Here is a 70696-nt window from a genome sequence, read left to right on the forward strand (position 1 = left end):
TGCTTGGACAGTGTGGAGAGCATGGCCTCAAACTGCATGGCAATTATGGAGAATCTCCTGGGTGTGAGCAGGAGGGTCCCCACATATGGAAGGCAGAGAAGAAATTAAGTCCAGCCCCACCACTGGATACCAGTTTCTGGACTCATCAGAGAGCTGAGAGAAGGGAAGATCCACAGAGATCCTGAAGAAAGTTTGTTTCCTTGTTTTTAAAGAGCTTCTGGCCTTGAATCATCTGTCAGTCCCCATCTAAGTGTCTCTGGTCCTTGGAACTTGGATAGAGCAGGAAAGAGGAAGAGACAATGGGATCACTTCTAGAGGGAGTGTTGTGAGTTTTCTTGCCTTCCTAGGAGGAGACCCTCCTAAGCTGAAGGACAGGTTGCCCTGCTTTGGGGAGCCCAGAGGAGTAGACAGGCACAGCCCTCGTGCCCAGGAAGTCCCTTGTATGGTGTGGTATCCATATTCCCTGAACTTAGGAAGCCTTTCACCTGAGGCCTAAAATATTGCCTCTGACCTTGAGTGCCCTTGCTTCTAATATGGAGATGCCTACTATTACAGGGGTTACAATTTATAGTGATTCCAAGTCAGTAGGGAAGGAGGAAACACATTTTGGGCAGTCCCAGAAGGAAAGAACACAAGAAGGCATGTTACAAGGATGGAGGTTAACCCGATCATCTTATGACTGAAGAACTGTAGTGTTACATGGTATGAAAGTAGAGGAAGTATTGAGGAGTTTCCATGGCCTACATTCACTCAGAATCAAAGCCTCTGGTCAGATAAGCAGCAGGACTGCCAGAAACACAGAGGCAGGTGCGTCTTTCACAGAGCTGGACATTGTTTCCAAACTCTTAATACCCTAATGAAGATTGTCTCTGTGTGTGTGTGTGTGCGTGTGTCTATAATTTGTGATTCTATTTATACTCTATTTGTGACAATAGAAACCATTTGAGGTCCATTGCCAGAAGTGAACTTGAGGTTTTATTTGTAGTATACAGTCTACATTGTTGAAATATCAGTTACATGGGGTTATTTTGTAATTTGGGCTGAAGGAGGAATTCTTTGGGAGAAGAGGGAGAGAGCAAGGGTACCAGGAAGGAGGAGAGGGATGGCTAGGTAGGACAGTATGTCCCCGCCTGCTTCAGGGTGCTGATTACTGTCACTCAGCTTCAAGCCCACCCTTCAATATCCGATGTTGGGGTGGGGCTCTCCCAACCACCTTCCTCCTTTGCCATCTGGCTTCCTGTCAGTCTCGCCAATAGAGGGAGCTAAAAGAGATTGCAAGATGGGGAGGGACAAGGGTCTATCGCTCCGGTCTGCTTCCTGTTTGCTTCCTATATCTCTCCGGGTCATCCCAGCCCTACTTCCTCACCCCAGCAGTGACAATTTGTTCCAGTAGCAACAGTGGGTTCCAGTGTGTAATGTTTCCAGCTCTCCCAGAAGCAGCCTTGTTGTGAGGACCCCCATCCCCTGGCAGGACCCCCATCCCCTGGCAGCCCCTCCTCAGAAGCTGGGTGCCCAGCCACTTGGACCCTTCTTCTGGGTTCAGGGCCCCTGCATCCGTGAGAAGGGCTTCTCCTCAGAGGCTGAGTGCCAGCTTCATGGGACCCCCTCCTCCAATGTTCTAAGTTTTAATAATCCCAGCACCTCCCCCTTTCTCTCCCATTTACAGGGGAGGTAGGAGTTGAAGTTACAATTTCATAAACGCTTATCAGCTCCTATTTGGCCTTTCAATTCTCCAATACCAAGTCGGCAATTCTTTCAATCAAGTTCTGTCTGTTAGTGTAAATGTCATCATTTCCATTTCCTGACCTTGGCTGACAGAGGGACAGGTTTCAGCTCTGATGATAACCAGCAGGGGAAGGAATTGTGTTCATGAGGATGCTGGTTCAGAGCCCAGGTGACAAGTAGAGACAGAGCCGAGGCCAGAACTGCTCACCGTTCCCAGCACAGTGACGCGTAAGAGAAAGCGGTCTAGAACAAGATGCGAGCAGACTGTTTTATTGTTTGACTTCAGGTAGGGGACTGCCAAGGAAATAATCTGGGGAATGGCATAAGAATTACTATTTGGGGGTCCAAGGGCAGGCTGCAGAGATGGACTCAGAGGTCAGAAGATGAGTTTTTAAGAGAGGACAGTTTCTGGATTCCAGGTCAGAAGAATCTTCTAGAACAGAATTTGAAGTCTTCATTAAAACGTCTCAGCAACACAGACAGGCCCAAGGAAGATGATCTTGCCACAGCAGTGCCTCGACGTCTGCTCTTCCTGGCTCAGGGTCCACTTCAGCAGCACGAGCCTCCAGAGGCCTGACCACTGCCCCCTCCACAGCAGCTGGAGCTCCCCCCACCACAGCAGCTGGAGCTCCCCCCGCCACAGCAGCTGGAGCCCCCTGAGGGCTGGCAGCAGTCAGAGCTCCGGTGTCTGTTGTGGTGGGACCTGTGGCGCCTGTGGTGGCTCAGGCAACAGCCCCCATGCCCAGAGCTGCAGCAGCTCCCATGCCCAGAGCTACAGCAGCCCCCAGAGCTGACACTGCAGCAGGACGAGACTGGAGGGCACTTTGGGGGACACTTTGGGGGGCATTTTGGGGCGGGGCACGGAGTACACTTGGGAGGGCATTTGGGAGGGGGCTGGCACTGCTGCTGGTTCTGCTGGCAGGACATGTCGGCGGGGAGGGCGGGCGTTCAGGAGCTGAGGGAGAGTCAGACAGCAAGTCAGCGCCCGTCACACACAGCGGCCCCCCCGCCCCTTCCTGTCCTTTCAGCATCCTTCTAACCCCTTCATTTTGAAGGCCTTGAGATCAGAGGTGGGAAAATCATCTCTGATGTTTTTGTTACTCTTACTATTTCATTATATGCCTCTTGTCACAGAGTCTCATTTCAAACCTCACTTGCAAGGTCATCAAATAATAGTAAATATGTAAAGAAAGGTGATGCTCTTTAACATTTCTAAGTGTCAGAGCAAAGACCAGGAAATAAATTGGCTCCAGGTCAGCATTCATTCTGCCGTGTCACCGAGAATCTTGAAAATGTCCAATGCAGGACAATTTTAGAGCTGAAAGCCTCTTTCAGGAAAAAGCTCACTCATTCTCTCTGGGAAGGATTTCTGATATGCTGTGGTTTTGCAGAATATCGACAGCTGTAGCTGTAAAGTGCCTTCGAGGCCATTGGTCCCAACCAACTCAATTCATACAAGAGGAAACAGAAACCAAAAGAATTGACTTCACTGGCCCACTGCTACCCATCGGCATATCACAGAGCCAGGCTCAGGTTCCCTGACTCCCAGCTCCACACTCTGTCCTTCATTATCCTCCTCCTGAGGGGCGTCACAGCCCTCAATCCAGTGTGCCCCACTCCCACTGTGGCGTTTTGACAGATCCACAGGTGTCTCTGGTTCTCTCGTCTGCCCAGTACCCATGTGCTCAACACAGTGAGTCTAAAACTGGGTGTGGCTTCTTTCCAGAACTCTATGCCCAGAGACAACCCACTCTAGTGTCATCGAGTGGTCAGTGTTCTTATTCCCTGAAACCAGAGAAATGCACCAGCAACCAAAAACAATTCAGTTTCTCTAAAACTCTAGCACCAGCCACACAGCTCTTCCCAGGTACTTGCGGTCTCTCTTATCCATTGTGTCCTCGCTCTCTTCCTTCAGATTTCCTGGGCCCTCGTCCTTGCTAACCACAAATCCTGCCCTCCTGCCCTGGCCTGAGCTCCCTCCAGGGAAGGCCCTGCCCCGTCCCCAGTGGACACTTACCGGGTACAAAGCAGCACAGGGTCTATCACCACCTCAGGAGGGAGTGGATGGAGGTGCTGTGGCCCGAGGCCCTTTTATCTGGTCTTGGGCTCTGCCCTAGGCTGTGAGACAGGGCCTGGGCATGAGGGCACCGCCTCCTGCCACCCACATGGTCCTGTGACAGGTGATGACTGGCAGCTGCTCCCTGCCTCCCTCCACGGGCTCAGGGCAGCAGCTCCTGGCTAGGAAATACCTGCTTGAAATGGCGGACTGTGGTGGGTTAAAATGGACACCACCATTTCCAGAGTCCTCTGCTCCCTTGTTTTCTATGAAAGGTGGCTCTCTTCACAGCCCTCTATTCATACTAACAGACCCCGGTCATACAACTATTCCTTTCCTTCCCCCCTAGATATTAATTTTCCATCTGGACTTTTGAATCTAGATGGCTTGGTGTGAAAATCTACATGTCTGAGTTGTGTGTGTGTGTGTTTGTGTATAACACATTGCTTGACAAAAGAGGCCTTGGAGACCTCAGCATTCTGATCTTTTAAGTGGAGATAATGGTAGAAATGCCTTCTTTGCAGGATCCACAAATTAAAATGGCAAAGGGGAAGTAGGCAAGATAGTATGCAGCACTTGGTGAGAGAGAGACAGAGGGGTGGAGGGAGAGAGGAAGAGAGAGAGAGAGAGAGAGAGAGAGAGAGAGAGAGAGAGAGAGAGAGAGAGAGAGAGAATAGATAGACAGATAGGGAAATAGGTGCAGACATGGGACAATGGGAATTTTTTAAGCCACAGTCACTTTTTAAAGTAGATGGGTCAGGTTCAAACTTTATGCCATCATTTTCCTCCTACATACCTACCTCCTATGTACCTGTTTTGGCTTCATGACGGTAGGTCTAGAATGAATATAGGAAAATAGAACAGCACATAGGCACATTGCCCTAAGTTACAGCCTGAAAAGAATTTGCAGTCTCCTGGGCAAATCTGAAGGAAGGGATGAAGTAAAATAACAATGGGAAGAGTGGAGAGAAGAGAGCAGCCAAAGAGGTGACCTTAAAGAGTGGCTTCAAATGGTGTTGCCGGTATACTTCAGAACAAACATATTCAGTATTCAGTGTTTAACTGTTTGCCTGGTTGCAGTATCAATTTCCTGTGTTTCCCAGGCTCAAGAATAACCATTGGAAATTCTAAAGGTTAGAGGACAGGAATTCTCCCTGCCCAACACTCCTTATATCTATAGATGCTGTTAACCAATATCTGAGAAAGTAAGCATGCTCAAAATTAAACATAATGTCAAAAAAATTCACTGGATGGTCTTAGCAGATTGTGAACTACAGAAGACCAGATTGGTGAATTTGAACTTGAAGAAATTATCCAAACCGAATTGAAGAGAGGGGAAACATAATGAAGAAAATGAACAAATGATCGATAGTCTGTTGAATAATAGCACACAGTCTAACATACATGGATTTGGAGTCCCAGAAGGACAGAATAGAATGGAAGAGGAAATGTATTTTAAAATATTGGTCAAAAATTCTCCCAATTTCATGAAAACCATCAACCCATAAGACCAAAAAAGTAATAAATCCAAAACAGGATAAATAAATAAAAACAAAGCCAATATGTCTAGAGGGAGGGTACAAGTTAGTCTTGGAAAATAGGCGAAAGAAAGAGGAATTCTGAAGAAGGGTTTCCAGGAAGGATTTGTCAAAGAGGTCTGCTAGGATATAGGCTTTAAAAGGTGGTGAGCCTTTGATCTGTAGAGACAATGGGGTGGAAGGAGGAGGACATCAGTGGAGAAGAAACCTTGTGAGAATATGTACGAAGCAGTGAGTGGTCCAGCCTGACTGGAGTAAAGGGCATGGGTGATGGAGTGGGGAGAGAAGCTCAGGATAAGGCTGGAAAGAAGACTGGGGCCATATTGTGGGGAGACCATTGCCCGTGTCAGCCACTTGGGTTTCATTGAACGTTCACCAGAAATCCACCGAAGGCCTTAATTTAATTTGATTATTGTTACTTGTATGTTTGGCATCTTAGCGGGGTCAGGATAATGACATTGATGTTGGATCCTAATATGGAAGGGGATTGTGTGGGAAACCCTGGGGCAGAGGGCAGTAGCTGTGGGAATGAGATGAGAAAATACCGTTGCTGATAATGCCCTGAATGTCACTACACATGCGCCATCCATTATTCACCACCTGCAAATCCCAAGACCTCTGAAAACTATGTTTCTTGTCCGGTTGTTGACAACACCTATTTGGTGGCAAAAAAAAACCCAATCCCAAAATAAAAACAAACAAACAAAAACACTGATCTGAATTGACAGTGAGGTCTCTTTATCTTATTGTAGATATTCATATGTTCTGTTGCAGAAATATTAGCAGCCTCCCCAAGGGGTAGGAGTCCTAAATCTCTGGGGTATAGGGAATCTGGACTGTACCCCATGCCTACCCAGATGTGATAGACTCCTTGGTGTGAATTCCATTGTGTTGGGGTTGGACCTGGCTTATTCAGAAGAATACCTATAATATTGCTAATAAATTCTATTCGCTATACTGCCTTCCCTAAAAAAAAAAAAAAAAAAAAAAAAGTTGTGAATTTCATCTGGCACCCAGGGTTTCCGGTAAGGGACTCTGGTCTCCAGTATTTAATATCCTTGTGTCACTAGAAGAACACAAGGATCTAACATTTTTCTGGAGTCTGGACTTCTCTCTTGTGAGTACTACTTTGGCTAAGAGAGCCTTGCTGGACCAGTGTCTATCCCAAATCTCAGAACTGAGGAAGTCTGAAGTCCTCTCCAATTTTAACTGACACCTTAAGATTTTCCCAGTTCAATCACACGACCCACCTTAATTCATGATGAATTGTTCTGTGGTATGTTTTCTTTACTTATTCTCAATTATTCCATTATATTCAGTGGGGGACCTAGAAGAACAGAAGTGTGGGTTTACGGAAGGCCCCGTAGGACCCTTGGGCATTTTTCTCTCTCCTGTCAGGGCCCAAGATAAGCTGTCCCCAAATATCCCTCAATGGCATCTTGGTTAGTTTGAATTCAAGTTACTAGACCAGCAGCAGGGGCAGAGGGACATTCTGGTCCCCCCCGCCTTGTCTCCTTGAAAGCAGGAAATATCCCCTGTGAAAGGTGTCCTCCCCCCACGTGGAAGACACCCTTATCGCTAGAGTTTACTCAGAGCTTAAAAGTCTGTGTAATCAAATGTTACTGCCTCTTTTCTAACTTACTATTTTGTTTCAATCCCTCACCAATACGCAAACCTTGCTTAGATTCCTTTCGAATGAGCACTAACCTTCTTTGTCCTGCCAATTTCTCCCAAATGTGTTGTTTCTGTGTCTAAAAAGTATGAAAAGGTGCCTGGTTCGATCATTTCTCTGAGCCTCATTTTGGGACCTGAGCATCATAATGTGATTGTCCCACGCACACGTATTAAATTGGTGTTTCTCCTGTGGAGCTAGTCTTGCGTCAATTTTGTTGTTTTATTACTAGTCCAGCTGTGAGAGCTAAAGGGTAGAGGAAAGGAATTCTCCCCACCCCAACACTCCTTATACCTATAACCGCTGTTAACCAACCCTCAATACAAAATTTCTCTGTGTTAAAATGTCCCGTGGTGTGATTTTTTTCAAAACAGTGGAAATTCTTGTTTTTAAATTTTCCAGGTTGGCACTGGCATTCCTACGCTGGGAGTTAGGTTGTATTCTAATCTATTGACTAAGTTTGCCAAATCTTTATAATAATGAGAGTCACAGATAATCCACTTGAGATAGTCATGATAGGCAAGATAACCTACCCTTCTGTCATCACCACTCAGGCCCCGTAGGGGAAGAATAAGGAGCTTCCTTAGATCCCTGAGGCTGGAATTCCTTGCCTCGTTTATGTGCTCCGTCTTACATCCTGTAGTCAGGCTCATGGGTGAGTCTCTGTTGTGCTGAGAGGGACCTGAGGGCAAGGCTTGAGATTCATTCCTCTAACTCAGTGGCTCTCAGTGACGCATGGTGTGTGGACATGGCACAGCCCCACTACACACCCCACACCCAGGGGGAGCATTTCATGCTCTGGAGACGCATTTTAGTTGCCACAGCTGAGGGGCAGGGGGTCGTGTTTGACACTGTCATCCAGGGGTGCTGCTCAACACCCTCATTTCACGGCACGGTTCTCCCAGGACAAAGAATTATCCAGCCCAAAATGTCGCTAAGTGCTGAGGGTGAGAAACCCTGCTTTGTTATCGGAGGGTGAAGACTGTACTCGTTGGAAACAGCTCCTGGATTTCTGATGGAACCAAACAAGCTTCTGAAGAATGCTGATGAAATACTGTGGAAATAGCTGCTTAATTAAATGGTTGCTCAATCAGCCATTTTATTCAGGCCGGGTCAAGTCAGAGGGCCTTGCCGTGAGTGACTAAGGGCCCAATCCCGATCCAAGCGGAAAAGGCATTTCTGACCGAGAGCCTCCCCTCCCTGGTACCCGCTCTCCCCTGGTGAGCCAAGGAATCTAGACCCTCACCTCACTGTCCTTGAAACCAGCATTGACCCTGGTATCTGAACCTCCTGTCCAGATCTTTTACTCCTTCGAGACTCAGCATTTTGCCTGAGCCATGTCCCCCACCGCTCACCCCATCCGTGTCCTATCTGCCATTCCTTGCCCCGTCGTCACTCCTCCAAGCCTCCCTGACTTGCCCTAGATGACCACATGTATTCCTGTTTGTGATTCCCTTCCACTCACCCCGCCTCTGCTTGACCTGCCTCTGGGGCCACACTCCCTCATTGAATGGGTGGTTCCCCACCCTGCCTCTGGGGCCACACTCCCTCACTGAATGGGCGGTTCCCCATGGCCAATGGTCATTTCTTTCCTTTACTTCTCCCCTGAGGGTGACACCTCACAGCCAGAAGTAAATCTATTTGTAGTGTTCTATAACAGACAAAGTGTTTTTAAATAATTTGCCTAATGTAACCCTCAGTGTGACCCAGACAATTGACCCTTCGAGGCAGACTCCCCCCACCATGCAGTCAAAAATCTGTGTATAACTTTTGACTCTCCTAAAACTTAACTACTAGTTGTCTGCTGTTGACCAGAAGCCTTACTGATAACATAAACAGTGGATTAACACATATTTTGTATGTTATATGTATTATACTGGGGGTGCCAAAAAATGTATACACATGACTTCCATTCATCTTTTGTTATCGGTATATATGGAGTATTACAATTTTAATACAGTTGTTTCCTTTCTTAAAATGTGCACACGTTTTTTGGTACCCTCTGTATACTGTATTCTTACAATAAGCTAGAAAAAAGAAAAAGTCATTAAGAAAATCATGAGAAAGAGGCAATACTGTACATGTTTAGGATTGGTGCCTCTTTCATTCTCTGATGTATTCCAAGCATCCAGACTAGCGTCTGGCACATAGTAAAAACTGAACTAAGGTTTGGATAAATATTGATTGAATGAGGGAAAAATAAGCAGTGCATCCCATTTTCAAACAGTTCTGACTGTAGAGTTTCCTTTACTTCTAGCCAGAATCTTTCCTTTATGGTTTCCACGCATTGGCTCTAATCTCTTGAGTTTTACCTTTTCTGAAAGAAAGGCTTTCAAATAATGGGAGAGAGCAACATGCGACTCCTTTGAAAACACATCATTCTTCCTTCCATGAGAAGGAAGAACAAGTTTTAGAGCGAGATCAGCCTGGACTCGGATTCTAACCTATCAGGTTTTAGACGTCTGACCAGACAAATTTGTTAACCTCGCCAGATTTTTGTGTGGGTTTGTGTGTGACTGTATGTAAATCGGAACCAATAGTAGTACCTTCTGAAGTTGGGAGTGTGAGGAAGGAGGTCGGGTTCCTGCCTCAGGTGATGGCGGGCGCAAAGCAGGTACTTATCTTCCAGCCTCAGTCCCACTTGACCCAAGCTGAGCACGCTGCCCCGGGTACCATCTGAGCCAAGGAGAGCGGACTGTCGTGCCCGTTAAGACCAATGGTTCATTACTATTTGCCACAGACAATCCCAACCTTGATCCATTGTAATCAACGAAGCTTTCTCCACAGGTGTGGCTATCTGTGTACCCATCATCTTTGACAAATGCATCTGATCTTTAATCTCAATTCAGAACTTCACATTTACCTTCAGTACATTTATTCCTGTCAGATTAAGTCCACCATTCCAACTCGTGTTGAATCAGACATCTACTCTTCAATGCTCCCTCATAACTGGAAGTCACCTGAAATTTAGGTCAGTTTCTTATCCAGTCTTCCTCTGGGATGGGGACAAGAAGTTTGTTAGAGCAGGATGAGGATGGGGTCCTGGGACACACAAGTGTTAGAAACCAGGAAGGATGGTCAAGTAAGGAAGACATCTCTCTCCCTGGGCTGTCTGTAATGTTGCTGTAATTATATATTCCTGCTGTTATCTCTGCCAGGAACACTCATTTTCCTCCATTCGTTAGCTGGCTCCCACTTAGCTTTCATATCTCTGATTGTAGTTGCCTTTGACCCACTCAATTGCCCCTCCTGTGGGCTTCCATGGCACCCTCCCTCCCACGTAGGACCTCTCACAAACAACTCTCACATGTCACGTGAGCAAGACAGTGTCTACCTTGCTCACCAGTGTACTTCCGGGCCCAAGCACAGTTCCTCGCAGGTCGCCTAGTCTCAATAAATATTTGTCCAATAGATGGATGTGTTGATACAAGTCAATAAGTGGTCTTCTTCTTGACAGATACAACAGTAGAGAATAGAGGGAAGGTGTTAACCCAGATCAGGGCTCCTAGGACCAAGATGTGGTGAGGGACATGGTGCGTGGCTTCAGCACAGCTTGGGTTATTCCTAGAGTTCTAGATACTTCTAGTTTAGTCGTCCAGGTCCGGAAGCTTCATCTTTTGGAGGCATGACTCTGATGGTGACGGGGAAGCACTTGGATTATCATGCGTCACCCTGTCTTCCTAACTAGTTTCAGGTCACAGGCCTGAGGATCCACTGGAGTGTCCATTCATGTCAGAAATGAGGAGTACGCTAGTCTTGTTGGAAGTCTTGGTCACCACCTGGCTGTTTTCCGATACATCACAAAAGTATCCCCATGAATACTTCCTATCTTCTGATTACTGCTATCCACTTATCTATACCATGATAAACAGCTGAGCTCGTCCCTTATGCATGGCAGTTCTCCTTGCTTATTCATCCAGGACTATTCTAGTCTGTAGGACAAACTATGGCATGTGGAATCTCTCCCTCTGAATGTTTGGGTAGTGCCTAGGGAAAGGAGAAATATGCCACAGCTAGGCCCTACCATCTCACAGTCAAAATATCTGTAACGTGTACCAGACAACCCCTCTCCTTCAGACCCACACAAGAACCCCATTCTGGGTACTGCTGCTGGCAGTGGGGTTGGGGATTTAAGTAAGAAAAAACAAGAGACTCCTTGGTCTTGAGGGGGCTCCAGACTGAAGAGTAGAAAATTGGACTCCACACACGGGGTGATTGCATAGAACCTCCCACAAGAACGGTTCATGGTCAGCTCCAGCCTGCCACCACACCCTACTCATGCTGTGGTCACCGTGTACAAGTGTCACCACTCCTTGTGCATCTTGAACGAGCTCATGCCCCTGGATGTTCACTGTAGCCATGGTTCCCACCTCCAACTGACCAGAATCATTTTCAGTGGAGGTCCCAGAGTCTCTCTCTGGAAATTCCAATTAAGTAGGTCTGGGATGGATCCTGGAATTCCATGTCTTTTTTTTTTCCTTCAACTTATACAAATTTGTTTAGTTTATAGAAAAAAATGTAGCTATTTATTTTCCGCCTGAGCTACTATAAGCCATTCTAAGGTATATTCTAAGTGTAAATTAATTAATTAGTCAATTAACTAATGTATTAAAAATTTTTTTCATTAGTTTCAAGTGTGCAAAGCAACGTGATAGTTAGATGTTTACACCCCTCACAAAGTAATAGACCCCCCCCCTCAATCTATCACCCCTCTGGTGTCGTGTATGCTGTTACAATACCATTGACTCTATTCCTTATGTGGTAGGTAGGTTCCCAGGTAATTTCACCGTAGCCTAATGCCCTCAACAAAGAGGAATCGTTTTGATCTGAAATTTGAATCCTCAGCCCTAGTCCTGCAGATCCTTTCATTTCAATTCAGATGGGTGACAGGAGGAAAGGCCTAGAGCTAAAGGCAGGCCATCAGTGACAGGAGGGAAGGCGGGGAGTGGTGGGCTGACCGGGAAGGGTCACCCCCAGCAGTGCTGAAGGACTGCAGCATTTCCTACACGAGCTCCTGAGGTCACAGCCCTCATTGCCAGATGCGCTTTAAAACCCCCGAGCTTTGAAAGCATACAGACAGAAGAAAGAGACACACCGTCGCATGCAAAAAAACATGCGTACTCACAGAAGGGCAGGCAGACACACACTCCTGGGTACCCCTTTCCTCTGAGCTGCTACAGGCGGGCTGTGACGGCTCACTGGGGGCCTGCCTGGAGGCTCAAGGCTGGACCTCCTGTCAGAGGAAGTGGAGGACCTGAGGCCGAGCACCCCAGGAGAGAGGAATGTGGGCGCTGAGCTCCTCTGCTGCGGAGCTGACCCTGAGGCTGCCTCCTGCACAGCCGTCGGGGGTTCCCTGGCTCAGCGCCAGCCTGACTCACCCAGAGACGCCTCTATTTTCCCATCATCCAACCCCTTTCCATATCCAGGCCTAGTTATCTTGGGGACCAGGGTCTATCTGCAGAGTACAGCATAGGTCATTACAGTGATGAGACCGTGTGGTGATCTGTTACCTGCCCCTGGCGGGGTAGGTGGCTTCTTAGGTGTGAATGCCCTCCTCTCCTGCTAGGCCTGTGTTTCGTCTGTACCTTGAGGGAATGGACTGCTCCCCACTCACCCTCCAGAAAAAGGGGTTCTTGTCCAGGGGTGTGTTTGAGAGAACCAGGGGTGTGTTAAGGAAAATCACCTACCTGGGGCTTCCAAGCTTCTCGCCATCCTGCTCTCTCCACGCCCACCCAGGGGCCCAGGCCGTGGAGACCTAGGGATGCCCGGTGGGAGCCGTTCGGGCCCTGCCAGGCCCTAGAGGCATGTGCCACAGAGCAGCCTGGATTCTAGGAGAGGTGGCAAATGTGGACCTGGTGGAAATAACTGCGATAACTCCACAACTGTGTGGGAAAACGACTGGATGGTACAGGAAACCTCTCTGGAAGAGGCAGAGATCGTGACTCAGATGGAAGGTGCCATGTATGGTAGAAAAAACTGTCGGCTTGGAATGGGGTCTGGCTGTATGGCTTTGACCAGTCACGTCTACCCTGCGTGCTTAGGTTTCCAACTGTGCCAAATGGCAAGATAATAATACCCGTGTGCTGGGCTCTTCTGGACATTAGAGGATATACTGGGGATGCCAGAAAAATACATACAAAAGACTTGTATTCATCTTTTGTTATCAGTGTACATTGAGTATTACAATCATTTTTTCTTTTACAAGGTTTTTAGTTTCTAAAAAACATACAGAAGAACAAAAAAGAAACTAAAAGTTGCCTCACATCCCATCATTTAATTACCTAAATACCTTTCACAGGATCTTTTTCAACATTCTGTTGTGCTTTATCACGTTTCTATCTATGTGTGTACGTGCACACACACCGTTTTATGCAAAAGTGAAAGCATGCTATCCATATTGGTCTCGAAGTTATTTCACTTGATAATATGTCATGGAGAGTATTCCTGGTCAACCCACTCAGATTGATTGTGTTCTTGTTTTAATAGCTATACAGTATTTCATGGGATAAATGTGCCATCATTTGTTTAGCCAGCCCCCTATTGATGGAAATTCAGGTTGTAGTTCTCATAGACCTCAAGTGTGATATGATGTGAAAAACCTTCTGCTTATATGTTTTGTGAATATATGCCAATCACCTATAAGGCATTTGGGAAAGAGCTAAGATTGTGCAGATGGTTTTGCTTAAATTTACAATACACCATAAGCCATATGATCAGTAGATTTTGTGTTTTATTACTCCTATTTGGATGAACTATAATTGTTAACATAATTAGTTCAATCCCCATGCCCAGATGTGCCCTTCTCTCTTCAGTGTCTTATAACTTTCTGAGTACAGGTTTTTTACTTCTTTGATTAAATTTATTCCTAGGTACTTTATAGTCTTTGAGGCAATTGTAAATGGGACTGTGTTTTAATTTCTTTTTCTGATATTTTATTATTGGTATATACAAATGTAACTGATTTCTGAATATTAATTTTATATCCTGCTAGTTTACTAAATTCATTTGTCAGTTCTAATAGTTTTTTGGTGGAGTCTTTGGGATTCTCTCTATATAGTATCATGTCATCTGCATATAATGACAATTTTACTTTCTCCTTACCAATTTGGATGCCTTTTATTTCTTTTTTTTGTCTGATTGCTGTGGCTAGAACTTCCAGAACTATGTTGAATAGAAGTGGAGAAAGTGGGCAATCTTGTCTTTTTCCTGATCTTAAGGGGAATGGTTTTAGCTTTTCCCCATTGAGTATGATGTTAGCTGTCAGTTTATCATATATAGCCTTTATTATGTTGAGATATAGTCCCTCTATTCCCACTTTCTTAAGAGTTTTTATCATAAATGGCTGCTGGATTTTGTCAAATGCTTTTTCTGCATCTGTTGATATGATCATATGATTTTTATTTTTTATTTTGCTAATGTGGTGTATTACATTAATTGATTTGTGGGTGTTGAACCAACCTTGCATACCAGGAATGAATCCCACTTGATCATGGTGTATGATCTTTTTAATGTATTGCTGAATTCTGTTCCCTAATATTTTGTTGAGGATTTTTGCACCTATATTCATTAGGGATATCGGCCTGTAGTTTTCTTTTTTTGTAATGTCTTTGTCTGATTTTGGGACCAGGATGATAGTGGCCTTGTAAAAAGTGTTTGGGAGGCTTCCCTCCTTCTGGATTTTTGGAATAGTTTGAGGCGAATAGGTGATAATTCTTTTTTGAATGTTTTGTAAAATTCACCTGTAAAGTCATGTGGTCCAGGGCTTTTGTTTGTTGGGAGCTTGTTGATTACCAATTCAATTCCCCTGGTAGTAATCAGTCATTCAAGTTTTCCGTTTCTTCTTGAGTTAGCCTTAGATGATTGTACGCTTCTAGAAAATTGTCCATTTTCTTCCTGATTGTCTAATTTGTTGGCATATACTTGCTCATAGTAATTTCTTAAAGTTATTTGTTTTTCTATGGTGTCTATTGTCACTTCTCCTCTTTTATTTCTGATTTTATTAATTTGGGTCCTCTCTTTTTTTGATGAGTCTGGCTAAAAGTTTGTTGATTTTGTTTATTTTCTCAAAAAAAACAGCTGTTGGATTCATTGATCTTTTGTATTTTTTTTTTGGTCTCTATTCCATTTATTTCCACTCTGATCTTTATTATCACCTTCCTTGTACTCCCTTTGGGTTTATTTTGCTGTTCTCTTTCCAGATCCCTTAAGTGTAAGGATAAACTCTTGATTTGTGATTTTTCTTATTTCTTTAGGTACTATGAATTTCCCTCTTAAGACTGCTTTCGCTGCATCCCATAGATTTTAGGTCATTGTGTTTTCATTTTCATTTGTCTCAAGATACTTTTGATTTCTTCCTTGATCTCATTGTTGACCCATTCATTATTTAGTAACGTGATGTTCAGCCTCCATGTTTTTGTGTGTCTTCCAATTTTTTTCCTGTGGTTGATTTCTAATTTCATAGCACTGTGGTCAGAGAAGACAATTGGTATGATTTCAATTTTCTTAAATTTATCAAGACTTGTTTTGTGGCCTAACATGTGGTCTATCTTGGAAAATGTTCCATGTGAGCTTGAGAAGAATATGTATTCTGCAGCTTTGGGGTGAAATGCTCTGAAAATATTGATTAAATCCAACTGGTCCAATGTGTCATTTAAGGCTGCTGTTTCCATATTTATTTTCCATCTGGGAGACCTGTCCCTTGTTGTCAGAGATGTGTTGAAGTCCCCTACTATGATAGTGTTGCTGTTGATCTCTGTCTTTACGTTAGTCAATATCTGTTTTAAATATTTAGGTGCTCCTATGTTGGGTGTATAGGTGTTTACTAGGGTTATGTCCTCTTGTTGGATCAATCCATTTATTATTATGTAGTGCCCATCTTTGTCTTTTAATATATTCTTCATTTTAAAGTCTATTTTGTCAGATACAAGTATTGCACCTCCGGCTTTTTTCTCATTTCCATTTGCATGAAATATCTTACTCCAATCCTTCACTTTCAGTTTCTGTGTGTCTTTTGATCTGAGGTGAGTCTCTTGTATACAGCATATACAAGGGTCTTGTTTTCTTATCCACTCAGCCACCCTATGTCTCCTGATTGGAGCTGTAAGAATAGGTTAGCATAAGAAAGGAAGCCATTTTCTGGATAACCTTAACAGGGTGTGGACCAGATGTCCTGTTTGAAAAGAGCTTATCTTGTTAACTGCCGACTGGGTGGGGTACAAGCCAGCTTATCTTGTCAAATCCCCAGAATGTGGAACAAGCCCATGATATGTATACTCTTTGAAGCTATGGAAAATTACTGGATGCTTTAAAGATGCTATATAAACCCTTGGCTTTGAGTGCCCCGGGGTCCTTGTTGAAACCCGCTGCGTCAGGCAGATACTCGGACCCCAGCTAGCTGGAAATAAACCTCGCTGTGTGACTTGCATTATCGCGTGTGTCCTCTGTCCAATTGAGGGGTGGTCGATTCTAGACCTTAACATTGCATTTACTCCATTTACATTTAAAGTGATTATTGATAGGTACATAGTTATTGCCATTTTGTTTTTTGTAGTTAGATTGTTTTCATCTTTCTTCTGCTTACAGAAGCCCTTTTAATATTTCCTGCATTGCTGGCTTGGTGGTAATGAATTCCTTTACTTAATCTTTTCTGGGAAGCTCTTTATCTCTCCTTCCATTTTAAATGATAGCCTTGCTGGATAAAGCAACCTAGGTTGTAGGCCTTTGTTTTTCATCACTTTGAATACCTCCTGCCACTCCCTCCTGGCCTACATATAGATATACATATAGATATGGTGTGTGTTTACTTATTTATTTATTTATACAGTTGACCTTGAAAGAAAGAAAGAAAGAAAGAAAGAAAGAAAGAAAGAAAGAAAGAAAGAAAGAAGGAAGGAAGAGAGAAAAGAAAGAAAAGATGAGCAAACAGTGTATTTGGAAAGAAAGAAGAGAGTACCCTGTGCAGAGCACCGCAGAAAGCCTGCACGGGCTCCCTTCTCCCCTCCCCTGTCTCCACAGAGGCCACACGTCTATGGCAATGGCCCCAGAGCTGGCTGACCTGTCCAACCCAGGCCAGAAGACCTTTATCCCTCAATTAAGGAGCAGGAGTTGTCTTCTCTGTTCCCTCATTCCTTGTGCCTTTCCATCCATCCCTTCCCAGGAGGGGCCAGGGATGCTGAGAGGAGACAGAAAACCCACAAGGCAGCCCACCTGGTCTAGTGTAAGGAAAGTTCAACTACGGGTACATTAAACCCAAGAAGAAGAAAAATAACGAATGAGAAAACAAAGCCCATCCCAGAGAATCAGGAAGGAGTAACAAACCGGCGTTATGCAGGACTCAAGCTCTGAGTGTAGAATCATCTTTATTGTTACATGGCCCTCTCTTGTCCCTGGTCTTGGGTTGCTCACCAGGGCGGATGCTGGCTCATGCTGCCAACCCACCGGCTTTACTGAGCAGCCCGTCGCCTGACCCAGGAGAAGCGTGGGACTTCAGGGATATTCTGACTCGTTGGGCAGGTAAGACAGACACCTGAAAAGTGAAGTAATTCAAGACATGTTGCAGGCAGTTGCCATGTGGATGGTGTGGACAATGCAACGAGTTCTAGGAAGTCGGCCAGGCTTCTGTGGGTAGGAGCAAGCAGAGAAGGCTCCAAGGAAGAGGTCTTGAAAGATGGGTTGAGTTTCAGATGCTGGAAGGAGCGGAGAAGTGGTCTAGGAATGGGGGGTGGAGTGAACAGAGGCTGGGAGGCAGGGACCTCTAAGGTATGTCCTAGGGAACACCCAAGCTGTGCTCTGGTGGCCTGACTGGTCTGGCTGGAACTGAGGACGTGTGCATGGGAGGAGTCAGACGAGAGGCGGGAGAGGCGTCTGAGACCCAGATGTGGGGCCCGTGACCACAGGCAAAGGAGTTTAGACATCACCTCTGCAGCAGGAAACCTCAACCTCCTTGGAGAGATGCAAACAAGAGCCCAGAAATTGTGGCTGCTGGGAAAGGAAGGGCATTTTCAGGGCAGGATGCGGGCATGACATTTTCAGGGCAGGAGGCTTCAGACAGGCTTCTTTTAAAAATAGGCACTCTTTGCTCCCGCATAGGCTCCACCTTTCACTCCAACACTGGTTCCTCCTTTGGCTCCATAACCTCCCAGACCCTGTGGCTCTGGAAACACATCGCAAGGTGCGTAGCCAGCACCGCTCTCGCCGCACTGGTCGTAACCGGCTGGGCCACAGCTGGGGGCCTCGGTGTCCAGGTGGTACGGACGCGACTCCTGACAGCCTAGGTCTCCGGAGCTTGGAATCGGGTTTGGGCCTGAGCACGGGCTGGGACAGCGCCGAGGCTCTGGGCTTGGGCAGGGCGCGGGGAGGGGAATCGGCTGTGGACTCGGGCGCGGCTCTGGGCGCTCCCGGGGCTGCGGCTGTGGACGCGGCTCCTTCGACTCCCGCTGCGCTGGGCGAGGACGCGGGGCTGGACTCGGTTCCGGAAGCACACGCGGTTCCGAAAGCTGCCGTGGTGGTGGACACGCGCGGGGCTCTGGGCTTGGGCATCGTTCTGGGCGTGGATATGGACGTGGGGCGGGAACTGATGGCTGCAGTGATGGGTCTGGACGCTGCTCAAACCGCCGGGGTGGACACGGGTCTGCACAGGTTCTCAGGTCCGGGCAGGAGGCCCCACAGGGGGATCGTGGAGCACAGCTCTGGAAGCGGCGTCTGATGGGAGGAATCTGGACCCGACACCTCTGCGGAGGGACCTGCTTGGGGCAGCAGGGCGAGGACATCTCGATGCGGCACTTGGGGCCACTTCTCTGAGCGCAGCTGGAAGGGGGCGCCCTGGAGCAGCCGCTGGGATAGATGGGCTCGGAGCGGCGGGGCGGGGTGCAATAGTTCGAGCAGCCAGAGGAGCTTCTCAGGGGCTGGCAGCTGCCGTAGCGGGGCTCGGGGCGCCGCGGGGGGGAGCAGCTGTGGTAGGCAGGCTGCAGCTGGCGAGGAGGGGCGCATCTGCTGGTGCTCTGCGAGCGGCGCTGCTGCGTGGAGCAGCTCCCGTAGGAGCCCTGCGTCTGGCACGGGGGTGCCTGAGTCCTAAAGGGAGCCCGAGACTGACGCGGGGGGGCACCGCAGCTGAAGGAGCCCTGATATTGGCACTGAGTGGAGAATCTTTGCTGAGTCTGGCACGCTGGGGACCGTGCTACATAAGTCTGGCGGGGTTGGGGGGCTGGACAGGGTACGTAGGTCTGGACTGGGCGTTCCACATAGTACGTTTCTGTATAACACATGGGAGCACAGTCTACATAACACGTCTGAACAGGCCCGGGGGCTGCACACTGCACGTAGCAAACCTCCGACTGGCACGGAGCCTGGCACAGAACCTGGCATGGAGCCTGGCACAGAGTCTGGCCCATCACCGGCATGGTCTGGGGCTGGCACGGAGCCTGGCACTTCACCTTGGTGGTTTTAGACTTGGATGGGGCCTGGCATTTCACTGCCGTGGTCTGGGGCTGGCAGGGAGCCTGGCACGTCACCTGGGAGACTTGAACTGGGCATGGTGCAGGGCACTCCACAATTTGCACCTCGCCAGGGGCTTGGACCACCACCGGGCTTGCTGCACAGGCAGATGGCGAGGGGTAGAAGGAAGAACCCTTCACACAGCACTGGGGGGGCGGCAGGCAGTACTGAACATACTGCTGGTCACACATGGTTGCGATGCAGATGGGTGAGCACAACCTGAGGGTAGAAAATCAGGGTTAGGAGCGTGGGGATTGGGCAGGAGGGGCTGGGATCAAGCGGAAGCCACCCTGCTTCTTCCCTGCCCTTTCCTCCCCCACCCTCGACCTTCACCCAAGAATCCTTCCTGAGTCAGCTGGACCCAAGATTAGTCACCATTGCCCAGCAGACCTGCCTTGGATCTGCCAAGCAACCTGACTGAGGTCTTGATCTGAGGTCGTGTCCACGGCACAGCCAGGGCTGCAGGTGGCTAGTCTCTCCTAGAGGATGGGCATGCGCGTGTCCAGCACAAGAGGGCGCTGATGACAACACAATTCCCATCACTGGGAGTGGGGGGGATGGTAGGGGGAGGTGGTCCTAAGTGCTGGGAGGGAGCACTACAGAAGGAGAGGAAACCCTGCTCCCAAGACTGTAGCCCAAAGGGGGGCCTCCACACCCACATTTACTGGCAACACACACGTGTGCAAACATGTAAAACTGCACATATGGGAACAAGCACTCAGGCACCATCTGCACTCAAAGCATCCACTGGAAAGTAAAGGATCCAATTATTTACTAGGCAGCTCAAACCCAGCATAAGATGTTTGCTTCTCCACACGCCCTCACTTTAGGTAAATTTGTTTAAACAGGCTCTCATGGACGTAGGCAAAACACGTACATACAGAACACCAGCCTTGGAAAGTCTCAGGACCCACACAGCAACTTGCTCCTCATCACCTCGAACTTCAGAAAGGTTTTCTCTCCAGTGCCTCTGGGAGGCAGGGTGGACTAACCAAGTCCACCCAGAAAGAGGGGATAACCCAGAAAGTGCCAGCGCCCTAGTTGCATGACTGGTATTCAGCCACACGTCAAGCCTGTGCCTCAGGAGCATTACAAACGTGATGTGGGGGGTACGGGTACATTCTCCGACACCACACCCCATCAGGGAGACACAGAGGGCTCCCGCCACCACTACTTGCCCTCCCCACATCTACCTGCTCATGTCCAGGCAGCTGAGTGACCAGCACAGCGAGGGGGCTGATTTACTGCTCAGCTCATCCAACAAAACACTTCTCCTAAAAGGCAAAGCCTTCTGGTCTCCACTTAGAGAAAATATCTAAATGCATATGCCCTTGGGGATGGAACCCTCCTCCACCCAATTCTGTTCACAAGGTGTAAATTACTAAGGCGTCTTTCCAGGGAGGGAGGTGCTGATGAGGAAAAATGGTCCCTGAGGAAGAGGCAGCGGCTCTCGCAGGCAAATACACTGATTTGAGTACCTCAGTTCTTCACAGACTCCATAGATGTTTGTCTCATGTCCCCGAAAAGTCCACCAGACTTTTCTCCTCTGGCTCCCAGCTTTCCCCTCACAATGCCTCACCCCCATGATTCTGAGCCCCCGCTGAGCATCAGTTCCACCCCAAACCCAGGACCCAGCCCCCAGACTCACCTTGTTTGAGACAAGCAGTCATCTGGGCTGAGGCATCTGGACAGAGGGCTGTTTTTATATGAAGGGTTTGGGTCTGGCTTAGGCCATGAGACAACACTTTGGCATCTGCCTGTCTCATCAGCCAGGCTGGCATTCCAGCATCCTGTCCCCTCCCTGTGTACCTGTCCTTGCAGTCACCTACAGAACATGGGCGTGTCTCACCTCAGTGCCAAAGCTTTTGCAAAGCAATCTGCAAGGAGCAGATTCTGTGTCTTCCTCCTTTTGCACCCTGTCAGTTTCTTCTCCACACTTAGAAGATCTGGTGGGGGGGTTGATGAGTGGTGACAAAGTTATCTTTTCTCCTGAAAGATGATTCCAGGCCCCTGCCTTCTTCCTTGTCTGAGAGTCTCACCAGATAGACAGAAAAATGGAAAAGTTCCCCCTCTGGAAGCAGTTAAAATCACCTCCAAGACAGGGGTAACTCTACAGAATGAAGAGACTGTTGGGTCAGAGCTGAGTCTAACATTCCAGGTTGGCTACTTACAGCTGTGTGATCTTTAGAGCTGATCGAAGTATTAATTGACTCATCAGCAAAATGGAGGTAATTAAATCTCCTTTGCCGAGTTATCGTGAGGGTCAGGGCAACTATTTCATACAAAGGCATCCAGTCAAAGATGACATTCAGAATATCCAGCGTCCACTCATTGTAACTGTGGACCAAGCAGTACCCAAGTCCTGCATGGGGCAACCTGAAGGCTTCATGGCAGGTGTGGCCATCGAGTTGTACTTTAAAACAGCCCATGTGCAGGAAAGAGATAACGAACTAGCATCCTGTGAGCCAGATACCGTCAAGATGGGATAGTGTCTTATCTTTTACCTACATCATTATTACTTGCGTCATTTTGTAGGTAATCGTTAATACCGAGAAAGGGATTCTTCTTAAGATTACAGACATCTAGCTTTCTTCTACCCCGTTTCCCCAAAAATAAGACCTAGCTGGACAATTTACTCTAATGCGTCTTTTGGAGCAAAAAGTAATATAAGACCTGGTATTATATTATATTATATTATATTATATTATATTATATTATATTATACTATACTATATTATACTATATTATAAAGACCCAATCTTATAGTAAAATAAGACCAGGTCTTATATTAATGTTTGCTCCAAAAGTCGCATTAGAGCTGATGGTCTGGCTAGGTCTTATTTCCGGGGAAACATGGTGAGATCCAGAGACCTGGCATAGGTGAGCCTACCTGACCTCAACCTGATTGACACGCCTGCCCCTCTTAGACAGAGCATATATTTTTATGTCCTATGGTTCTCCATCATTCTTTACTGTACACACAATGCAATGCAAAAGATGAGTTTCCTTTTATTATTTTACCTGTGTTCTTGTTTTCCTTTGGTGAAATGAAAAGGAAAGTGAAATAATCCTTCTACCTAGGTCATTTCACTCGCTTATGAAGCTGTCCCGTCTCTGGAGGCACTTAAGATTCTGACCCAGGTTGTGAGTAGAAACTGTAGATTTAGACAGATCCGGGTTGAATCTGAGCCCTAGTACTTTCTAGTGGGGTGAAAGTGACTTAATCTCCATGAGCTCAGATTCCTTATCTATAAAACAGAAAGAAGGAAAGGGAGGAGGAGGAGGAAGAGAAGGAGGAAGAAGAAAGAAGAAGTAGAAAAGTCATAGGATCATTGCGTGAATTCAATGAGATACCAAATCTAAAGTACTTAGCGTTTAATTAACCACTTAGCACTCTGGGCTTTCGTCTCCTCATAGGAAGATGGGAATGAAAATACTCCGCCAGGTTCTCAGTGAAGCTAAAATCAGATAATGGGTCTGAGAGTGCTTTGGGGTCCATGAACCTATGAAATCCCTCCCATGGGTAGTCTGTCCAGATCAACCTCACTTTCGAGTATGAATTCTGGATTCCGTCACTCATTCCCAACGGTGCTCCAGATACCATTTCAAACTTGAGTAGCCCCAGAAACTTGCAGAATGTTGGCTCAACAAGGACCACCAGGGATTATCTGGTCCCACTCTGTCACTCAATAGACGAGGACTCTGAAGCCTAGAGAGGGACAAACCTTCTGGAGACCAAAAGCTAATGACTGCCTTGGAGGTCCCAGATCCCAGGTAGCTCTAGTTCCAGAGGAGAACTCCTTCCACTACAGCAACGAAGTTGTTTCTCTGATCACACAATTTGCCAAGGTGCTCTGAACCTGGAAAGCCTAGGGGCTTGGTGTTGGCTTAGAAGGTAGTCATGAAAGCAGCGAGCTAGGAGAGCTCCGAACACAGATCAGCTGGCCTCACCAGAATGTAAATTATTGAATCCTAATGGCTGTATCTCTCCCACTCATCTCTTGATAACATGTGAACTTCTTGAAGGAGGACTCTCTATCTTATTTATCTTGGTATCTCTAGATTCCTGACTTAATATGAGTCTGTTGATTAATGGATGGAGAGACGAGTGGAAGGATGGCAGAAATTGGGCTTGGTTCACACATGTCTTAAACCACTGGAGAATGAGTTGATATTGTTCAATCCAGAGACCAGAGAGAGCTGCAACTCTTGTTACTTCCTGCTTCTTTCTTCTTATATGGAGAAGTGGAACGGGGGTGGGAGAAGAAGAGGTTGCAGGAGACAATGAAGCTAGGTATTAGAGTTTTCAACAATATGACTTTAGAGCCTTGTCACTAAGCCAAAAGTAACTCAGCATCTTACTTTTTTTTTTGATGTGAATGGTCCTATATTGGAAAGTTGTCATTGGTTAAAGATGGAATTAGTACTGAGATTATCTAAAGGCAGGGATAAATACGGTGTATTATCTTGTTTCTCCAGTGAGGTTTAAAACTTACAAAGGACATCCCTTATTTGGACACGTCTTCAAACTAAATTGTTCCTTTCGGTAAGATTCAGTGTGGCCTTCTAATCTACATTTTTAAAGGCTTTTTGCTTTGGTGCTTAATCAATTCAATGTGGCAAAAAATAACTCATTATCTCCCTTTATAAGGCCTCCTCCCAAGGTCCCATTTCAGAGAATGGCTCATCCATACCATTTCTTAATCTAGAAACCTGGGAATCACCCTTGATTCTCCTTCTACCTTAGTCCAATATATAATCTCACACAATGTTCACTCCGCTTTATAATTGCTGTCAAACATATCCCATACTGCCCACCCCCATTACCCCTGCCATATCTCGTCTTCGTGATCTCCTGGTGCAATAGTCTCCTCACTGTTTTCTCTGCCTCTTGTCTTTCCTTCTTCCATGTAACTTCCAAGATAGCCATAAGAGGGATCTTCAAACCCCCTTCCCCCTCAAAAGCTGGCCCCAGTCTTCTATACCCCACACAACATCAAATGAAGTCATACATAGTGGTTTACATTGTCCACCCATGTCTTGATATTCAAAATGGCAGACCCTTGTAAATGTCTCCTCTTTCTGGAATGGTCTTTCATCTTTTCTCCATGGGTGGAAGTATTGCTCATCATTTGAGGCAACTCCAATGTGATTTCTTTTGTAATGTTCCCTGACTCCCCAAAACCATGACTCACTCTATGCTCTGTCTGTGCTTTAGACACACCCCATCATCGGAGTTGTAATGTGTTCTCTGATTATTTACATTCCTGTCTGCCATGTGACCTATGAGCTCCTCAAGGAAAAGAAGTTACAGTGTACAAATCGTTGTATCCCAGAAATGGGCACTGGGCCAGAGCATAGCGTGTATGTCATCTTGTTGATTACATGATTTCATTTTCATGCATGTAAACACACACACACACACACACACACACATACACATGCACAGAGAAGTCTAGCATATGTATATCTTACACTGCATTTTATGGGTCAGTTTGTTTCATTATCTATTGAAATATAATAAATGGATATATGATAATATAAAGGCCGTATTGAAGCCCCATGCAGTAGCAAAGAAACAGAAGGTTTAGATACATGAAAGATTAGATCGATAGATGGATGGATGGATGGATGGATGGATGGATGATAGATAGATTGATAGATAGATAGATAGATAGATAGATAGATATGCTAAAGGCCGTGGTTATCTCCAGAGACAGGTCATTAATTTTAGGAAAAGGTGTAGATAGATGGGGATATATATATATATATATATATATATATATATATATATATATATATATATATATATATCTCACACACATTATTCCTCTTGGGGATGACTGCTGCTCCCCTGTTAATAGTCATTCTCTCAAGCGCTCTATGCTAAATGGGTAAGATCTTAGTTCATGAAGTGGAGCTTATTAAATCCAGTTCACTCAACAAGTATTCACAGATCACCTATTCCTAGAAGTGGATTAGAACAGTCATGATACATTCACTCAGCAAAAACTCCCTGAGCACCTACGAGTACTCACAGCCTCTACCCTCAGGGAGCTTACCATCTAACAAGGAAAACAGATCAGCAAACATTTGTAATGCTTGGGCGGGGCTGGTAGAAGTACCCACTGAGTGGGGGCCCACAAAGAGGATCCCAAAGAAAGAATCAGGAGGCACTGCCTTCCACAGGCTTTGCCTTCTCACTCGGGAGAAAAAGCCACACACACGAACCAATGGCGGAATGGGACCATGAGCCTCCACACATGAAACCGGGGGGTCCAGAGCACACAAAACAGAAAGTGTGTGGGGTAGAGTTAGCAGGTTTAGCAAATAAAAATATAGGATGCCCACTTGAATTTCAATTTCAGGGAGACGACAAATATATTGTAGTATATGTATGCCTCATGGGGACGGAGCAATTAAAAAAGATATTTCTATACTAATACAGATTGAAGGAATGATGGTGATAACTGATGATGCTGACTCATTCATTCATTCATTCATTCATTCATTCATTCGCTATTGGGTATTTACTGTGTATAAAGCATTATGCTGCACCCTGGGGATACAATGACAAGATAAACAAACGAACAAATGTAGCCCCTGTTCTTAGTCTTTGGTCGAGTGAAGAAGACAGACATTAATCAGAGCCAATGACACCACTGATTAGCACTTGGCAAGAGGGCTCCACAGAGCAATGCGAGCTGCCTAGGGGTGCCTCTCATGGGGGAGCTGACCTGGCCAGGGAGACCGGAAAAGGCTTTCCTGAAGGGACAGACATGGGGCTGAGATCTGAGGATAAGTATGAGTACGGGAGTGGGAAGGGCATGCTAGGACGAGAGAACAGCATGTGCGAAGGGACAGCTCGGGGGACAGGAGATTATACGGTGCGCTCATGGAACTGAAAGCAGCCCGGGAAGCAGGAAGAAGGGCCACCTGGTCTATATCCTGAGGGGGCTGGGAGGTATTTTGAGCAAATGTGTGACAGGATCAGACTCTGGGTGCCCTGTGAAGGATGGAGTTGGGGAGCTGGAGCAGAAGCAGGGTCATGGTGTGGACCCTATTTGTCTTAACCCAGGAAATGGGTTGGTGGCCCTATACAGGTGTCATGCACCAGCAGATACCATCGATGCTGTGTCTTATTTAATCTCAAGAATTAGAGTTCACAGTTAGGAGGCTGAATGCCCAGGGCATGGCAAGGTCTTTGGGGACAGGCAGGCTTGGTCTTATTGTCACTCTCCCTCTCGCCGGCTGCTGGCAGGGCAAGCTGCTCACTCTCAGAGCCTTGATTAGTTTCACCGCATGTGAAATGTAAACAATATTAGCTTCGTAGGTTGTTATAAAGGCTAAGCCACGGACCCTCAGGCAGGGCAAGTATCATTGTCATCATTACATTATGGCTATCGCTTAGCATTTCAGCTGCTTTTGTTACATCAGGACGCTCACCTCACGGAGAGGTCATCATTTCTGAAACAGTTTGCAATGAGCCCAATTATTTGGAGAGTATAAGCCTGGTCATGTGACTTGAGACATAATGAAAAGAGTAAGAGACTGGGGCTTCACGCTCCGGCCTCAGCTCTCGGACAGATTCCCATGCGGCCTCTTCAAATCTCTGTACATTTACGTCTCTGGCGGTTGGTTGTTTTTCTTGCTTACTCACCAAAGATCTTATGAAAACGCCATCCGTATTAGGACCCTTCTTCAAATGAACATAAGTGAGCATGAGAACCACTGCCTCTGTACACGTGTGATATTTGCAGTCCCCAACCCAGCGACTGACCAGAGGGGACACAGTCCCTTTCTCAGATTGGAGGACAAGGTCACCGAACTTGCTCTGGGTGTCTGTCCTGGGGGTTGTCTGAATAGAGCAGTACACTCCCTGGTGTGTTTGGAACCTGAACTGGACGATGCTACCCAGAGAAGCACTGACCCGCAGGGAGGGGGTGCAGGGAGGGGTGCTGTGTGCAACACATCGCAGACAAGGAGGAGGGCTGCTGGAAGAAGAGACTTTATTTTTCCCATGTTGGGATTTAGGGCCTGATGGGTCCACAGAGGGGTGAGCAGGCTGAGGGGTCAGGGAGGTTGTGGGGAGCCCTGGGGGAAGTCTTCAAGGCCCTCAAACGCCAGAGCAGAAGAAAGAATGTGAAGGGGAAGTTCAGAGGCCCGGTCCATGATTTTTGGGTCCTTCCATTGCTGCTCCTAGGTGGGCAAGACCCAGCTCAGCAGCAGCCCCCAGAGCCATGGCAGCAGCCGGAGCCCCCCGAGGGCTCAGAGTCACAGCAGTCGGGGCTCTGGTGCCGGCGCCGGTGGAAGAGACGGGGCCTGTGGTGGTGGCTTAGGCAGCAGCCGCCACCCCCAGAGCTGGAGCCACAGCAGCCCCCAGAGCTACAGCAGCCCCCAGGGCTGGGGCCACAGCAGGAGGACACTGGAGGGGGACAAGGGGCTGGGCACTGGGGAGGGCACTTTGGGGGGCATTTTGGGGCGGGGCACGGAGGACACTTGGGAGGGCACTTGGGAGGAGGCTGGCACTGCTGCTGGTTCTGCTGGCAGGACATGTCGGCGGAAGTTCAGTCAACCTGAGAGAAACAAACAAAAGAAATGAGCACAATCTCTGGGATTCGTTCCTGTTGTTTCCCTTCCCCTGGCTTCCACAGGAGCCTTCATTTCCTCGAAAACAAACCATAACCAATATCCCCTTTCCTCGTCTCCTTTGCTTCCATTATGTCCACTAACCATCTCCCTACACGGGCTCCAAAGTCAGCCGCCCAGAAGCCTTCTTGTCCCCAAAGGACACAAAACAATGCACTCATTTTCTGGCCCATAATCTCAAGGACATCGGAAGGACAGGACATACCCAAGAACCTCTGGTTTCCAAAGAATAGATTAGAAGGTGGTGACACTGAGACCGAAGAGCTCTGCAAGCAGCAGGGTGCTTCCCATCCCTCACCTCCCAGGGACTCCTTCCTCAGCCCCTTCCTTCTCTGCGCCCCCCTCACAGTCCCGGCCTCCTTTGCAAGCCCTCACCTGGTCAGTGGAGCAGGCAGGAGCTGTCGCTGTCAGGGCTTGGGACTGAGCAGCCCAGGGCTGGAACCCTTTTATCCTGGGCCTGGTGCCTCCCAGCAGTGAGACACAGCCTGTGCATGCAGAGCAGGGGCTTTCCCAACCTGGGATGAGGTGAGTGTCCTCACACTCAAGCCCCAGGGCTCCAGGATGTCCCTGCTCAGGGCCACGAGGAATCCCGGAAGGAAGAACCTGCTCTGGTGTCCGCTCCCCGGGCCCTCAGCCGGCCAGCCATTCCACCTGCATGCATTCACTCTTTCATGAACTCTTGGGCCCAGCATTTTGCAAGGTCGTAGTGACATAAAGGTCATGCAGGTTGCTTTTAGGGGCTGACGGTCTTGGAGGATGACTTGGTGAGCAATAGACTGTGTGTTATGTGCCACGTGAGCTTGACCTTTCGTTCGCGTTCCTCATAGCTCTGATCTCAGTGCAGTCTTGTGGTTGTTTTATGTGTCTGGCTACCCTCGGAACGCGGTGAAAGCTGTACATGGTCCCTACATCTCCGGATGGCCTGTGTGGTCCAGTGTCTGGCACAATAAACTTAAGGTGAAGATTCAACAGCAGGAGAGAGGAAGGCAGATGAGACGCTTATGAGTCATGGAGGCAGACTTAGGCAGGTGCATGTCAGCCTGCTGGCCTCCAAAACCCCTTCCACTACGACTGGGTATTAGTTCCTAGGAGCATATTACTTGAGAGCCCAGTTCTAAGGGAATAAGATCAGGTGGGCAGAATGTGGATCTGGAATAATCTACAGGGGGCAGGGAAGGCTTTGAGGAATGTGGTACCTTGAGGAATGTGACACACCGGGGGACAGTCCCCCCATCAGAGAGAACAGGGAACTGGAGCTGTGAAGGAGCTTAGACTTCCCAGCAGATGTTTTGCTTGAGGTTGAAGGTGAGGACCGGAAGAGCCTATGAATTAGAAGAGCTGTGTTACTGAGCTGTTGTACTCTACAGGTAGCTACCTATAGAGAACAGAAATAAAATAGACTCACGCGGATTTCTTTAAGTTGACATTATTTAAACATCTACTAATCAGCAAACACAGGGTCAGACTGCTGTGAATAAGGAATTACCACTAATTTTAAGGAGCTCACATCGAAGTTGGGGCATGTTTTTAGAGAATAGAGAAATCCTAGGACGAGGTTTGCCAGGGTTTGAGTCATACATGGAAGGGAGCCACCCAACATACACTGGGTTGATTCCTAGGTAATTAAATAACCACTTGAAGATGAGCAAGTGGAGAAGGTTGCTACAGGAGAGACCATGCTGAGAAACAGAGACACACAATGGAAGACAGAACTGGGCCCAGAATCTTGGGGCGATTCCAACTTTCCATGGGTAAGCAACGGAGATGGAAAAATGTAAGAGTCTAAGAAAGAACGTTGAGATACCTAACTTGAAAAATCACGAGGAAACTGTGGAAATGGAATTTCAAAAAAGAAAAAGGTGCCCATATTGTCAAATGGTATAGATGGCTTCCATTAGATTTGTCAAGTTCAAAAGCATTGGTGACTTTGGAAATAGTTGTTTTAATGGGGAGGGCTGAAATAATTTATAATAACTTTGGAAAGGAGTAGTATAGAAAAGGCAGAGATCACTTTTTCAGGAAGTGTAAGAAATCTATGAGTAATGAAGTAGAAAACAAATAGAATGAAGATACCACTATTTTAATCCATTGCAGTCAAAATAAGGTCATGATGCCAAATTGGCTGAGATGTGTGGTGTGTTGATTCAAAGAGCTATGGCAGCTCCAAGAGGGGAGACTTTGATTCGCGTTAATCATGGTTTGTGCAGAAGCCAATGATAATTAACGAAAGCGATGATGATACTGACCCTCATCATACCTCCTGTCAGGATAGGCTAGAGCTGACATTGGAGGAACAAAGGACTGAGAGAAAAGAGGGCACTGACTAAAGATGAATAGGAGATATTTCAGAGTATTCGCTGAAAAGAAGTTTTGGAGTCAAAGAGACTTAAGTTGGCCTCTCTGCTATTCTGTGGGTAAGCTGTGCCATCTTAAGCAAGTTGTGTTTTCTGAGCCATAGCTTCATTGTCTGCAAAACAGTGATGGCAGTACTTCTTATTTGTAAGCAAAAAATGAGACTTTGCCTACCAAGCACTGGACATAGTAGCACCTGGGTAGCTGGACTTCACGAAGTGGTAGCTACTTCCCCAATGACTATTCCTACGATTATGTCACATGTTTTGGTATCTTAATAGGCGTTATTCTGCCTGGCATGATTTTCTTGTCACAGAGTGGAACTGATATTCTGGAAGTTTTGTTGTCCCATTTTCCTTGTTGGACTCCACTGAGGCCAACAGGTGGAGACTCCTGGAGATAAAGATGAAGAATGAGGGGGAGGTGTGTCTCATTCGATACCAGTTCTTAAACCTGTTCTGTGTACACAATATTGTACTAGGTAACAGGGAGGACTCAGAGAGACTTGCAAACCACCCTTATCTTCAAAGATAGTCTTATAAGAAATTACCAACTAACAACAAACAAGCTCTCCTCTCACTTTACCATGAGGCAGACAGAGACTGCCAGAGGCAAGGTTATTCTCTGTGAATCCAAGGTGTGAATCTCTGAAGGCAGAGTCTGAGCAATGCAGGTGAGCAGAGGTGGAGATGGGAAGGATGGGTGCAGAGATGTAGAGACCTCTGCTGAGAGCCACAAGGTGTTAAGAGTGAGACATAAGGATGTGCAAAGTAAGCGGTCTCTGGACTTCTTCTATGTAATTAGGTTAATAATAATATGAAAATAACGGGGAAGAGGTGGTGATGTGGGATAATTATAATTAAGAGATCTACAATTCTTTGCATGTAATGTGAAACTAAAGGACCACATATTACTCTCTAATTGAATTAATGATTCTTAATGTTGTGGACATTCAGAGAAGGAAATTATTCTTATGGGCTAAAACCATTAGACTTCTCTTTATGAGAATTATAATGAATGAAAATCGCAATAGGATTGATATTAATGGTGGTTGAATAGCCCATAGGTCAATGGACTCAACCAAGGCACACACGAGGTAAAATGAATATACATTAACCTGAATAGTTTCCATTATTTCTTAGAGCGATAAGGATTCATTTCCTCCTCAAACGTGTTTATTTGCTAAACTCACAATTAAAAGAAAAGAGTTCTTTTAATAGTTCCTAGTTCCTAGACCACGGTGCCTGGTCTAGTAGGTTAAGATGGCGTCCCAGCAGAATATCACTGAGTTGAACACGAGGGCCGGCCATGTGCATCTCTGAGAATATTAATCACTGTCGGTCTTTCTCATCCATTTGGTGCTGTACATACTCCACCCCCTCTTGCCTCCGTGGTCAGCCCACTCCAACACCCACGTGTCTCACAGCGGCCTTGTGAATCAAGTAATCAACAACTATCAGCTGGGTGGAGAGGGTGACACCAGTGACACGGAATGACATCTGATTGTGACATCTTCCCAGCCACCTTCTGTGTGAGGACCTGGCCTATATTCCCTCCTTATCAAGCCCTGAGTCCAGGAGAGAGGCTGTCATCTTACCTGGTTCCCCTACTCCCTACACCTGAAAAGCATTGTGACTGGTTATCCATCATACCACTATCTCATGTTCGGTTTCTTGGAAAGAACTTCGAGGAAGATTCAATGTATTGCAAGTCCAGACTGTCAGAGACAGAAAAGTTCCTTAGTGGTGCTCTCACCCCCGTCTTCATTTTATAGAGGAGGAAACCGAGGCTCAAAGAGGTGGTTTATTCACTGTTACAAAAAGAGTTGTGGCCGAGCTGGGATATGAGCACAGGTGGGAGAAGCTGGGGGACAACACTAATTTGTAATATCAAGTTACACATTTTCGTCATTGTATCCGTAAGGAAAACCTCCTTTCATTGCATTTTATTTTAGAACTATAAAATTCCAAGCCACGAGAATCCCGTAATACTTTTCATCTGATACGATTGTCACTCTCTTACTCTCTAAGTTGCCTTTCAGACAAAACCCCTCCAACCAGGAACAGAAAAGTGGCCTACCATATTGTGGACCTAATATGTGCTAGGTACAGGCAGTTTTATGAGACACGATCCCTCCGAGTGGAGAGATCATAACTTGTCTGAAGTCATAGGGTCAGGAAACGGACCTGTCTGACTCAGAAGCGCCCCCCGTCTTACCATAACACTGGCTGTTACCCCCCTACCCCCCAGTATCTGCCAGGTAGTTCAGATAAGTCATTCCATTGCTCAGATATGAGAAGCGTCACAGGTACAGTGACCAGCACGGTGCCCAGCACATAGTAGGCCCTCAAGAAATAAAGGGCAATTCCCTCTGTCCTTCCTGGGAGGTGTCAAGGATAGATCTGAGTCATTTTTCTTATGGATATTTAATAATATTGGCTATATATTCATATACAACATATGTGTGATATAAGATATAAAAATTTAGATAAAGATGACTATATTTTTATTTATTAATTTTGGAAAATGTTATGAAGTCTACTGTGTTCCCCAAAAATAAGACCTAGCTGGACAGTCAGCTCTAATGAGTCTTTTGGAGCAAAAATTAATATAAGACCCAGTCTTATTTTACTATAATATAGACCGGGTCTAATAATATAACATAACACAACACAATGCAATGCAACGCAACACAACACAACACAACACAACACAACACAATACAATACAATACAAACGGGTTTTATATTAATTTTTGCTCCAAAAGACACATTAGAGATGATTGTCCTGCTAGGTCTTATTTTCGGGGAAACACGGTATCTCTATGCATTAAGCTTGCTTTGTCAATAATTTTTACATAGGTATTTTCCTAAAAGAGAAAACATCATTAGAAAATATCCCACACTGGGAAGTGGGGTTCAGATTCCACTCAATAGATTTTCCTATTCTAGAACAATTGTGTAGAAACAGACTCATATTAGATCCCAGGGGAGCTGCATCTCAGCCTCCCAGGGGTTGGGTTCCACGTTCCAGACTTGCCATTCTCTTTAAATCATTCATAGTAAATTCTCTATAAATACTGTAGAGAGACCAGGAGTCAGGAAATGTGGATTGTTTGACATAAGAAATGATGCATTCGTTTTTTTAAGTTATGAAAGAGGCTATGGTAGAACTTTTGATTAACCTGAAACGGAGTATTCGGCAGGCCACTTTTCTAACCATTATTTTAGAGACCAGCGCATCAGAATTGTGCAGTGTGAGGGTGCCTCTCCTGGGGGGCTGAGGTCACCTGATGTTGGCACTCCCTAATCAGAGTACGGCCCAAGCTGTCACGTCATAGCTCTGTAAACTAGACCCAGAGACAAGGAGTTATTAGGTTGGTGCAAACGTAATTGTGGCTTAAGAGGTTAACAATTGCAATACCCACAATTACGTTTGCACCAACCGAATGCACAGGACAGAGCGAGGAGAGAACCAGGTAAACAAAGGCTACTGGGCAATTATTTCTTAGATGCCCTAAAAATAGGAATTTCTTTCTGCAACGAAAAATAGACTTTACTAGGTTTCACCTGCCTCCTGGGAACCTTGCAGTGGCTCCCTTTGTCTGCGACAACACCCCACCAAGGCCATCCATAGCAGGACCCGCCGGCCCTCCTGCTCCTTCTGCCTCATCTTTCACTCTCTCCCATCCATTCCCTACTCTGTCAGGCTCGCTCCTCCTTTGGAACTCTGTCCCCGCTCCTGCCTCTGCCTGGAGAAGTCTTCTCCACTTCTCCACAGTGAACTCGCACTCAACCTTGGAGTCAAGCTGTACTTTCTCCGAGAAGTCTTGTCTGATCTCCCTGACCAGGTGACATTTGCACATACAGGTTCTCAGGGCACCTGGCACCTCTCCTTCAGAGCTCTGGTCGCAGATGCATCTTAACATTTGTTTACTGGATTATTCAATCGTTTATTCTCCCTCCCTCCTGTAAACTCCAATGTAGTAGAGATGGAGCCTGGAACCAAACTCCATGAATGAATGAAAGTCAGACATACAAGTTGCTTCTCAACCTTCCAAACTGGACAAGTTCATGAGGGCTTCTCGAGCCCTGGTCTCAGGCTGCTCTCCTAGAGCCGGTGTGATCCCTTCCCTCTTAACACCCCCGGACAAGATCAGTACAGAGGGCTGCAGAATTATAACAGCTGAAGGAAGCAGAGAGGTTCTCGTTTGTGGGTCAATCCCTCTGGAATGGAGAATCCCAGGTTCTGGTAAAGAATAGACAGAATGAACAAAGGAGTCAGAGAAACTCAGGCTGCACAACCAGGATCTGAGTCAGGTGGGAGAGGGGGGAGGGGAGAAAGAGGTAAAAGAAGGCACGGTGTCTGGATGTTCGACAGCATTTGGGGGCATTTAGTGCGAGGCTCCCGAGCAGCTGTGGGCTCTGGGAGAATTGAAGACGAGAGAAAATGGGGTATTTAGAAGTATGTTACGAACTGGATTCCCCATGATATTTTCTGATACATCAGTGCTGGGCTGGACCTCTGGGACGCGTTCTCTGTAGAAACTTGACCTCTTCTGGGATTTTTTCCTCTGTCTGGCTTATGTATAAGCAATTCTTAGGCAAAGATCTGATGGACACCGTCCAAACTCAGTGCGGTCATCCCTGGACAAAGGTGTGGAGTTGGGAGCCGATAACTGTTGGAGCCGGATAAACTTCATGTTTATCCACGCATGTCTGTACTACTAACATTTCTAAATAGCTGTACTACTTATCTAACTTTAAAGAAATAAATATAAAAACCGTTACAGGCTCATGTTAATTGCAGAACAAGCAGCACTTGACTTCCTACATCCCAGGTACCACTTGATACTACAGGCGAAATCGTGGTTCTGGGAAAGGCTGTCCCCAGCTCTGAGTTGGGGCCCAGTGACTGGGCCGCAAGTTTATGGGGCTGGACGGAGGGACGGAGTCTGATTTGTGGAGTAGCAGGTGCTAAAGACCATCAACGGCAGCCTGGCCGTCGAGATGCGTTTCTGTGCGTGTCCCAGGGTGACTCAGCAGAGCTGGCTGAGGAGCAAACTCGAGACTCCCCGCTCCTGTTCACCCCTCCTTTACGCATTTGCCAAACGTTTTGTCTCTTGTGCACGTCCCAGGTCTTGCAGGGTGGCTTTGCCCAGCAGTTGTCTATCTATATTTTGAATGCGTGTGTTTACAGTCTGGTTATAAAAATTCACCCCCAAACCTCCAGAGTTAGCAAAACAATGGAGAAGGACGTGCTACTGGGGGAGGGTGACTGGCCTTTGTCCCACGAGGCCCCCGTTCTCTTGGAGATCTCTCACTCACTGCCAGGGCCAACGTGCGGAGTGTCTACCTGCCTCAGGGGAGGCCAGCCTCTTCCCTTGGGCCTTTGCCCCATGGCCTCAGGAGGGCAAGCCTGTCCGATGAGAAAGTGTAACCCATAAGCCACCACGGGGCCCAGCCACTTGCACAGCAGGCAGGACCATCGCCCAGAGGTCCTCCCGAGCAGATTGGACCTCACACTCCCTTCCGCCTCCAGGAAGATGAACTCTGAGTTCACACGCTGAGAACATGCTACCGTGAGGACCTTGGCATGGCCAAACCCTCTTCTCAGACTAAGCAGAGGGAAGGCAAGAGCCACCCTCCAACCCCTAGAGCTGCAGCCCCGGATCCTGCTAACTGCTGAGGGGAGTTTATTGGCTGTGTTCTAGAATGAACGCACAGGGGTCCCAGGCTGGGGCTGCACCAGCTCCATCTTCTTGGTCATGTCTACCCCGACCTTTCCTGGTGCTGAAAAGCAAGAGCAAGAGAGGAAAGCAGAAGAGTTTCTGATGGAAAAGCATAAACATGGATCACATGAACAGACACGAAGTCACTGAGTTGCATTCGAAGCTTTATTCTTGCCAAAGTTTGGGGGTTGCGCTAACTTTGGCAGGTGGCCTTGATAAAGAAGCAAAGCGCAGGGGTGAAGCCAGGAGGGGCTGCATTACAGGGGAGGGGGCCGGAGGCCTGCGAAGCTTCAGGAGGTGGAGCAGACGGTGCCTTCGGGAGGCAGCAGAGTTGTTCTGGGTTTAACAGCAGCAGTCGTCCTCATCCTCGCAGCAGTTGTCACAGCACACGGGGCCTCGGGACCTCATGGGAATAATGCCCAAACAGCAGCACTCGGAACAGCAGCCAGAGCTGCAGCACCCGCTGTCCTCACAGCAGCCCGATGACCCTGAGTTGCAGTTCTGGGGTCGCTGCACCCAGCGTCTCAGGGGACTCACCCCGAAGGTCCGGGGAGCCAAGCAGCTGTAGCTGGTGGAACAGGGAGCCGAGCACGGATCAGGGACACAGCACTGGCCAGCCGAGCCACTTGCAGCACCCTGAACATAGTAGGTCTGGTACGAAGACGGGTACTGGACATAGTACATCGGGGTCTGGCACGGAGCTACATATTTCACGTAGGACGTCTGGCACGGAGCTGGGCACTTCACATACGTCTGGCAAGGAGCTGCACATTTCACGAGGGTTTGTGTTGGGCATGGAGCTGGGCATTTCACGCAGGTTTGTGGTGGGCATGGAGCTGGGCATTTCACGCAGGTTTGCGGTGGGCATGGAGCTGGGCATTTCACGCAGGTTTGCGGTGGGCATGGAGCTGGGCATTTCACGTAGGTTTGCGTTGGGCATGGAGCTGCGCATTTCACGTAGGTCGTTTGGCATGGAGCTGGGCATGTCACATACGTCTGGCAAGGAGCTGCGTATTTCACCAAGGTTTGAGGTGGGCAAGGAGCCGCGCATTTCACAGCGGTAACGTTGGCACTTGCCCCAGACCCCAATCCCGAACCTTTCACACAGGATGGAGGGAACTGCACCAGCTTCTGCTGGTCACACATCTTTCTGTGGCTTTGCAAAATCTGAAAAGAAAGATTTCATCAGAACTCAGATTTCCAGGGATGCAGTCAGCATTCCCTTTGCATACAGGGTCTGTAAGCAGTGGCCTTCCCAGAAGGTCATAGGCAGCCAGAAGCTGTACACCTGACATTGAGATGGACTCAGAGCCACGGATCCTAGGCTCAGCTCTTGAGCCTTTACCTGGCTGTGTAACTTTGGACAAATCACTGCTCGCCTCTGGGCTTCAGTTTCCACAATGAAAAATGAAGGGCTGGAAAGAGTGATGTCTGTGTTTCTATTCAACCCTCTAAGCGTCCTCTCTGCTTACTCACTTCAGTGTCTGCCTTGTGAATTCTCCTTGGAAAATTGTTTCCCATCTTGCCACCAGGCTTCCTTCGTCCTTCCCAGCCAGGCACACCCAGGGCTGGCAAATCCACGTCAATAGACCTGAGCAAATACCAGTCTCAAGCTGAGCCTGGGAGGGCCAAATCTGAGGAAGCTTCCACCATTTGCCTTTTGGATCAGCTAGACTATCATTTTACCTCACTCACGGACCCAGGAGAGGACTGCACAACTGCACTCAGAGAGAGAGAGAGCGGCGACCTAGGCCTTTGAAACCCTACTCTCCTGCAGGCCTGATGGCTCAGCTCGCACCTCTTTTCTCCGCCGATGCTCCAGCTGTTGCCATCGGGCTCCTTCAGCGGCTGCCCTCAGTGCCTACCTCATGCCCTGGTTCTCCACGCCAATGTCCCCAAGGCTCTCTTTCATGCTACCCAGGCATAGAGACTTACCCTCTTGGTGACAGGAGCAAGACTAGAAGAAGCCAGTGATCTGAGCAGCCGGCAGGCAGGCAGACCTTTTATAGGTCAAAAAGGGCAGCAGTGAGGCAATTTAATGGCATCTGAATGAAGCAGCAGACATCACGAGGACGAGGGCTGGCATTGCATTGGCGAGATTCCTCCCCAGTGTGCCGGGATCTACCAGTCACAGGCAGGGCGTGTCTCTCTTGGCACTGAATTTTCCCAAACACGAGATAAAGGACTCCTGTGGCCTTCTTCATGAAACCAGTCAGCCTTCTTTTCCTAGAATTTGGGAGAGATGCCTATGAGATCTGTCCCTATGAAGCTGTTTCTAGATCACTTGAGTGTTCAAGGACTTGTCCAAGATGTGGTTAGCCTCTCCACGTTTCATCCGCTGTGCCAAAAGTGACACGGCATGTCCCCAGCCTAAGTGGTGTGTTCTTTCTGAGGGCTTCCATGGTGGCTCCTCCTGGTCTGGGTTGCTGGACATGAAAAGTTTGGCTCAGTGGTCTCTGCCTCAGCATGGCAGCAGAGCCCTCAAGAAATAATTTGTTCCATGGACTGGCAGGTTATTCTAAGCTTATTTAGGAAATAAGGGCAAGTGCTGGATGATCCTAGGCCCCAGGCTTTATATCTAGGCTGTCTGTTCTGGTGTCCTGTGACCTCCCCATTCTCACCTTCTGTGCCCTGTGACCTCCCCATTCTCACCTTCTGTGCCCTATGACCTCCCCCAGCCTCACTTTCCTGGGCCTCACTACCACGCCTAGCGCCCTAAGAATTCAGCACAGGAGGAAATCCAGCCAAAGGAACCTGCGTGGTAACAATAGTAGTAGAATCTAACATTTAATTGAATGCTTTTGATGTGCCAAGCAGTTGATGAGGCACCTATGGTCCTTCCAGATGGTCCTGTCACTGAGGCCCGGAAAGATTAAGGAAGTGACCCACTGTCCCAAAGCAAGCAAGTAGAGAAGCTAGAGTTCCAATGCAGGCAGTCTGCTTTCGTCACTACAATACACTGCCTTTTATTTCTGGACTAGCGTCGACCCTTGATCTCTGTGTTCTGTCATTTCCCCAGTGCAGTGTGGACAGGGAGAGAGCGGGGAATAAGCTGTGTCGAGCACTTCCTGCGTACTGAATACTGTCCTACTTCTTACCTGTGTACCTCTTTGATCTTCACAGTAACCCTGGGAGGTAGGCTACTTAGCCCTACTTTTACAGAAAAGGAAACTAAGACCCAAAGGCCTAAGCAGCTCACCAAGGCCACCCCATCGGTAGGCAGCGGATATCATTTGAACCCAAGCTTGTGTAGTTTCAGGGCCCACGATCTCCCCACCGAGCACGCTGGGTTGCCCAATGCAGACGGTTATCTTGATCCTGAGCCTAGAGTAGTTTCCAAGCAGCTTCTCCCTCGATCAGCCAGTCTAGGCCCCACCATGGCCCCTGGGGCTCTCAGGTCCACGATGGATTCCCCCAATTCTCCAGGACCCATAAGCCCTAAGGCTCCCAAACTTCCTAAATTAAAACTCCCACAACACAAATCCCCAAGCTTTCACAGATACTTCCCACTGCCAGCCAGGTCTTACAAGGTCTGCCCTGAACAATTGGGAGGAGGTGGGAAGGGAAGATTCTGCCCCAGGATTGCAGTTTTCTGCTCCTTCCTGCCAATTTTGCCTCTGGGGGCTTCTCACACTCCATAGCTTCCTCTGTGAAGCCCCTGTCACCCAGGGGATGGTGTAGTGGGGAGAAATGAGGTTTTAGGACATTCCATTACCTAAGTGTCCCACCTCAGTAGATTCCCAAGCCTGATCTTTTTATGGAGGAAAGGGAAAAGGGACGGCCTTTTATTGGGGCCAGACATTTTACAGTGTAGCCTATCAAATTCAGTCCCCATGATCATGCCTCAAAGAAATAAGTAAACAAGCAAACAAACGTGCCCAAGCTCATGAGGCTGGAAGTGGTAAATTCAGAATCTGAACTCAAGTATAAGCGACCTCAAATTTTACTGTTTTTCCACCACAGCAGGCTGCTTCTAGTGTGAAAATCCATGAAGTTTAGGGATTGCAGTACCTAACAGACACAGTTAAGAAGCCCACGGCCATACACATTGGCTAGGCCAGCCCCACTTTGATTATTAACATCGATTAATAATATTATACAATTTTCAAGCATACAAGATTATAATTCAACATTCTAATGTGTGCTCCCCACCCAAAGTCTAGTCTCCTGCTGCCACCGTATATCTGACCCCCTTTACATACTTCATTTTTCCCCTCCCCTCTATCCTTCTGGTAACCACCATTCTGCTGTCTGTATCTATGAGTTTCTTTTTGTTTGTTTTTTGTTAAGATTGTTTTTTTGTTGTTGTTTTACATCCCACATATGAGTGAAGTAATATGGTTTTTGTCCTTTTCCATCTGACTTATTTTACTTAGATTAATACTCTCAGGATTTGTCCATGGTATCGCAAACAGCAATATTTCATCTTTTTTATGGCTGAGTAGTATTCCGTTGTGCGTAGATGTACATATAAGCATATTTTTATCCAATCATCCATCGATGGCTCTTCCACTCTAAAATTAAGAGTTAGATGAGGCCCCTTCTGGGATACTCTATGATGGTAGGGGCCTGTTCTACAAAGGAAATGTATATTGTCACATTCTAGCTGTCCATGGAGTTGTTCCCACTAGACGAAAATTCCATGTGTTCAAAACTAGACACGTTCACTATGTGTCACCTGGCTCTGGCATGGGACGTGGGGACCACTGACTAGACAAATATATGAATGAATGAATGAATGAATGAATGAATGAATCAAGGTGCTTTACACTGGCAGTATAGCCTAGACCACCAGCCTCCTTCCTCCATGTGGTGAGAGCTCATCCTGCCATTAGCCAAACTGTGTTCTGTGCTGTCTGCGAGCTCTAACTGGCTTACTTCCTGCTCTGTGGAATCAGGCTCTCACTAATGGGTTTGACATCTTCAGGCCACACGAACATCCCTGGTGAGATATGCTGCTTCCATGCGCCCCAGGAACAGGTGGGTGGGTTGTGCCCCACCCATTTTATAGGGAAGGCCAGGCACGGAGAAATCAGATGACGGGCACAAGCGTCAGGATGAGTCAGAGGGTTGTCTTCAAAAGACCCCATCTTTCTCTTTGGACACAAGCTCGTAAAATCAGAGACTCGTGGACTCATACAATAGTTACTAGTCCAGTGGACTCATGGGGTGGTAGGTGCGGAGGATCCAGAATTCACAGGATCACAGATTCAGAATCCTGGCATCTCTGAGGTGGCAGGGACTGACACATGTCATCGGTCTGGCCCCTGCGTGCAGATAGGTGAATACCTGTGTCATCTGGCCTCGTGGGCTGTTCTGAGGAAGATCTTCTGGTCTTTAGAAGTTCTGTGCATTCCCTCTGGATAGCTCATTTCAGGACTTACCACCATCGGGATAGTCGGGAAGTATATACGAGATTATCTCTAAGGTCCCTTTTAGCACCAGCATCTACAAATCCTGACACTTATTACAGGTTTGAAGCTATGCCTGAGTGTCTCAACCAAACCAAGGTTTTAACTCAGTGGCATCCCCAGCCCCAACCAGGGGACCAGAGCGGGAGGTTGCTCTCTGAGGGCAGAGCCTGTCATCCTGGGAACTCTCCTTGACCAGGGACTGGAGGTGCTCTGAGGGCAAAATCTGGGTCCATCTTTTTTTGTGAAAAAAGAAGTGGGAGGAAGTGAGAAGCCACACACCCAGGAAACGGAGGACACAGGAACATTGAATCCAGCGAGAAGTCTCACTTCCATGTCTGACACTAGAAGGCGGTACAGAGGTCCCTGCCTCAGAGGCCTCATCTGTGCGTGACTCTGATCTAGCTCAGCTCTGAGATTTGCCCCAGCTCCCCTGCACCATTATTCCAGGGACAATCGGGGTTCCTCCTGGATCATCGAGGCACTGTTGTAGCACACAGAATGGACAGCTGGCAAGGACCTTTACAAGCTTCGAGCTCAGCCCCTCCATTGCAACTGAGGCCCACAGAGGGAAGAAACTTGCTCAAGGCCACACAGCCAGGTAGGAGCAGACTCTAGACAGGAATTTCTGAAGCTCATCCAGGGCATCTTCCATTACAACACACGGTCACTGGACTGGCTTGCTAGGGAGCGCCCTCACCTGGCCGCCTCCGTGCCTCCCTCCACCACCCACCCCACCATGACTACCACGAGAGTCGCCAACAGAAGTCCTCTAGGGGGCATCCATCCTCTGTGGAGTGGAGAGCATTTTCAATGGACTCCCATGTGTGCACATGGGGCTCATCGAAACATGAGAACCCCAGCCCTGCCTGGCTCAGAGTCCCATGGGCTGTGTCTGGGTGAGGGATACAGGACGAAGCATCACCAGGACGCTCTTGGATGTAGAAGCCAGGGGACATCATTACCCAATATTCCTCTCTCGCCTGGGGTGGCCTTGAAGCCTGGTTTCCTCGACCTCTGCCAGCCCTTCCCTAACCCACTTATTCTCTTATAACAAACACAAGTAACTAGTCTCTCAGGTTTACTGCCACTTTGTAGCGCTGTTTTATTGCATTTAGTCTTAAAGTATTTCCTGCCATTTTTAATAGGAACTACCTCATCTTTGAATTTCAGGATACAAAGGGACACAAGGAAATCCATGTTCCCTTAATATATTCCTCAGATAGAATCCACTGGATCATATCCCCTCATGGATCCGTTCCTCCTAATCATTTCACCCATCCTCCCAGTGCAAATAGCATGTCTGCCCTTTGTCCTATCCCCTCCAAGACCTCCCCACAAAGGGACAGTTGTGATCCTGTAAACTTATGCCTTCTCCTGTCAGAGAGGGCCGGGCCTCTTGTCACAGCTCTGTCAATTCCTAGTTGTGTAATCATAGGTAGTTTGCCGAATTTTCTGAACCTCAGTTTCCTCATCTGTAAAATGGAGCCATTAACAGTCCCACCATGTAACTCTTCTGCTGAAAACATTCTAATGACTTCTCATGAGTTCATGGTAAAAGCCACGCTTTTTTGTTTTAAATGTATTGAGGTAACATTGGTTAATAACATTATATAATTTTCAGGTGTACAAGATTATAATTAGAAATCTGTGTACTCTATTACATGCTCACCACCCAAAGTCTAGTTGCCTTCCATTACCATATTTTTTATCCCCTTTACTCACTTTACCCTTCCCTACCCAGCATTCTCTCTGATAACCACCATTCTGCTGTCCGTATCTGGGAGTCGGTTTTTGTTCGTTTTGTCAGATTGTTTGTTACTTTTTGTTTTATATCCCACATGTGAGTGAAATCATGGGGTTTTTGTCCTTTTCCATCTGACTTATTTCACTTAAAATAATACTCTCAAATCCATCCATGTTGTCGCAAATGGCGATATTTCATCTTCTTTATGGCTGAGTAACATTCCATTGTATATATGTACCGCATCCCCTTTATCCAATCACCCATCAATGGACACGTAGGTTGTTCCCTGCCTGTCTTGGTTATTGTAAGTAATGCCGCAATGAACATTTAGGGCTGGGGTACTAGGGAGGCACTAGGGAGGGGATTGGCACTGCTGCTGGTTCTGCTGAAAGGGCATCTTGGTGGGATTTCCGTCAACCTGAATGACAGAATGCTAACCTATCCTCTCAATCCCACGGCCACCAGCCTTTGTTTATTCCCTGAACTAGAACAACGCTTGGGTGTCTCCCTGCCTTTGGCGAGCCCAGCAAATTAATCCTCCGTGCTGCAAGAGGAACTGCTTAGGTTTCTTTATCTGTCAACTTTAACACTGTAAAAGCAATTTGTGATCAAAATAAGACAGCTGGAAATTATGGGAAAATAGAGAGAATAGAGCAATCGTCTCCACATTCTCTGTGACCCAAATAGTACAAATGACATCCCCAGTCATCGTCCCAGAGAACATCTTATATCCAGCTGCCTCTCAACATGTTCTCATACGGCCCCTGGGCTTTGAATAGCCTCTGCCCCCCTTTCTCTCCACCGTTGTCCCAGAATTATCAGAGTAATTCTGAGGGTAGAACCCATGGAAAAGCAGGGCACCATGCTGAGGGCATCCATATATCTTAGGGCACGGGGACAATTTCACTTACAGAAAATATGTGTATGGATAAAAGTCTCAGGCATCTCAAAAACAAAAGAAACACGATGTACGAGTTATTTTCAGCACATCTCTTTTCAGAGTTTTCCATGCACAGTAATTCAGGCTTCATTTATTTTGTTACGTAACAGACTTTGTCAGCAGATCAAAGTGTTGTAGAGTATTCCCCAGAGCAGATCCACAGACAAGAATTTCTGTGTGGGGGTAGTTTAAGGTAGGACTTCCAGAAGAAACTGGGAACAGTGCAGAAAGCCAGGCAGGGAGGAGGAAGAAGCCATACAAGCGACCATCACTGGCAAACTCCCTTGGAGGGTGGCCACAGCCTCCCCTGTGAGTTGAGTCTCAGGTTTTATCATGGCTGCAGGAATATAGTCCCACACCTGTCAACTGTTGGCTGAAGACCATCCTAGGGGGAGGCACTGCCGACTGTTTATGTGAAATTTAAACACAATTAGACATTCTGCATTTAGAATAGCAAGCTTACACCAAGACAGTGAAAGGAGGCGGTGCCAAGATCTGGAAATGGAGGGAAGTCACCCAGGGTGAGTCAGGTATCTTTGCTCCAGGCGTTTGTGGATTCTGAAAATGAAAGTGGTGGCTAAGAAGCTGTGGGAGTTCAGAGCTTGCCAGGAGGAAAGGGGCCCTGACAGGGAAACACTAGGCTTAGGTTGGCTCCCCAAGTGCTATTACATAGTACAGGAAAACCAGAAGGACACAAACCCTCACAAGACCGACCCCCCGTATCAGCAACCTTGCTAAACATGCATTTTCATTTTAACGTGTGGACTCTTTACCATTGTCTCTGCGCTCTACCCTGCTGTCTGTGAATGATGACCAAAACGGCCTTCCAGGTCCCCTCAGCTTGAACTTCAGACTGGTTTCTTTCCGACTCTAGACCCCCTGACTTCCCTTTTCTTAGGACATTTACTTTAGAAAGCTTGCCATTGTGAGTTATTTCTCCACCCCTTTCAGATGTAAATCTTCTCCTAGCCTCTTGCCAGTTTGACAACCCAAGAATATCTTTTTCAAGGCCCTGGGAGCCATTCCTTTGAAATGTAATCATCAAGGAGAATAGAGTCAACAATATTATGGTACCTTTGCACAGTGATGGTTACTAGACTTCTTGTAGTGACCACATGGTCAGGTATAGAAATGTCAAATGACTGCACTGTACACCTGAAACTAATATAGTATTGTATATAAGCTGTACCTCAATAATTAAAAAAAAATAAATAATAAAGAGTATCTCCCCGTGTCTGTGAGAGAGTAGGAAGTTCAGTAAGCACCATTGGCCAACACAGATGGCTGCTCACCTTGACCTTCATCCCTACTGGAGTCCTCCAGCACTTTCCCACTAACTCACCCCAATGCCTATCCTCCCGCTTTTGTTTCGGCAGAATTGAGTTCAATCTCACTTGCCTATTTAGTTTTGAATAAAATCTCCCTCACCTGTGTAACTCTTTCTAGTGTAATTTTCCTTTGACGATAATGGCAGTGTGTAGAATGATTGTTATTAATAGTTTTTTCCTTGTTGCACTGGCTGATGGCTATAATCTCCAATATGACATCAAAAATGAGTTCCTCATCTCAGAAAGAAAGAGTCCAACATTTATTGGTACCTTTTATTACGTTAAGGAACTTCATTTCTATTTTTAATTAGTGGAGTTTTTTGTTTTTGTTTTTGTTTTTTTATAATGAACGGATGTTGAATATTACCAAATCCATTTTTCTGCATCTATTGATATGATTGTATGATTTTTCCTCTATTTTGTAAATGTGATGAATTACATTGACTGGTTTTTCAAAGCTAAAGCCAACTGTTCATTCCAAAAATAAAACTGATTTGGTCATTAGAATACACACATTAATATTTTTTTACGGTTTTTAATAATCTTGTACCATATTGACAAAAACATTGGCCTAAAATTTTCCTTTCCTTGATGCCCTTCCCAGATTTTGCATCATAGTTATGCTGGCTTAATACAATGTGTTGAAAATTTCCCATCCCGAAAAGCATGTGTAAAAATATTTCTTCCTTAAATGTTGGTAAACTTTACCTAAAGAGTCATCTACAGCTGGAGATTTCTTCATAGAAAAAATTTTACTACTACATATACCATTTCTTGAATATATACATATATGTGACTATTTAGAGGCCGGAATGAGAATGGGGTACAGGAGCAGGGAGGTGGCAGAGCCAGTCCTGCCACTGCACCGTGAGTCCCTTGGGGCTATCCCTGGATATGTTGTTTTTAGGAGAGGCACTTTGGCTCCTGTTGTTTTCAGCTTTGGGGATCTAGTCCAAATCCTTATAAAACAGTATGTGTGCCTTCAAGACGCTGACAGAGCTTGATGCAATCAGCGAAATTTTCAGTAAAAATGGCCGTGCTTATATAAAGTAATTAGGACCCAGGGAAAAGCATCCTTACATTGGAAGCCAAGGCAGATTTCCAGGCTCCCGCATTCCTCTGCCTCTATAAATGATTCAACTGCATTTCACAGGGTACGCATGGTCTTGCTGGTGGGAACTAGGAAGAGAAAGATTGATTAAGGAGAAGGCGTTTCTCACGTGTTTGTATGTGCAGTCCTTGGTTGGTTGGTTAGTTTGTCACTGGTGTATCTTGGTCAAAATGCACTTCCTGGCATGAAATCTGCAATGCTTGCTCTTTGCCTCTAATTCAGTATTCCATTTAACAAAGACAACATAGTGACTGGAAGGAGCATTAAAAAAGAAAATCTGCAATACTGCATTGCGTTTTTCTATCATGCCAATTGGCATAAGCAGACAACGAACTTTCCCAAGGGTTCCATCAGCCAAATCAGGTTCCGTCTTTTCTGTGTTTCCACAGAACCCGGAGTGTCAGGACCACAACACTCGTGTCCTCGTGTGTTTTCTAGCCCGAGTTGTCCTCTTGCTCTAGGAGAAGTGACTGGTGGATGAGTCACTCTTCTGTCAGCACAGGACAATTGCCTGTCTGTCAATGACCAAAAGGATGGGCTATAAAGTGGGGATTATGACTCACCTTCTCCAGAATGAAAAAATGGGAGGTAAGTGGCATAAAAACATCCCCATAGCCAATCAGGACAGCATTAGGGAAGTGACCCAGAAACCATTTGCATTTTATAAGAACAACTTCACCAAATGTCTCTGAGATGTTTTAACCCTTTGGCTCTTGACTAATTTGTGTGATTTGTATCCTGCCTTAATTCTTGCCTGGCAAAGACCCAAAGTCACATCAGTTTAGACTGAAAATGGCCTGTGATTATTCCTAAAAAACCACAGGTGATGATGAAAAAGTAAAGTGTCTAGTCCTGCAGCTATCTGAGCTCCGGACTGGCTTAGCCCCCTGCCCTACAAAAGTGCTGCATTTCCCCTCTGGGAATGCCGACCTGTTGTGTGTGATACTTGTTCTGCAGGCTGGTTTCTAAGCTGGCTGAGGCCAGAGCCTGTGTCTCTCTCCTTCACTGCAGGGTTCTTGATGCTGACTATGTGTCTGGCCTACAACTGATGCCCAACAAACAGTTTTCCAATAAAGAACTACAGGAATCAACGAGTGAGAAGGAATTCCAGAACAGGAAGCAGGTGATTGCTCAGGCGAAATCTCAGGCTTGTGGAGTAGAGGACAGGGGCACAGACAAGGATTGGCCTGGCAGAATGTAAGGGTCCCCAACGGCACCCGTTCCCTATGGCCAAGCCTCCATCTGCCATTTCTCACGCCCAGCTCCACCACATCGTCGTGGCGACCTGAGCCCTCTTCTCTCCTCAGCCGTACCACCCAGTCTGCCATGTTGCTAGTGCCCATTTGTAATGGCCTCTTTCTAGTACAGTATCTCCATGGGAGGGAGGTGGGGGAGGGGTATGGGCACTGGGTAATATACAGGCAATGTCAATTCCAGACTAGCTCTGGGGCTAACCCAGAGCAAAGCGCCTTGGGGACCCCATTCTGCAGACAGGAGTGTGTTCCTGAAAGCATGCGTACGTGTTCCAGCCCTTCGCCAGTTCTCCACCCGGAATTCCCATTCCGCCCTTCACAACTCGACAGAACTCCTACAAGAACTCAGCATGTCACAACCGTTGAAAGTGGAGTGATGGGCAGAGGAGAAGAAGGAACTCACATCCTCCTACCAGGTATTTTGTGCCACAGAACAAGTAACTGATCCTTACAGGCTTTTGTATGCTCTGATCAAAATAGTTTTTTGTTTAAAAACTACAGTATAATTTAATTTCGTGATTATGAGACATTTGATACCATCTTAATTGTGATGATTTCCTTGGGAAACCTATACATGTTTAATATATATAATATATATAACATAACATATATATAATATAATATATAATATAACATATATATAACATAACATATATATTATATAAAAGTGTTTTTTTTAATTCATGACTGCTGTTTCTTTGAAGGTTATGGCATGTTTTATTATTATAGAACTTAATGATGAATTTATTGCTAACTTAATTGAAAGCAAGTGGAAAATAATATTCAGTTTCTATGAATTCACCATACACAAACCTCACACATTATCGTAGTTATTCAGGAAGTGAAATGCACACGACCCTAGGAACCTCATCATAACACTAATAAAATCTTCTCTGATTATCCCCTTACTATAGAGAATGAGGGTCAGCCTCACACATCCCACAGCCAGCCCTTCGTGTCCCGTTAGTTGTGATTTCTGTTGGCCCCAGAAATCAGAGGTCACATTTCCACGTCATCTCCTCCCCCGCTAGGACCCACCTCGGCCCCACGCTCTCCCACCCAGCACCGGGCTGCATTCCACATGCCACGAGCCTCCCATGCCAGGGTCCCAACGTAATCCTCCACTTTTTACCCCTCACTTCCAAGATCCAGTAAGCCCAGCTGGATCAACACCCCTAAAACAGGAGCTGACACTTTCATCCTCGTGAGGGAATCTACTGAGAGTTGACACCCAAAATGTCTCCCGTCTAATGCCTTTGCACCTACACGAGCTGCATCCATTCGCACGTCCGATCTCCTTACCTGTCCAGTTGTCCGTGTGTCTTTCTTGGAGGCTAGTCGAGGGCAGTTCTGTCTGTCCCCCCATTCCCAGGGCCCACGAAGGATACTTCCTGACTGCAGAGCTTGTGAGCTGAATGAATGAATAAGTAAAAGTGGAATGGTGGCCGCTGGGACTGAGCCATGAGTCACTGCATCATCGTGGAGATTTCCTGCTTCCTTTTCGTCGTTCCCCAAAATATGTGCCTGGGAAAATCCTGAAAGCCCGGTCCTGGGAGTTTATGGTGCTGTCGTCTTGGGATGAGAATGAGGACGCATACTTGGGCTGCGCGTCACCAAACAACATAAAAGGACTCAGGTCTGGGCTCCTGGGTCCACAATCGCCAGGAAGAGTCTTCTGCAGCCTCCACAGAATCTGGTGAGTGTTCAGCTGGGGAGAGAGCCTGAGCTGAAGGGGCTGACATGTCTGTCCCGCAGCAAGGAGAGGGGAGCAGGAAGACAGCAGAGGCGAGCGAGGAAAGGGGCTCACGTGAGCAGCAGGCCGGGGAAGGGCGGCATTGTGAGGAAGAAAGGTCCACAGCCAGGCCGGGGGTTGTGCGGTGCAGCGGGCCTCAGGATCTCTCCCTTCCTGGTCTTCCCAGACCCGCAGTCCTGGCCTTACAGCCTCAGTGACTTGCATGGGGCTCAGAGGCGTCCACAGAAATGAGGTGTGGACAGTTGTGTGTTGTGTGCACCACACCCCTACAGGGGGCGCCGTTGATGCAGCGTCTGTGTGACAAGGCCGCTGTGGGGTGGCTGGCAGTGTCCCTGGAGACTGTCAGGACGTCTGTGAGCTTGCTCTCCTGGCAGGAGAGAGGAGGGATGGAAGGCAGCTTATCAGACCCATTTAACTCCAAATTCCTTTCCATTTGTCTTCTGACCCTGACTTGAGGAGCAACCGATCTTAGGGGCAAAGGGTCTACAACTAAATGAGGCAACATTGGCCTGGAGCCCCTCGCTGACCAGTACTTTGTTTTGTTTTTGTTTTGCCCAGGCTCACACCCCTCCCTCCGAGATGTCCTGCCAGCAGAACCAGCAGCAATGCCAGCCCCCTCCCAAGTGCCCCACCCCCAAGTGCCCCACCCCCAAGAGTCCCCCCAAGAGCCCAGCACAGTGCTTACCTCCAGCCCCCTCTTGTTGTGCCCCCAGCTCTGGGGGCTGCTGTGGCCCCAGCTCTGGGGGCGGCTGCTGCCTGAGCCACCACAGGCGCCACAGGTCCCACCGATGCGGGCGCCAGAGCTCCGAGTCCTGTGACAGTGGCAGTGGTCAGCAGTCCGGGGGCTCCGGCTGTGGCCACCACGGCTCTGGGGGCTGCTGCTGACCTGAGTCACGAGATTAAGTAAAAACATTTGATAAAAGAAAGCTCCAGAATGACTGAAACCAGCCTCAGCGGGCGCATTTTGTTCCCATGATCCTTTCTTCCTGCTGAGATAGTCCTTGGAGATTTCTAAGTGCTCCCCCAGAGGGATTATCCTCTAGTCTCCAGGAGCACCTGTTTATGTCCCTGTGGAAAAATAAAGCTTATCCTTCACATGGCAACCTTTGTCTAACATGTTTGTGTGCCTGTCCAGCCCTGAGTACAGAACCCTGTCTCAGGAACAGAAAGGTGGCAGCTCGTACTCCCCTCGACTGACACGAGGCCTTACGGGGTTTGCGTAGGACAGAGGTGGGGTGGGGAGGAGCACTGGTGGGGACAAACTAGTGAAAGTCTTGAGTTTTCCCTTGTGAACTGACGTTGGACTCCCCATGGTCTGCTCATGGAGTTCCTGTAAGAACAGTGTTCTGGGGTCCCCAACTGAATGACGGGTGAGAAAGGACAGAGACTCAGAAGTGGGCAGAGAAGAACAGAGACCAGAGGGTGGAGGAGACTATTCAGCCAGCTGTCAAATGAAGACTGAGAAAAAGAACAGAGGACATAGAGCATCAAAAGTGAAGAACTTGACATCGGAGAAACAGATTTGGGAAGCTCACCAAATGATGGGTTCTGAGAGTGTGGGCTGGGCGAAGGTGCAGAATGGAGAGCTTGGATCAGTGTGAGAGGAGTACTGCTCAGGAGAGGAGGAAGTGGGGGGCAGTAAAGATGCCCTGTGACCTCAGGACCCTGCTCATATCTGTGTCAAAACACACCAGGCCTTTCCCTGACAGTTCCCAACTTTTCAGACTTTTCACCCTTGGGGTGGAGGAAACTGTATCCTCCCCTCTGGCCTGTGGCCCCATCACATGCAGTGCACAGCTGTTCTCTGGGGAGTGAGGAGAAGGGAAAAGCCCTGGGTTGACTGGAAAGTGGTCCAAACACAACACAGTCAGATGGTGCTCAGTCTGTGGGCGTCTTTATACTCCACAAGGTCAAAGACAGAGGCACAAGTTGGGGGTAGCACAGAGCTCTGGAAAGCAAAGGAAATGAGCTTCGTGGGCCAGTTCAGACCCTTCAGAGCACCACCGAGGAAGTCCAGGCCTCAGCGTGGGGGAAAGGAGAGAAGCACCACCCTCTTGAGTTAATCACCTCCCAAAGGCCCCACTTCCTAACGCCATCCGCTAGACGGTCAGGATTTCAACATATACATTTAGGGCAGCGGACATAAATCTTCAGATTACATAGCACAAGTCAATGCAGAGCAAAAGATGTAAGTCCTGCCTGGAAAGGACCCTCCTGCATGTCTGTTCCAAGTGAGTCAGGACTGTGTCGAGTCCCCTTTGTACCCCCACTGCCTAGAGTGGCAGCTGGCACACAACATGTGCTCAACAAATATCTGGGTTATGAATGACTGGAAAAGTGGATGGGACCCAGGATAGCTGGAATGCACCCCTAATCAAATTTAGAGAATGAATGTTTCCTCCACCCACTGGACCTCACCTGCCGGGAGCCGTGTCTAGTGTCAGAACCATGCCTGGTTACTTCTGACCCTCTGTGACACTCCTGGTATCTCAGCTCTGAACTTGACCGATGGCATGAAACCTGATGGTGCGGTGCTTAGGGGCTTAAACCTGACCTAGAAGCTTCTGAACCCCAAGGCTTGTTCTTTAGTTTTGACATTAAAAGACAAAGAATAAAGCCAACATGTAAGGTGCTCATAGGATCACGGTGATTCCAAAACCTGCCCAAATAAATGTAAGCCCCGCCTCCGTGGCCACTTCCTCGGGGAACCCCACCTCAGCACGGTAAGCGATTTGATTGGGGGAGCCCATTGAGCCTCAACCTCCAATCAGAGTTCATTTTGACACTCTTTGTTCCAGTGTCTTGAGAAACTATGTGTCCAAGAATATTGAAGCAAAACCACCATCCAGCTGACCGCTTTTTAACCAACAAAATGACAAAAACACATTTCTTTCAGGTGACTTCCCAAAGTATCACACGGGCTGTACCCCCTATCTAGAGTTTCCAGCCTCAAACTCTGGCTTTCGCCAAGAATTTCCACTTTCACTGTAGCCTCAGTTGTACCACGTCTTTCCATCTTTCTGAACCCATTTCAAGAACCCTCAGCCTTGGCTGTCACAGACCCCATTCTTCTGCATCATCATTTCAAAAAGCTAGCGATCCCAGGGGAATGCCAAGCGCTGCCCTATTCCAGAGCCGGACGGGGGCGCCCCCAGTTGGGACCTGATGGAACTAACATGGCTGTGTCTCTAATCTTGTTCAGTTTGGCAAGTATCATTCAACAGCCAAAACATAATGAAAATGAGTTCCATTCTCCCTCAGATCCCTTGAGAGAATTGTCCAGTTATCCAGTATGTAACCCCCGAGGCACTTCTCGTGTCTCCTTTTTTCGCAGCCTCTCATTTGCTGAACGCCCCTTAGGCGTTCCCTGAGGAGAAACCCTTGGTTCCAGTTTCTTCAGAATTTAGTAATTTTGCAGCTCACCTCTCTCTGAAGTCCATCGTTTGTAGGTTGACTTGACCTTCCTCCCTCAGACCTTTCCTTCTGCCTCCAAGCCCTCCATCCTCTTTGGTTTCCTCCTTCTCTCCTTCTGGTCCTCTCTACCACCTCGACAGAGACGGGGATCCCAGGTCAGACTGTGCCTCCCCACCACGACACAGGAAAAGCCAGCCCTTTGCTGAGAGTGTTCTCAGCTGCCACTCTCCACACCACCGTCCCCCTCCCACCCGCAAAGTTCTCCCACAGGGCCCCTCCATGTGAGAAAAATCTGACCCATTCATGTTCCAATTCCACACCAGGATTATTCCTGGTGCTGGGACGCTGGATCTTCAAGAGGGAGGGAGGCCCCGGCCTCCTGTGGGTGGAGCGAAGGACCAGTGAGAGGTGCGTGGAGAAAACAGGCTTTATTTTTCTACCTGGTCAAACACAGGTGATAACACACTGAGGCAGAGAGAAGGGAGAGCCCACAAGCTCCTGGATAATACAAGTGTAGCCTCTTCTGAAGAGAGCCACCCACCCCCCCATGAACAAATCAGCAATTCAGCCTGAAAGGTAAGAAGGGGGTGTCCCCGAACGCCTCCCGCTGGGGCTTTTCCTTGGTCCTTTGGCTTCTTGTTTCCTCCGAAGTCCCTTGTCTCAGCATTGGAGTGCAGGTCAGCAGCAGCCCCCAGAGCCGTGGTGGCCACAGCCCGAGCCCCCAGACTGCTGACCACTGCCACTGTCACAGGACTTGGAGTTCTGGCGCCGGCATCCTTGGGACCTGCGGTGCCTGTGGTGGCTCAGGCAGCAGCCGCCCCCAGAGCTGGGGGCACAGCCAGAGGGAGCTGGTGGCAAGCATTGTGCTGGGCTCTTGGGGGGGCACTTGGGGCTGGGGCACTTGGGGCTGGGGCACTTGGGAGGGGGCTGGCACTGCTGCTGGTTCTGCTGACTGGACATCTTGGCAAAAACTTGACTTTGAACAAATGAAAAACACATTTTGAGCACAGAAGCTGCGGAAGTTTCAATGCCCCACTCCCGAGCACGCCATAGGTTTCTGTCCAACACTTGTCCCCCGTAACCAAGCAGCTGTCTAAGCCAAGCTCTGAGGGAGAGAAATGGGAACGTGGAGGGGACACATGCAGTTGGATAGAGCCTCTTCCAGGATGTCAGGGATGTGTGTACATGCATGACAGCACTCAGAACAAGAATGGGAAGGAATCCTGAGGACCTGTGGCTTTGGGGGTTCACAGCCCCCTGACAGGTGCCTCAGTGGCTCCTTCTTCACCATCACCCTCCCCCCACTGCTGCCCACTATGGACCTCTTCCTGCTGCTTCCATTCAGGTGAGTCCTGCCTCCCAACTGTCCCTGCTGGGGGTCTGTCCCCTCAGCCACTCACCTCAGACACAGGAGTCAGGACAAGGCTCTCAGGATGCTGTGGATGAGGAGCCTGGGGAGGGAGGCCTTTTATGCTAGGATGTGCTGTGACACAGAGCCGAGCACACTGCTGCTTTCGCAACCCGGGGGAGGGTGACAGCCGGGCACACCCCATCCCAGCTCTCCAGCTTCTTCCTGCACACGTGCCAACTGCACACTATCTTCCCATTTGATTTAATTGTGATATTACACATGTGTCCCCTAAGCTGATTTTTTTCAGTCTGTGAGTCCAAGATGAGCTCACAAGAAATATATTTTCTTCAAATCACAGTAGCTGGAAATGAGCAACTATCTAGTCACAAACTATCTCCACTTAATGTCCAGAGGGAAGTGTCGCATGGTCATGGCGGCCAGTCTGACAGCTTTTGTCACCACAGAGCACTCCCAGCTCTTCCTGTCCTGATTCAGGTCACATCTGAAATGTCCACCCTGCTCACAGGACTTACAGAGCTGCCCCACCCCACCATCTTGCTAAGAAAATCATCCTCTGCTCTTATGTTTTATTTAATTCCTAGCTTCCTACTTTCATGTGATGGTGTTTATAGCAGGGCCTCTTCTCCAATTTCCTAATATACACAGTGGAGACCTGGGACTCCTCCGGGGCTCTCTTTTGGAGTTGGGGACATTTAGGTCTACGGTTTCAGGGTTGGGGCTTGAACAGAAAGCTAATGGTTAGAATGTACCCGAGTACTGAGATTGAGGATACTCTTCAGCTATCGTTCCCTAATGACTCATGAGTGTACCATCTGGACCAAAAAGGACAAAGTTCCTGCTTCTATTGAACCCCAAGCCAAAGAGAAAAACTATTGATTTTTGCAGTGATCTGAACCCCCAGACGAGGTTACGTCTTTTTACATGCTCCACAGCACTGCTATTTCTCTCCACTGCGCGGCTATTTCTCTTAACGGACGCCACAGTTAAATTCGTTGTTTGTGTTTCTTTGCTAGATTGTCAGCCCAGAGAGGACAGGCTGATCTCCTCTCATGCTGCATCCCTAGAGCTAAGCACAGTGTCTGGCCCACAGCTGACGCTCATTTAGAGTTTGTTAACAGTAGGAACCTGGAAATGAATGATTGAGTGAGAAGACCTTCAGGAGGAAGGGCTAGTGGTGGGAGGGTCAGGTCTGTAAGAGAGAAGACGGTGGGTGATGTCCCCCTCCTGGCCCCACCCCAAGGTCAGGCTGGACTTTTTTGAGGGGCCCCAAGTGTGATGTTAAACACCACTCCCATTAGGCTGATCTCTTCTCTCTGTATCCTCATCCAAACAAGGACACTACAGAGTAACTGCACTGGGATATGAGTTGTAAATTGGGACATTCCAGGTACACCAGGAGGGAGAGTGGCCCCATTTTTGTGGCATTATCTAAACTTGCCACATCCAGCAAAGCTGATGAAAAGAGAAGTGAGTTTCCCACTATTCTCGCCCTCTTCATCCTCACCACAGAGTGAAAAATCGTTTCTCTTTCACATTTCCCCCTTTCCAATCTAGTATTAGCTCTATCCGTGGGGTCCTCGTGATCTGAGGAAAATGGCCAGCACAATTGAAAGGTGGCAGAGAGAAAGCCTGACCACATGAGGTCAAGAACCCCTTCTGGAGACGGGAGAATGTCAGTGAGGGTATAAATTCCTTCCCCAACTGTCTCCATCCTCCGTCCTGTGCTAACGCTCGGAAGGCTCAATACAAGTTCTTTCTCTATAGGGCCCTGAAATAACTCAGGGGGTCACTAAGTGTCATTGTCGTTAGAGTGAAGTGAGAAAAACAAAATTATCTAAAGGCGGGAAGCCAGTCCTATGGGTTTTAATGGTCTTAAAAGAATAAGACACATTTCCTATAAAAAAATACTTCATTCAAAATATTTAATTAACTGCGTGTACTTGCTTTTTACTAGTTAACCAAAGGCCATGACAACTTTTCTCTGTAAGAAAATATAAATCCATGATATAATATTGTTGTAATAGTAAAAATTACTTAAATTATATATGGATTATTAAAATTGGTAGTCCTAATTATACAGTTTTTGACTATAGCTAGATATTACAATAGATTGAAGTGTTTTTATGTTTAGATAAATTCACTAGATAAAACCATACACATTTTCAACTCTGGTCAATTTACTTACTTGTCTATCAACACCTAACTGGGTCTGCCCTCTTTGTGCCTAAAACTCCATGCTGCTCGCTGCCATGACAACACTGGAGGGGGCTCATGCCACCGGACAGGGCCCCAGCACCAGTCCCCATCCCTTACCCACTCTCATTGCCAGGAGCTCAGGATGCATAGTGGATTACACCTGAAGGTCGTCGTCACTGGGGCAGCCTGGAAATGCTGTGCACATTACATTACAATTCTGACTTGGAATTTGTTTTATGATTTATATATTTGTCTGTTTGTGGGTCTGTCTTTGTAGATTCATGAATGCAAGAATAGAATTCTTTCATAGCCATACCTGCTCCCAGGAAAGTACCTGAGACAGGATCTGAATCAAGGCGCGTCAACTGAGAGAAGGAAGGAAGGAAGGGAGGGAGGGAGGGAGGGAGGGAGGGAGGGAGGAAGGAAGGAAGGAAGGAAGGAAGGAATAAAGGAAGGAAAGGGGTGTGTCAGGCTCCCAGGATGCCCCAGGTGGTGTTACGTGGACAGTCATCATGCTTCCTGGTTGAACCTCACTAGTTGGACATTGTGCAAATGCCCAGGGAAAATTCTGGAAGCCTAGTCCTGGGAGGTATGCCCGGCTGTCACCCTCCCCCGGGTTGCGAAAGCAGCAGTGTGCTCGGCTCTGTGTCACAGCCCATCCTAGCATAAAAGGCCTCCCTCCCCAGGCTCCTCATCCACAGCATCCTGAGAGACTTGTCCTGACTCCTGTGTCTGAGGTGAGTGTCTGAGGGGACAGACCCCCAGCAGGGACAATTGGGAGACAGGACTCACCTGAATGGAAGCAGCAGGAAGAGGTCCATAGTGGGCAGCGGTGGGGGGAGGGTGATGGTGAGGAAGGAGCCACTGAGGCACCTGTCAGGGGGCTGTGAACCCCCAAAGCCACAGGTCCTCAGGATTCCTTCCCATTCTTGTTCTGAGTGCTGTCATGCATGTACACACATCCCTGACATCCTGGAAGAGGCTCTATCCAACTGCATGTGTCCCCTCCACGTTCCCACTTCTCTCCCTCAGAGCTTGGCTTAGACAGCTGCTTGGTTACGGGGGACTAGTGTTGGACAGAAATCTATGGCGGGCTCGGGAGTGGGGCGTTGAAACTTCCGCAGCTTCTGTGCTCAAAATGTGTTTTTCATTTGTTCAAGGTCAAGTTTCTGCCAAGATGTCCAGTCAGCAGAACCAGCAGCAGTGCCAGCCCCCTCCCAAGTGCCCCAGCCCCAAGTGCCCCAGCCCCAAGTGCCCCCGCAAGAGCCCAGCACAGTGCTTGCCTCCAGCCCCCTCTGGCTGTGCCCCCAGCCCCGGGGGTGGCTGCTGCCTGAGCCACCACAGGCACCGCAGGTCCCAAGGATGCCGGCGCCAGAACTCCAAGTCCTGTGACAATGGCAGTGGTCAGCAGTCTGGGGACTCGGGCTGTGGCCACCACGGCTCTAGGGGCTGCTGCTGACCTGCACTTCAATGCTGAGACAAGGGACTTCAGAGGAAACAAGAAGCCAAAGGACCAAGGAAAAGCCCCAGCGGGAGGCGTTCTTTCCGGGACACCCCCTCTCACCTCCCAGGCTGAGCTGGGATGTTCCCAGGGGGGTTTCTCAGCTCTGTCCAGATGGTCTTCCAGCCTGAAGCCCTGGACGTCACACACCCCCACCCTGCACCTGGCCCCGTGAAAGAATAAAGCTTGTTTCTCATGACCATGGGCGACTCATGTATCATTTCATTCGGTCCCTCCTCTCCGTTCCTTGGCAACACAACCCAGCTCAGGGGGCAGAATCTTAGTTCTGGACCAGGCAAAACCAGCAGTTTCCCCTCCATTCACAGAAGGGCTGTGCAGTTCTCAGGTGGGAATGGAGATTGAAAGAAGGATGAGATTGTTTTGGTCGGAGGCCCTGCAACTCGCAGTGGAAGGACTGATTTTTCCTACGAAACCCGAGTGGTGTTGATAACAGTCTGGGAATTGCCGGTGTGTGATATGTGTGTGTGTGATATGGGACTTCTACTGATATTGATAAGCTGTTTCTGAGTCCTAATTAAAAAACAAGGAATCAGGAAGCAAAGAAACAAAACAATTGGCAGAGAAAGAGCTGAATAAAAAGATGGAGAAAGGAGACATACACTTCAGGAAGGAGCCTTAAGTAAGTGGACTCTATGGGGATGCAGGAGAGAGAGGGAAGGTGAGAAGTATGTAAATCAAGTAGGTCTCTGGGCAGCAGTGGGAGCTGTGGCTGGGAGTTCTGTCAATGAGATGATTGGAGTCTGTGACATGAAAATTTTAAGGAAAAAAAGATAAATGGGAAGTGTTGTTGGAATGATAAGTTAATGTAATGTAAGGAGCAAATACTTACTAAATTTTGAGCTCTACACAACCATGAACCTCTGTTAAGCCCCATGTTTTGGCTTAATTTGTAATAAAACTCAGATGCCGCTGAGGTTAAAATAATGTTTCTCCCTGTGGACCAAGAGTGCTATCTCACAGGAAGTGCCAGAAAGCCACAGAAATGTCATAGGGCTCACGCTCCAAAACCATTAAAATGTTAAAGACTGAGCGGAGCAAGGGGGGGGGGGGTCGGGAAATATAGGTCAATTCATATGTTCATGACATTGCAAAGGGATTTTATCAGGCCTGGAAATTATTAAACCTTGGGGATCAGAAAGACCGTGACCTTGAAGTAGGAGCCACAGCTCTGGCCGTGAGGTTAAGTCCGGTTAGAAACCACCAGAGAGCACTCAGCCAGAGTGAGTCTTGGCGAAGGGGAGGGGAGGACAGGCCTGGCTCCAGGGAAGAGCGAGGCCTCACCCGAGCGGCCTACAGAACCTGGAACGGCAGGTGTGAGCGCCGTCCACACACAGGCCCAATAGCTCTGCAGACTGAAACACTAAGCCACAGGCTGGAAAACTGGAGAAGTAGAACACGCCTCCACAGGGGGCTGTCGAAAAAGACTTGAGGCTCAGGGGTACCTCACCCTGCCACCCTGAGAATCAACAGGGTTATGGCTCTGATGGAATTGCATCTGAGTGATGAGAAAAGGGAGCAGGGCCAACCGATGGAACTCCTGACTGCAACACCAAAGAGAGCTTGGGCAGCTGAAAGTCATAGAGGACATTTTTGAAAAGGAGCCGAAAAGGGGAGGTGCCAGCCGTGAAAAAAACAGATTCTCCAGACCTCATCAGGGTGAAACCGGGTCCCTGCCTGGGACCCTTGCATTCACTCAACACTTTCATGGAGCCTCTGTCACCTGCTCGGTTCTAGGCGCTACGCAGGCGTACAGCAGACAATCAGACAGTTTTTTCTCTCAGGGACTGCCATTCCTATGGGTCTATAGGTGACAGTCCCCGATTTCACATATGACACAAAGAGTGAAATAAAGTGGCCTCTCAGTTCACTTGGCCTCTCATCCCTTGGGGCTGTGTGCACCCCGGTATTGGTTTACGAAACCCAGGGAAGACACCCAGCGTGGGCAAAATATTGACACTGAGATAGTGGCTTTGGTAGTGATGAAAAAGGACATGAGGGATTGCTGGCTTCCTCATCCAAAGACAACAACCAAGAAAGAAGGGAAAAGCAGGCCTCTGTGCTCATGCCCTTCCCAGGGGTGTTTATTACTTATTTGATCATCCAAAAAGGGATGGCCACACCTACAGGCTTTCCTATAACAGACTAACCAGACATGTAATTTTTACCAATGTTTGTATAAAAAAAAAATGATGCTTTGTCATCACTGTAGTTAATATTTGTGATTTAAAAGATTTATCTCCTTCTTACATGTGAGGCTTCAGAGGGCAATGCATCTCTAATGGGAAAATAAAATACAATGGAAACATACCACACAGCTTACAGACTCGTAATTCCCACAACTCTTGGCCAGTCGCTGCGACCCTGGTGTACTTAAGCTTTACCATTTCACCCTTGTTATCACCACACCCCTGAAATACGAGTCACAGTTCAGCTAATCTCCCTGAGTCGCCCTAACCCACTCGAATCAGTCCTTCCCCAAACCACTCCTGCAGCTCTTACAAGAAATCTCACAGTCGTTATCGTACTGACAGATAGTATATTTGTCACTGTGTCTTCACTAGCAAACCATGTCACTGTGGCATCTACAGATTTCTTCTCTCTCTCTCTCTCTCTCTCTCTCTCTCTCTCTCTCTCTCTCTCTCTCTCTCTCTGATTTTATTCCTTACATCTTGGGTCTACTGTGCCTCTGTCACTTTACAGCTTTTTCTTTCTTCAGTCACCAGCTGTTTACCGGAGAAGCCGGAATTCAAACTCAGGGAAGCCTAACTCCTAATGAATGCTTAAGAGCACCATGGCCTGTCCCTTTCACTGTCTCAGATCCCTCCCTGGCCCTCAGCACCCACTGGGGAGGACCCCTAGCGGGAGGCCAAGGAGGAAAGTGCATCTTTCCAGGCTAAATTAACTCCATGTTGATTTTCATTTCCTTTCCACATTTCTTAGTTCAGAAGTGGAGCCAGGGGTCTGCGATACCCATCAGAGAAGAGATGGTAGCTTCTGCAACCCATGATTATTTCCTCTCTGGTCACTGACTCCTGCTGAGATGTTGTTCTAGCAAAACCAGCGGCACGGCAAGTCTCCACAGTGCCCACCCCAGTGCGCACCCCAGTGCCCAGCCCCTGCCAGTCTCCTCCTGCTGTGGCCTCAGCTCTGGCCGCTGCTGCCTAAGCTACTAAGACCTCTCTTCCACAGATACCCTGGTACCAGAGTCCCGACGGCTGTGTGTCCCTAAAACCAGGTTTAGAGACTCTGCATTTCCTGTTACGTGTCACCAGAATCTCTGCGGTTGGTAAATCTACTCCGAGGTGTGGAGAAGTGGGACCAGAACCAACTGATAAAGTTGAGATTTGAGACCCCAGGACACTTAGGGGAAGCCAGAGGTTATGTCAGTTATGATTCCACCACTAAAGGGGGTCCCTGAAAAGTGAGTTCTCAGGAGTTGTAAAGAGACAGATTTTTCAGTCCTCATCTGGGGACTTCCCAGGCCAAGCCCAAACCTACTCATTCATTCCTTCATTCGTTCAGCAAGTACTTGTGTGGCACTCAACTAGGTATTTGAACTGGCAAGGAACAAGAGAGACGAAAGCTCTGCTCTCAGGGAGATTACATCCCAGTGGGTCCCTTGGAGATGTTTTCTATGCCCTTGTAAGACAACAGATTTGGACAAAGGTCGATCTATACTCAGTTGGCTTCTCGTCCATGGGCATTGCATAGATACTGGTAAGAGGCTGCTAAACCCAGCAGACATCCATTGGGGCAAAAGTGTGAGGACAGAAACCAAAATTGTTGGTTTGGTAGTGACCAAAAGGATGTCTAGTGTCTGCTTGCTTCCACACCAAAGATAAGAGCTAAGTAAGGCAAGGGGATGGATTGCTGTACTAATGGTGACATGTTTGTTTAAAAATTAGCCTGTTCTCATCCCTTTCCCAGGCTTCTGTATTCAGTCCCTGAGTCTCAGTTAAAAAAGCAAAAAAACATTTCACACAAATATCTTGCAAGTGCTTGAGTTTTCTGCTCAGCTACGATATATTGGCAACTGAAAGAGGATGGCCACACCTCCAGCCTTCCCTGTATCAGGATAGTCAGATGCCTGTAGTATAACAATAATGATTTATCAAAATCTGTCATTTTAAGATACATATGCCCTGCAAATGATGTGTCTCATTCTTAGGGATTTTTAACGTGTGATTCAGGGGGGAATATAGCTCTATTGTTTTAATAAATGCAATGAGACCATGCCACCTGGCTGACGCAACTGCACTTTCCACAACCTTGGGCCACTGTAGGTCACGTATTTGGTCATTACCATTACCAGACTCATTATCATCACACCCATCAATTAGCATTCATCTTTGGGCTAATGTCTCTTAGCTGTGCCAGCCAGTCTGAATCACTCTCTTCTCTAAGTTACTACCCCTGGCTCCCTTAGAGTCAATACTATAGTCACTCAGATACTGTCACAATGGTCCTTAACCATTTGTTCATCAGCAAGGCATGTCACACAGCCTTGGTAGATTTCTTAGTCCATCTCCATTTTCCGTGTGACAACTCTGGCTCGTCGTGCCCCTATGTGACTAGCTTTTTCTTTCCTCGGGTAGTTCTACCTTAAAAAAGCTGTAAGAGAAGAAGGAGGGATTCAAACCCAGCCATTTCTGTCTCCAAAGTAAACGCTCTCAACCAGCATATTATTTTGCCCGTAGTGCTCCGCTTCCCTCCTCCCTTCCACACCAGCTTTATATTTTCCTCCTGGTGGATGCCCGGATACCTCTTGGGTTCCACAAGCTCCTCTTACTTGCCCTGCCTGGGTTTTCTGAGCCTCAGCAGATCACAGGCTGCACAGCTCTGTTCATCTCATCGGCCATCCCAAGTGATAGCAGGAGACAACATCTGGATACATTAGTCACTCAGAGTCACTGAAGAGCAACAGGGGACTGACACCCCCAAAACTCTGACCTCAGTCCTGAGGACTCCCCCCACACACATGTATGACCACATCCTCAGTTGGCTCATGCATGTTTCATTACGTGCCTCTCGGCCCCACTACACTGTCAGCCAAAAGATGGGGTACCATCTCCCCCATTTTTGAATCTCCGTTGTCCAGCACAATATAAGTGGTTTGAAAGAATGAATGATCTGTATGAATGAATAAATAAAAATCAAGACTAACTCCTACAGGAAGACTGAGACACAGATATGTGGATAGTCTTGGGAGTTCTTAGATTCCTTCTCCCCTCAAAACTCCAGACACTGGCCATGGAGATGCAAAGGGCTTGGGGCTGGAGAGTATAACAAACAGACTTCTAACTAAGACTCACCACCCTCACCTTCTCCCAATCCCACCACTCATTTCCTGCCTGCAAACCAAAGTTTCACGCCTCTCCCAAGTGTCCCCCAAAGTTCCCCTCCAGTTTTCTGCTCAGCGCCCACTCCTCAGCTGAGCCTCAGCTCTGGGGCTGCCATAGCTTCAGCCGTGAGGGGGAAATGGGGATCTACATAAAATCCTTAGTGACACAGACCCTCAAACGGGCATAGGTGTGTGGCACTTTCTGGCTACCCCTTCCCATTCTCCTTCAGAATGACTCAGCCGCTTGCCATGGATGGCAGTTGTTATGGGGGTGGGAAGAGACAGAACTGAGAACAAACTGGGAGTTAGAAGCAAAGGGAGGAGGACTTGGTGTTTGTGGCTCCATCCTTGACTTTGGATATGGAATGTCCAAAATGCGCTGCAGGGAGTAAACCTGAGATCTGAGCTTCCCGCTCCTGTAGTACTAACTGTGATGACTAAGTCACGAAACCCTTCCAGGCTCCAGCACAGCCAGACCAGTCTGCATTGCCTCAAAGCATCAGGACCACAGCAGGCCAAGGCCATGACTCCTGAGACTGTTGACTCTTGGGGAGTTGTCCTCTGGGGGAATGACCAAGCCATGATCTGATGGCAATCTCTGTCATCACAGGAGGGCTGCCCTGCATGCGGGGCCAGCGGGGTACCTGACCTCATGAGGAAGAGGAGTGAGAGACAGGGGCAGCTCATCAAGGTGGAGGTGACGTGAATGACCGCCATCTCCAGGTCTTGTGTAGAGCCTCCCAAGACAGGCAATCAGGGCTGGGGAGAGGACAGAGCCGGAGAGACACCCACTGGTGTGTCATGAAGGGAACGCTGCCCAACGACAGTCATTGACAAGGATGTTTTGAACCTTCGAAACGATCCCAAAGTGTGTGATATGTGTTCCTGTTTCAATTATTGCTCCCTCCTCTCTCCTGCACTATCCCACCCCGTATCCCTACCTTCCCTCCTCACCCCACTACCGCCAATGACTCAGGATCGCAACCCACAGGGGAAAAACGACTCCCATCCTTTCTGCTGTCCGTAAGGACAAGGAAAAATATTCATTTTTGCAGCAAAGTCTCAACTCCAACATCTTTTTTCCCCACATGCTGCATGGCACTTGAATTCCGAATGGTGGCTATTTATTGCGGGTATAACGAGTACTTCTTTGTTCGATCTGCTGGACTGTACCCTCCCTGAAGAAAGATACCACGCTCCCTCCCCCCCTTTCCACTGCTCTGGTCCCACTTCTGACCGTGGTGCCTGTCCATAATCATTCCTGAGAAAAGGCGGAGCCATCCCAGACTGGGGATAACAAGCTGGGCTGGCTCTTGCAGCCAGGCCGTGTGTTCTCTGACTGGAAGTCCGGAAGTCCAGCATCAGACAAGCTAATTCTTTGACCATGTGGGAGCAAGACAAAAACAAGACCAGTCTGAGCACCAACAAAACAAGAGTGTTGTCCAAACCACAAAAATGACCAAATATCCTCTTTTCTAGCTGACAAGAGGCGTTGCTACTTCTTCACCAATTGCAGCTTTAGTCTTGTATCATGGAGGGACTCTGGTTCTGTTCCCCGTACGAGAATGCAGGACGTGGTGAGGCCAAAAAGGAACACCCACGGACCCATAGATAGGGGAGTCATACCACTATATTCTCACTGGTGGCTGGGCTGGAGACACAGGAAGCAGGAGCCACACGATCCACAACCTGCCGTCCGTTTCTCTGCCAACCAAGCAACCAGCCGGCCTCGCCACAGCAGTTATATTAGTGGCTAATGGCTAACTGGTAACGGCTGATGGCCACCCAGTCACAGCTGATGGCCATCTACTACCCGAGCCAGCACCTTTCCATGTGAGGCAGAGAGCCTGGAAACTGCTCTCTGGGGCTCTGTCCCCACACCTTGCCCCATTGCCCCTGCTTTCTACTTCAAAGTTAAGATACCCCACCATAAAAATGCCCCTGCTTTCTGAAAGCACCTAATCTAGAACCAAACCTCACTTGCCCCAAATTACCTGACATGAACCCAAATCCTATAACAAGTACCTCTCAATGTTCCCCCGTGGTATACTCTGTCCCTCATGGCAACAAACCAGTCAATACATCTCTGTCCTACAATAGGTGTGTTCCTGGTGGTCTTTGGGTGGGGAATATTGATGATATTCAATAGAAGTTTATTAAATGGAATATAGGAATGAATGACCTAAAAGAGAAGGGATTTCAGGGGGGAGGGGTGGCTGGTGGTGGCAGTTAGGAAGCAGAGGGCCCTTAAGGCACATGTTAGACCAGAAAAAAAAGACAGAAGAAAAGCCAGAAAAGACAGAAGAGAAAAGAGAAAAGACAGCAGGCAGTATCTCGATCCACAGCCACAAACCAGGGACCAGGGTGAAGCCTTTAAAAGGTCCAGAGTTCCCCAACAGCATACTTTCATGAAAATGGCCCCTTTCCCATCTGGCATTCTCTTAGCTTCCATCACCAGCAAAACTGGAAGAAAGAACCATGTGGTTTTCAACACTTTCTGTCCTCCTTTAGCTCCATCACCCAGTCTGGTGTAAGGAAGCCCCATTTGATCCTTCACGAGTATTTCCTTCCAGCGCACTATGAATTGGTGGGGTCCTCAAGGCTGTGGAGGAAATAGATGCTCTGGGATAGTTTGGGGTTAAGCCTACACATTTCCCCTCAGCAGGAGGCTCCTGGAGACAGAAGACTATCAGGGAGGATGGTCAAAGGCAGCCCAAACCCTGTCCCCCTTCCTCCATCCCAAGGCACCCCTTCTTGTGACCCAGTTCAATTCATTCTCCCACAGGTATCTCAACATAAACCATGGAATGCCTATGCTTTAAAGTGGGTAAGTAAAATGCAAAGTAAAGTGGGTTTGTAAAATGCAAACCCGTATAAGGAATGTTGTGTCTAAAAGCAATAAACTGTCAAGTACAGAAAAGAATCACACGTCTTCCCCATTTAAATATTTCCTTTAAAATTCCCATGTAATTTAAATACACTTAATGTTTGTTGTAGTTCTGACTATACTCATTTGGAAACGAATAGCAAACTGCAGTCATAGTAGAGACGAAGTCAATGAGAAATTCACCTCTAGAACTATAATAAAATCCAAAGGGATAATAGCATTCAGATTTTATAAACACTCGTCATACGCAAACCTTAGCAATGATCAGATCTGTTCTACTAAATGTGACACACGTAACAGCACCACCACCATCATCAATTGCTCATTAGCGACCCATCGTCTTTATGACTCCCAATAATTATCTTAAATATTTCACACTGGTAGATCATTTCAATGTTTTTATTTTTATAATCAATATCATACATCTCACAGGAGAGTAAATACAGACAAACTGGATTTTTCGCTACTAAATGTGAGTCTTATGATCTCAACTATTATAGGTCCTTCTGGTATTTTGTCTGCTCGTTTATATAATTCTACCTTTGCTTCAGTTCTCTTAAGGGCCTCCCCTGATCCAGTGCCTGGATCCCTTCCGCCACCCATTTCCCAACACATGTCATTCCCAGAGTCCTGTGCTCTCAGAGCACCAACACCCTGAGAAGTGAGCTGATGACAACCGAACAAATCATGACCGTTGGGATGACGCAGAGCAATAGGGAACTAACGCCCAAACGATAGAGGTACCACTGGGTCAACCTCGTGGTACCAACATAAATGTTTATGTCTCTGATGTCTGTCCAGCTAAACTTGAAATGCTCAAGGTCAGGAAATGTGTCATATGCACCTCTGCACCCTCACTGCCCAGCCAAAATGTCAGGGGCAGAGCTAAAGTTAAACATCTGAGCTGAATGAGTGAAAGGACAAACGGCAGGTCCCCAACATGCCTGGGGAACAGTCATCAAGATTTCCTGGTTCGCTCTTGCCAGACATCTTGGCACGTGTGCAGGAAGAAGCTGGAGAGCTGGGATGGGGTGTGCCCGGCTGTCACCCTCCCCCGGGTTGTGAAAGCAGCAGTGTGCTCGGTTCTGTGTCACAGCCCATCCTAGCATAAAAGGCCTCTCTCCCCAGGCTCCTTATCCACAGCATCCTGAGAGAGACTTGTCCTGTCTCCTCTGAGCCGGTGAGTGTCTGCAGGGGACAGAAGAGGGAAGCAGGGTTGTCTGATGAACAGACAGCAAGAAGAGGACCTTAGAAGGCAGCAGGGGACAGGACAGGGACAGTGAACCAGGAATGTTTGTGGGCTGCATCAGGGCCTGTGACACGCCAGAGCTCTGGCTCTCAGCATCCCCTCATCCTATCCTGAAACATGGACACCTGCCAGAGACATTCTCTAGGACGGGGTGGATTGGCCTCCATGTTTCTATGAAAACAGACAGACGTGGGGCCCATTAAGAAGATCCCAGCGTTATTTTTGGAAGGAGGGGGAAGTGAGGGAAATGTCTATTCAGCTCAATTTAACTTGAGGTCGGTTTCTATTTTCCTCCCGAACTTCATAGCTCAGGAAGCAGCTGGTATGAGGAGCAAAGGCTTCATGGGACCATCAATAGAGAGACGCTGGCCGGGGCTTCCATACTAACCTTTTCCCTTCATCTATCCAGGCTCACTGACCCTCCAGACGACATGTCCTGCCAGCAGAACCAGCAGCAATGCCAGCCCCCTCCCAAATGCCCCACCCCCAAGTGCCCCACCCCCAAGTGCCCCAGCCCCAAGTGCCCCAGCCCCAAGTGCCCCCCCAAGAGCCCAGCACAGTGCTTGCCACCAGCTCCCTCTGGCTGTGCCCCCAGCTCTGGGGGTGGCTGCTGTCTGAGCCACCACAGGCACCGCAGGTCCCACGGATGCCGGCGGCAGAGCTCCGAGTCCTGTGACAGTGGCAGTGGTCAGCAGTCCGGGGGCTCCGGCTGTGGCCACCACGGCTCTGGGGGCTGCTGCTGACCTGTACCCCAATGCTGAGATAAGGGACTTCAGAGGAAACAAAGCACCCTCTGCCGAGCGTGCTCCCTCTGTACCTTCATCGCCATGGCCTTGGCCAGCGCTGAGACGGTTCTGAGAGGAGCTGGGCACCCCTCCGTGGCTCTTCCTATCCTGTTGGGCCCCACAAAACACCCAACTCAAAATCTGCACAACTCGCAATGTCTGCCCCATCCACTGTCATCACCCGCATCTGACCCTGTGAAAAAATAAAGTGTTTGTGTCCTCAGCACCCCCAGGCTCTGTCTGACAGCCCCACCCCCACACCCAGGCGGCTCTGTGAGTGTCTCCTCCCTCAGTCGTCCGGCCATCACCACCTTGCGTGAGAGACAGCTCCTGACTCTAGACCAGAAGCAACAGCACTCCTGTTTCCCCAGGCGCCTGTAGGAAAACCATGTTGGGACAGAAGGTGGAACTGTTCTGGTTTCGACCCCACACCAAGCAAAGGAAAATATCCCCGGAACGTGGTGTAGGAAACCATCTGACTGAAGCCGTCACTCTGCTGGGAGGTTTTCCAGGATCCCCAACTAAGAGATAAGGGGAGGCAAAGCACCCAAAAATCAGGAGAAAACTTGTTGAGAGACCAACGGAGGAAAGAAAGGCCTCGGGGATGACTATCACCTCAATATCTTCAGTAAGGTTCTGGGGGTGCAATGGTGAGAGTTAAAACCGAAAAGGTTGAAGATGCAGGGGAGAAACGGGTCCAGGGCTCTGCAAATAAGTGTCTGGCACAAGGAAATTGGGAGGAAGAGAAACACGGATGTGAGAGATGACAAAGGTTTTAAAAATGAGGATACTTGTATGATCAAATATTTCCATAGCACGTCCTGTGAGCCAGGCATGGTTCCATCTGTTCGCTCAATGAATCCTCAGTGAATCCTCCCAACAGCTCTGAATGTGGGTCTCTCCTTGTCTCACGGTTCAGAGATGGAAACATAATCACTGCACATTTTCTCAATTTGGCCACAGCGCAGTCTGGCCGCAGGGCTGGGCCATCCATGCAACTGCCATATTAGCCTGATTTGCTTTAAAGCAAGTAATCGAATTCTTTCTAAATTACATTTTTTTTTCAGCCCAGCTCAATGTTTTTGTTTGTTTGTTTACCTCTATACCACAAAGACTCCCAACCACGTAGGTCACAGTTGCAATAGGACCCCGTCTGGGGAAAGAAGGTTGTCCCCGATTTTAGACAGTGATGCCCACTTTCTACAGACCTCGGCCAAACGTCAACTCCTCCATGAATTCTCTTCTTCCCAGGCCTTCCACACGTTCCCCGTTCCCACGTCCAGAAAGAATTGGCAGTCACACTATCACCCCTGTGTTGTTTGTTCATCTACCTGTCTCCTCTGCTAGAAAGTGAGCCTTGGGGCGTTCTCCGTCCCTTCCCCTTACTCATATTTCTGTAATGCCTGTCACTGCCCCGCTCACACCTTACACTAACTTCCACTTAGCATACTGTGATGCCTGCTCTAACAGGACCTGAGCAAGCTCAGCGGGCTTGGTGGCCAGCCCTCAGAAACCTCTGTGCCGGATATGCCCCCACAGCCACCCAAAGGGACCGACATCGGCCCCAAAGCACGAACTGGGGTCTGTGCAGAGATGCAGAGGCCAGGGAAAGGCAGGCCCCTGTCAAAGACAGCAAGTAATCAGGAGGGCAGTTACTGCAGCTCCGCCTCCATCAGGTGGCTGCGAGGTTGCCCTTCCAGGCTGCAAAAGTGACCGGAGACACCTAGTGGCCACCTGCGGCCGGGATTCTCAGTCTCTCCCCAAAGACAGCACCCAAATCCGCTGCCCCGCCCACTAGGATTTGCAGCCCCAGCGGGCAAACATTACCCTCACGAAATTTTAAATAGGCAACGACAAACTAGAAATGTTTCTAGCGTTTATTCAACAACATTAATATTATTATATATTGTTAGTGCTCTATAATTTCTATATAGCACAAATGCAAACATCCTAACATATTAAAAAATAAAAGCATGATTTCCCAATTTTGAAAACTTGAGAAAGGACCAAGGTAATTCACAAAAGAACTGTAACTGGCCAAGAAATATGAAACTAGGTTCAACATCTTTAATAAACAACAAAGATTTTTTCCACCTGCCTTTTTGTAACGACCAGATTCTTGGGTCTGTGAGAAACAGGTGTATACACAGCAATGGCAGCGACCCATTTAAT

The 70696-nt window shown here is 47.8% G+C and overlaps 8 protein-coding genes across 8 annotated transcripts; 3 read left to right on the forward strand and 5 right to left on the reverse strand.

The window, feature by feature from the left end:
* Window positions 1–2274: 2274 nt before the first annotated feature.
* On the reverse strand, window positions 2275–2652 carry LOC308487568 (uncharacterized protein; the record flags this gene model as incomplete). Its single annotated transcript, XM_081025982.1, has 1 exon — window positions 2275–2652. The coding sequence occupies one exon, from the start codon at window positions 2650–2652 to the stop codon at window positions 2275–2277; it is 378 nt and encodes a 125-aa protein (XP_080882108.1).
* A 15396-nt stretch (window positions 2653–18048) lies between these two features.
* On the reverse strand, window positions 18049–19674 carry KPRP (keratinocyte proline rich protein; the record flags this gene model as incomplete). The annotated part of the gene is made up of 1 exon (XM_081026560.1): window positions 18049–19674. One exon carries the CDS (start codon window positions 19672–19674, stop codon window positions 18049–18051), a length of 1626 nt encoding a protein of 541 aa, XP_080882686.1.
* An 8028-nt stretch (window positions 19675–27702) lies between these two features.
* LOC308510733 (late cornified envelope protein 2B-like) lies at window positions 27703–28048 on the reverse strand (the record flags this gene model as incomplete). The annotated part of the gene is made up of 1 exon (XM_081080462.1): window positions 27703–28048. Exon 1 carries the CDS (start codon window positions 28036–28038, stop codon window positions 27703–27705), a length of 336 nt encoding a protein of 111 aa, XP_080936588.1. The 5' UTR covers window positions 28039–28048.
* Window positions 28049–36557: 8509 nt separating this feature from the next.
* On the reverse strand, window positions 36558–37361 carry KPLCE (KPRP N-terminal and LCE C-terminal like protein; the record flags this gene model as incomplete). Its single annotated transcript, XM_081026000.1, has 1 exon — window positions 36558–37361. One exon carries the CDS (start codon window positions 37359–37361, stop codon window positions 36558–36560), a length of 804 nt encoding a protein of 267 aa, XP_080882126.1.
* Window positions 37362–49315: 11954 nt separating this feature from the next.
* On the forward strand, window positions 49316–50643 carry LOC308510657 (late cornified envelope protein 3B-like; the record flags this gene model as incomplete). The annotated part of the gene is made up of 2 exons (XM_081080338.1): window positions 49316–49701; window positions 50317–50643. The coding sequence occupies exon 2, from the start codon at window positions 50338–50340 to the stop codon at window positions 50641–50643; it is 306 nt and encodes a 101-aa protein (XP_080936464.1). The 5' UTR covers window positions 49316–49701; window positions 50317–50337.
* Window positions 50644–53850: 3207 nt separating this feature from the next.
* Window positions 53851–54642, reverse strand: LOC308510735 (late cornified envelope protein 3D-like; the record flags this gene model as incomplete). Its single annotated transcript, XM_081080464.1, has 2 exons — window positions 54573–54642; window positions 53851–54148 (listed from the first exon to the last, which is right to left on the reverse strand). The coding sequence occupies exon 2, from the start codon at window positions 54130–54132 to the stop codon at window positions 53851–53853; it is 282 nt and encodes a 93-aa protein (XP_080936590.1). The 5' UTR covers window positions 54133–54148; window positions 54573–54642.
* A 3275-nt stretch (window positions 54643–57917) lies between these two features.
* On the forward strand, window positions 57918–58199 carry LOC308510736 (late cornified envelope protein 3D-like; the record flags this gene model as incomplete). The annotated part of the gene is made up of 1 exon (XM_081080465.1): window positions 57918–58199. One exon carries the CDS (start codon window positions 57918–57920, stop codon window positions 58197–58199), a length of 282 nt encoding a protein of 93 aa, XP_080936591.1.
* A 9971-nt stretch (window positions 58200–68170) lies between these two features.
* Window positions 68171–68482, forward strand: LOC308510734 (late cornified envelope protein 3D-like; the record flags this gene model as incomplete). Its single annotated transcript, XM_081080463.1, has 1 exon — window positions 68171–68482. The coding sequence occupies one exon, from the start codon at window positions 68171–68173 to the stop codon at window positions 68480–68482; it is 312 nt and encodes a 103-aa protein (XP_080936589.1).
* Window positions 68483–70696: the final 2214 nt, after the last annotated feature.

The sequence above is a fragment of the Rhinolophus hipposideros genome, assembly GCF_964194185.1.
Source record: "Rhinolophus hipposideros genome assembly, chromosome: 19".
Lineage (NCBI taxonomy): Eukaryota > Metazoa > Chordata > Mammalia > Chiroptera > Rhinolophidae > Rhinolophus > Rhinolophus hipposideros.